Source organism: Esox lucius, chromosome 12, assembly GCF_011004845.1.
Source record: "Esox lucius isolate fEsoLuc1 chromosome 12, fEsoLuc1.pri, whole genome shotgun sequence".
Taxonomy (NCBI): domain Eukaryota; kingdom Metazoa; phylum Chordata; class Actinopteri; order Esociformes; family Esocidae; genus Esox; species Esox lucius.
Genome location: NC_047580.1, coordinates 9,819,366 through 9,880,313, shown reverse-complemented (window position 1 = coordinate 9,880,313; position 60,948 = coordinate 9,819,366). Strand labels below are relative to the sequence as shown.

The 60,948-nt window shown below is 41.1% G+C and overlaps 1 protein-coding gene across 2 annotated transcripts; it reads left to right on the top strand.

The window, feature by feature from the left end:
* The first annotated feature begins 9,255 nt into the window (after positions 1-9,255).
* LOC105013986 (coiled-coil domain-containing protein 71) lies at positions 9,256-49,438 on the top strand. Of its 2 annotated transcripts, none has more exons than XM_010875906.4 (2): positions 9,256-9,448; positions 45,509-49,438. In XM_010875906.4, the coding sequence occupies exon 2, from the start codon at positions 45,562-45,564 to the stop codon at positions 46,567-46,569; it is 1,008 nt and encodes a 335-aa protein (XP_010874208.1). In that variant the 5' UTR covers positions 9,256-9,448; positions 45,509-45,561; the 3' UTR covers positions 46,570-49,438. The 2 variants fall into 2 exon arrangements, with proteins under 2 accessions (XP_010874208.1, XP_010874207.1); XM_010875905.4 differs by having other exon boundaries at positions 9,256-9,527.
* The last annotated feature ends 11,510 nt before the right edge of the window (positions 49,439-60,948 follow it).

The window sequence follows — 60,948 nt, the reverse complement described above, 5'->3', positions numbered from 1 at the left end:
CATAAACCGGGTTTGGTGGATTCAGCAGGTGCATTGATCAGATAGCACCTTGTTTAATTTTTTGTTGTGATGAAAATTGCGGTGGTAAACGTAAATGAATGATGACAAAAAAGTGTTGAATTTCAGGGTGACCAGAGTGAAATACCATATATGTCGGAGTATATACGTATATATACAGACAGGTTACAAATTAAATGAAAAACCTGTCAAAATGAGTGGAGGAATATAACGGATGAAGATGCTTCTATACAGGTGTCAAAACAATTAACCCCCTATCATGCTCTGTGGCATGTATAGAAATGCTGAGCAAGCCAAATTGACCTTGAAAGCAACACAAAAGGAACTAGGTGACCTTGAAACAGGGTTCATTATTGGGGCAAGAATGGCAGGAGCTCCAGTCACAAAAACTGTTCAACTGGCTACTGTTTTAGTAGGAACCGTGACTAATGTTACATTTGCATTTAGATATGTGGGAGAGACATTTGTAATTAGGGTCATAAATTATGGTTGAATGTGATGCCTGTACATAAACTGCGATATGTACAGAAGAGCAACTCTTTCCCAGGTGACTGAGAATGCAGGACGTTATCAGACTGTCAACAACAACAGTCAGTCGAGAACGACACAGAGAAGGATATCATAGTAAGGTAGCAGTGTATACACCCCTCATTAAAAAGACAAATGCACTTGACAGTTCAGTGGTGCAAAAACCAATGGGCACTGGTCTCTAGAGGTGTAGAGAAATGTAATATGGTCAGATGAGTCATCCTCCACCATATTGTCAATGAGTGGGCGTGAGCATGTGTGGTGTACCCCAAGAGTACGGTACAGGCCTGAATGCTTCACCCCCACAGTAAAGGGGTCCAGAGGCTCTGTTATGCTGTGGGGAGGGCATTTTCCTGGCAGGGTTTGGGTCCACCTGTTCCCTTAGAGGGTAGGGTCACTGTTGATCATTATAAAATGATTCAGAGTGATCACCTTTATCCTATAGTGAAACATGTCTATCCTGTTGGGAATAGTGTCTTCCAGGATGACAATGCCCCCATCCACAGGGGAAGAGGGGTCACTGAATGGTTTGGTGAGTATGAAAAGGATGTGAATCATATAATATGGCCTTTGCAGTAACCAGATCTCAAACCAATTTAACACCTATGCAATATTTTGGACCAGCGCGTAAGACTGCGTTCTCCACCACTACCATCAAAACACCAAATAAAGGAATGTCTTTTGGAAGAATGGTGTTACATTCTTCCAGTAGAGTTCCTGAGACTATGCCAAGGTACACTGAAGGTGTTCTGGTGGCTTGTGGTGTCTCAGCACATTTACTGAGACACTGTTTTTTTCCCTTTTATTTGTTATACTTCTATATATACTTCTATAGTATCTCACAAAAGTGAGTACACCCCTCACATTTATGTAAATATTTGAGTATATCTTTTCATGTGACAACACTGAAGAAATGACATTTTGCTACAATGTAAAGTAGTGCCATAGAAGAGCAAAGCTTGTGTAACAGTGTAAATTTGCTGTCCCCTCAAAATAAGTCAACACACAGCCAGTAATGTCTAAACCGCTGGCAAGAAAAGTGATTACACCACTAAGTGAAAAAGTCCAAATTGGGCCCAATTAGCCATTTTACTGGTCACTGGAAGTTCAACATGGCACCTCATGGCAAAGAACTCTCTTAGGATCTGAAAAAAATAATTGTTGCTCTACATAAGATGGCCTAGGCTATAAGAAGATTGCCAATACCCTGAAACTGAGCTGCAGCACGGTACCATACAGCGGTTTAACAGGAGTGTTCAGCGTCATATCCAGATGTTATCTTTGGGAAATAGACGTATGACTGCTGCCAGCATTAGTGCAGAGGTAGAAGGGGTCGGTGGTCAGCCTGTCAGTGTTCAGACCATACGTCGCACACTCCATCAAATTGGTCTGTATGGCTGTTGTCTCAGAAGGAAGCTTCTTCTAAAGATAATGCACAAGAAAGCCTGCAAACAGTTTGCTGAAGACAAGCAGACTAAGGACATGGATTACTGGAACCATGTCCTGTGGTCTGATGAGACCAAGATAAACGTATTTGGTTCAGATGGTGTCAAGCATGTGTGGCGGCCACCAGGTGAGGATTACAAAGACAAGTGTGTCTTTCCTACAGTCAAGCGTGGTGGTGGGAGAGTCATGGTCTGGGGCTGCATGAGTGCTGCCGGCACTGGGGAGCTACAGTTCTTTGAGGGAAACATGAATGTCAACATGTACTGTGACACACTGAAGCAGAGCATGATCCCCTCCCTTCGGAGACTGGGCCGCAGGGCTATCACAACGATGAACGAGTGGGGACCCAAATGCGGACACAGAGGCAGATGAGGGCGGTCCAAAGTATTTATTGAACAACCAGGCAGTGGGCAGGCTCGTAGTGGTGGACAGGCAGGGTTCGTTATCGGACGATCAGATGGTTGAAGGTACAGGAGTGGGCAGGCAGGCTCGTAGTGGTGGGGGACAGGCAGTGTTTGTTGTCGGGTGGTCAGATGGTTGAAGGTACAGGAGAGGGCAGGCAGGCTCGTGGTGGGGGACAGGCAGTGTTCGTTGTCGGGCGTTCGGATGGTCGAAGGTACAGGAGAGGGCAGGCAGGCTCGTAATTCGAAAGACAGGCAAGGGTCGTAACCGGGGAATGGAAGGACAGGTAGACTGGATGATGCACACAGAACGCTGGAAACGACTGTACGGGACAAGACGATCTGGCAACTGCCAAACAGAGAACAGGGTTTAAATACACGGGGCTAATAGGGAACCGGGAACACCTGGTGAGGGGCAGGGACAAAACAACAGGTGAAATACATCAGGGTGTGACAAGGGCAGTATTCCAACATGATAACGACCCCAAACACACCTCCAAGGCAACCACTGCCTTGCTAAAGAAGCTGAGGGTAAAGGTGATGGACTGGCCAAGCATGTCTCCAGACCTAAACCCTATTGAGCATCCTCAAATGGAAGGTAGAGGAGCGCTAGGTCTCTAACATCCACCAGCCCTGTGATGTCATCATGGAGGAGTGAAAGAGGACTCCAGTGGCAACCTGTGAAGCACTGGTGAATTCCATGCCCAAGAGGGTTAAGGCAGTGCTGGAAAATGATGGTGGCCACACAAAATATTGACACTTTGGGCCCAATTTGGAAATGTTCACTTAGGGGTGTACTCACTTTTGTTGCCAGCGGTTTAGACATTAATGGTTGTGTGTTGTGTTATTTTGAGGGGACAGCAAATGTACACTGTTATACAAGCTGTACACTCACTACTTTACATTGTAGCAAAGTGTCATTACATTATTACCGCCTGCCTAATATTGTGTAGGTCCCCCTTTTGTCGCCAAAACAGCCCTGACCCATCGAGGCATGGACTCTACTAGACCTCTGAAGGTGTGCTGTCGCATCTAGCACCAAGACATTAGCAGCAGATCCTTTAAGTCCCGTAAGTTGCGAGGTGGGGCCTCTATGGATCGCACTTGTTTTCCAGAACATCTCAAAGATGCTCGATTGGATTGAGATCTGGGGAATTTGGTGGCCAAGTCAACATCTTGAATTTGTTGTTGTGTTCCTAAAACCATTCCTCTGTGGCAGGGTGCATTATCCTGCTGAAAAAGGCCAAGGTCGTTGCCATGAAAGGGTGCACTTGTCTGCAACAATGCTTAGGTAGGTGGTACGTGTCAAATTAACATCCACATGAATGGCAGGACCCAAGGTTTCCCAGAAGAACACTGCCCAAAATATAATGCTGTCTCCCCCGGCTTGCCTCCTTCCCATAGAGCATCCTAGTGCCATGTGTTTACCAGGCAAGCAACTTACATGCCCATGGCCATCCGCATGATGTAAAAGAAAACGTCATTCATCAGACCAGGTCACCTTCTTCCATTGCTCCGTGGTCCAGTTTTGATGCTCACCTGCCCATTGTAGGCACTTTCGGACACGTTTGATAGGTACTGACCACTGCACACCTCACAAGGGCTGCAGTTTTGAAGATGCTCTGACCCAGTTGTTTCGCCATTGCAATTTGTTCCTTGTCAAAGTCGCCCATGTTATGACTGATCAGTGTATATATACTACTGTTCAAAAGTTTGGGGTCACTTAGAAATATCCTTGTTTTCCATGACAATATACGTGAAATGAGTTTCAACTGGAAATATACAAACATGAATAGGAAATATAGTCATTGATAAGGATAGAATTTTTTTTTTATTTCAATAATTATTGTGTTCTTCAAACTTTGCTTTCATCAAAAAGTCTTCCATTTGCAACAAGTACAGCCTTGCAGCTCTTTGGCATTCTATTGACCTTTGGTTGTCAAGTTGTTGAGGTAATCTGAAGAGATTTAACCCAATGCTTCCTGAAGCACCTCCTACAAATGTTATTGGCTTGATGGGCACTTCTTACGTTCCATACGGTCAAGCTTCTCCCACAACATCTCATTAGGTTTGAGATCCGGTAACTGTGTTGGCCACTCAATTATTCACCGTAATTAGCAATTTCAGCTCTGAATCTACTTGCATAAGTCTCTACCAGCTTTGCACATCTGGACACAACACTTTTGGTGAACAGAAATGTTCAACTCTTTCCACATATTCTTAGCAGTGATTACCAGGCCTTTACTGGGCCACTGCAGGACATTGATCTTTTTGTTTACAAGACACAAAAAAGACCAGTGTAGCTTTGATTGAATGTTTGGAGTCATTGTCTTGCCAGAAAAATAATCTTCTTCCAAATTCTAGGTCTCTTGCCAGCTTTAGCAGGCCGTCTTCAAGGATTTTGCAGTGCTTTCAAGGCCCAAGCTTTGCAGAAAAGCATCCCCGGAGCAGGTTGCCACCACCATGCTTTAAAGTAGGAATGGTGTTGTAAGGATGATGTGCAATGTGTCCTGCATCGCAGAGTTACCTCTTCACTGTTGACCTTGAGACTGGTGTTTTGCCAGGTACTATTTAATGAAGCTGCCAGTTGAAAAACTGTGAGGCATCTGTTTCTCAAACTAGACACTAATGTATTTGTCCTGTTACTCAGTTGTGCACCAGGGCCTCACACTCCTCTCTCTATTCTGGTTAGAGCCAGTTTCCGCTGTTCTGTCAAGGGAGTAGTACATAGCATTGTACAAGATCTTCAATATCTTGGCAATTTCTCACATGGAATAGCCTTAATTTTTTAGAACAAGAATAGACTGATGAGATTCAGAAGATAATTCTTTGTTTATGGCCATTTTGAGCTTGTAATCAAACCCACTTTTGCTGATGCTCCAGATACTCAAGTAGTCTAAACAAGGCTAGTTTTATTACTTTATAAATCAGCACAACAGTTTTCAACTGAGCTAACATAAACGCAAAAGGGCATTCTAATGATCAATTAGCCTTTTAAAATGATTAACTTGGATTAGCAAACACAACGTGGCATTGGAACACCAGACTGATGGTTGCGGTAATGTGCCTCTGTACACCTATCTAGATATTCCATTAAAAGTCAGCTGTTTCCAGCTACAATAGTCATTTACAACATTGTCTACACTGTATTTCTAATCAGTTTGATGTTATTTTACTGGACACAAAGTTTGCTGTTTGATAGGTTCTGTTTTTGTTCTCTTTGGGATTTGCCTTTCCTTTTGAATGTAGCCTGTTCTGTTTGGTTTTGTTTTTAGATTTTGAACATGCACTCTGCAGTATTGTTTTCACCTGTGTCTTGTTTGCCCCCTCGTTATGTCCCTATTTAAGTTCCTCCTGCCCCTGTTTCTTGTTGATCATTGTTGCTGTTGCTTTTGCTTGATCCTGCCATTTTGAGCCTTTTGTTTTTCAACAGAGTCTGTTAATTAAAATACCTTTTTGTTTCAGCAACCTCTGCGCCTGTGTCCTACTACCCCTGCTGTATTGTGACACTTTCTTTCAAAAACAACCATGACTGTTGAACTTTCAATAACTATTCGACAACTTACAATACAGGCCAAAAGTTTGGACACATCTTCTCATTCAATGCGTTTTCTTTATTTTCATGACTATTTGCATTGTAGATTCTCACTGAAGGCATCAAAACTATGAATGAACACATATGGAATTATGTACTTAACAAAAAAGTGTGAAATAACTGAAAACATGTCTTATATTTTAGATTCCTCAAAGTAGCCACCCTTTGCTTTTTTGATAGCGCTGCAAACCCTTGGTGTTCTTTCAATGAGCTTCATGAGGTAGTCACATGAAATGGTTTTCACTTCACAGGTGTGCTTTGTCAGGGTTAATTAGTGGAACCCTTATTAATGTGGTTGGGACCATCAGTTGTGTTGTGCAGAAGTCAGGTTGATACACAGCCGACAGCCCTATTGGACAACTGTTAGAATTCATATTATGGCAAGAACCAATCAGCTTAGTAAAGAGAAATGAGTGGCCATCATTACTTTAACTATTGATGGTCAATCAGGCCGGACAATTGCGACAATTTTGAATGTGTCCCCAAGTGCAGTCACAAAAACCATCAAGCGCTACAACGAAACTGGCTCACATGAGGACCGCCCCAGAAAAGGAAGACCAAGAGTCACCTCTGCTGCTGAGGATAAGTTCATCCGAGTCACCAGCCTCAGAAATCGCAGGTTAACAGCAGCTCAGATTAGAGACCAGATGAATGCCACACAGAGTTCTAGCAGCAGACACATCTTTAGAACAACTGTTAAGAGGAGACTGCGTGAATCAGGCCTTCATGGTCAAGTAGCTGCTAGGAAACCACTGCTAAGGAGAGGCAACAAGCAGAAGAGATTTGTTTGGGCCAAGAAACCCAAGGAATGGACATTAGACCGATGGAAATCTGTGCTTTGGTCTGATGAGTCCAAATTTGAGATCTTTGGTTCCAACCGCCGTGTCTTTGTGCGACGCAGAAAAGGTGAACGGATCAATTCTACATGCCTGGTTCCCACCGTGAAGTATGGACGAGGAGGTGTGATGGTGCTTTGCTGGTGACACTGTCAAAATTGAAGGCATACTGAACCAGCATGGCTACCACAGCATCCTGCAGCGACATGCCATCCCATCCGGTTTGCGTTTAGTTGGACCATCATTTATTTTTCAACAGGACAATGACCCCAAACACACCTCCAGGCTGTGTGAGGGGTATTTGACCAAGAAGGAGAGTGATGGAGTGCTGCGCCAGATGACCTGGCCTCCACAGTCACCGGACCTGAACCCAATCGAGATGGTTTGGGGTGAGCTGGACCGCAGAGTGAAGACAAAAGGGCCAACAAGTGCTAAGCATCTCTGGGAACTCCTTCAAGACTGTTGGAAAACCATTTCAGGTGACTACCTCTTGAAGCTCATCAAGAGAATGCCAAGAGTGTGCAAAGCAGTAATCAGAGCAAAGGGTGGCTACTTTGAAGAAACTAGAATATAAGACATGTTTTCAGTTATTTCACACTTTTATGTTAAGTACATAATTCCACATGTGTTCATTTATAGTTTTGATGCCTTGAGTGAGAATCTACAATGTAAATAGTCATGAAAATAAAGGAAACGCATTGAATGAGAAGGTGTGTCCAAACTTTTGGCCTGTACTTTATGTCAACAATTTTATACAGGGTTTTCTGTTGCCATTTTAACATCCCCCCCTAATAGCCTCATGGTGACTTCTATGAGTAGTTTCACTTTTATCCTGGTGCTCAGTGCAGCTGGATGGTCTCATATTTTTTGATCTGTCTGGGTTGTTTAAGACAATAGTCAACAGCATAATTATTAACTTGGCCAGACAATGTCTGATTGGTTGGACCATTGGGGCCATGATGCCTGCCCTCTAGGAAATGTACTACATACAAAGGCCACAAAGAACGTCATGGACCTCAACCAACCTGGGTGATGGGCTGTCTGGTTGCTATGATTTAGATCACAGATTTGACAGGAACATCACTAGCAACACAGAAATACAGAAATAAAACTACTACCTCAGGCTAATTGTCTTACATCAACTAATGTGACAGATGTCTGCACTGATCTGTCTGGTTACTTGCAAAAACACACTGGATACCCTAAAAGGCAATTTGGCTACAGTATGCTGTCGTAACATTAAAAGAATGTACCAAGGTGAGATTACCTAATCAATAAACCCTCCATTCATGCTTAAAGAATTTGTTCAAAAAACAAACGTTAGGCAAAATATGGTATTTTCTTTCGGAGCACGTATAAATGATCACATTCTACAATGCAGGAATACAGCGTTTGTAGCTTAAGTGTGAATAGAAAAGGTATCTAAATGTGTTTGAAAACTTGCAGTGAACAGCTTAGTTAGTTCAGCTTACAACTTTCCATCCCAATGGATAACTGTGCACACAAATGCAGTAAAGTTAGACCTATAATTTTTGATTAGGCAGTTGCTGTTTTGTCTTCATGAACTTGTGCACTGAGTTCTGCAGATAGCCTCGGGTCTAGGCTAGCTGCCTACAACAACTTGATTATGTGGCCAAGTTACGAAGTAGTGTGCCACATCATGGCATAATTAAGCATTTGTGTTTCTACATTTTCTTTAAATCACTAGTTACTTAACTTAATCAAATGAGATACAGAAGCTTTTTATTAAACCTGCATAAACATCTACTAATGTGTATGTGAGTTATACATGGTTAAAATGTGACCCATATCAAACTGACTGTACTACATATTAATATGTATACACTTGCCTGCTTTTGCCTACCAAAATTATTATTATATATGATATTCATATTGATATTGACAAGTGTGTTGCTGAGTTCGACACTTTTACCGGACAAGCAGGTAGACATGTACTCTGGTCCATGTGCACAACTTTGAGTTGGCATACAAAAAACATTAGGTCAATAAAATAAAATATAAAACATTTGCAATCTGGTCTTCACAGAATGATGGTGCCACTTCTTTCAGGTCAAAATGTCATGTCATTGTTATCCAATTTATAAATGTAGAAACATAAATACATTTTTCTTATGGTTTAGTAAAAAAATGTTTTAAATAAAGGGAAAAACGAAAAAATCTTTACATTATTTTTTTCAACCCTTGCTAGCTAGCTTTGCCAGACTGCCGATTTCCACCACAAAAGACATTAAAGCCCTCCTCCTTTCTATTGCCCAACCCCGGTTCTTGCTCTGACTAATCGGATGCACAAATCACGCCTTCTTTCCTACATTGAAAACGTCTAATGGGCGTGTTTATCTCAATGATCCGCCCATCTCATGACGAAACCCCACCCATCTTCTCTTTCAGTTCTTCAAAACGGAAACACCCCCAACAGTTGCCATTTTACTTTGGCAAAGGCTTGACTGGAATTGTAACAGTAAAAGCATTATTACCAAGGAGGCGGCGTTATTATAGTTTCCGTTAATTGCTGTGCGAAGACAGAGGCTCTGCTCGCATCTGATCGGACTTATCGGCGCTACTGAGTGGTGCAGAAGAGTAGCTGTTGGCACAAAAAGAACAAGGTATCCACACAAACTATGACGTCTGGGGGAAAGGACAGCAAGCCAGGGTGGCTTTACTACTAACCTTAGCTACTCGCCGGTTTGTATTAACTAATAAGCTATGTTGTTATCTCTTGTTCCTCAAGTCAGGAATGTGTGTTGACTATTTTCACAGGGCTTAAAAATGTAACGGTTAGTTAAGTGACGTTAGCTATCTAGTACAGTATGTTTAAATGCCCTGCTTGCAACCAGGCTGATTTGGACCGCTTAACAATGCTTATGGTTATGCTGCTAGCCGGTTGACGTTATCTACTTCGTTTGTGTCAAATGTTGATACTTTTCTCGTTGTCGAAGTGCTGACAAACTACTAATATTCAAATAAGGACGGAAATCTCTAGATACTTGGGTAACTAGCTAACTAATAACAATAAGTAATACCGAAGCCTACTCACAAGGTTTAAACGTTTCGATTTTTTTTTCTGTCAGGTATTTTTCAAGTATTCGGAATTACGTCAAAATCGTCATGTGCTTAGGTGAAGCGGGTGTTTTTAAAGGCGAGGGACGAGTGGATCCTTTTCTTTAATACCCGAATGTCACTAAACGATTATTTTTTTATCTAATATTTCCCTTTGCAGTGTGTTATTTTCGGCCATTGTTTTTTGTATCTGCTGTCATTCTTTTTAATCAAGTCGGTATTCCACATTAACCATTTAAATATAAAAAAATTGAATTAATTTAAAACAAGTTAAATAATCTGGTTCCCAGACTTCCGCCTAAGTCCGTGGGTGATCTGGTGGAACAGTCCGTCAAACTTGGCATTTCTTAGACGCCAAGAAATGTGTGAGAAATTCCGGAAAAAACAATAATCTCCCATAACACCATCCCCCACGACGACTTCCCCCACGTACCTTGTGCATTCAAGCACCAATCGTTGTGGAAACGTCGTTTTGGGACAGCTGAGCAGAGTGAAATGGTCCACGCGTCATTAGGCACCTAAGTGTGATAATGTATTTTTTTCATTTTGTCCATTCATTTCTTTCATTAGTAAGTTTAGAAACGTTTCAAATAAGGTGTGTTTCGTTAAGCTTACCAGGTTCAGAGATCGGGACAAATTGACTTTTGTCAACATATTTGCTTCAGTTAGCTATTAGTACTAAAACTCAACTAACCCTATTGATATTTACATAGTTATCAATAGTTGCATTGATGTAAGTTAGGCCTGCACTAGTTAGATTTTTATTTTATTTTGCCTAATATTGCAATGATTTGTGGTATTCAAACATGGATAAACAGTGTCGATTATAATATCACATTTGAGATCTGGATTTAAATAATACATTATATAAGGTAAAGAATATTGTATGGTGGTGCACATTGAGAACCTTAACGCTTAAGTATGTTAATGTAGAGAACCTTCCTAATATAGAAAAAACTTTATTTTATGTTATCTTTGCTCATTAGCTTTGGAGAGGGATTGTGTTATAAATCTGGTAGGCGATTCATGAACAGTTTTAGAGAGGTTAATTGAGGGGGAGTACTTACAGTATCTCACAGAAGTGAGTACACCCTTCACATTTTTGAAAGTATTTGATTATATCTGTTCATGTGACAACACTGAAGAAATGACACTTTGCTACAATGTAAAGTAGTGTGTATACCGCTTGTATAACAGTGTAAATTTGCTTTCCCCTCAAAATAACACAACACATAGCCATTAATGTCTAAACCACTGGTAACAAAAGTGAGTACACCCCTAAGTGAAAATGTCCAAATTGGCCCCGAAGTGTCAATATTTGTGTGTTCACCATAATTTTCCAGTACTGATTTAACCCTCTTTGGCATGGAGTTCACCAGAGCTTCACAGGTTACCACTGGAGTCCTGTTCCACTTCTCCATGCTGACATCACAGAGCTGGTAGATGTTAGAGACCATGCGCTCCTCCACCTTCTGTTTGAGGATGTCCTACAGATGCTCAATAGGGTTTAGGTCTGGAGACATGCTTGGCCAGTCCATTACCTTTACCCTCAGCTTCTTTAGCAAGGCAGTGGAGGTCTTGGAGGTGTGTTTGGGGTATCATGTTGGAATACTGCTCTGCGGCCAAGTCTCCAAAGGGAGGGGATCATGCTCTGCTTCAGTGTGTCACAGTACATGTTGGCATTCATGGTTCCCTCAATGAACTGTAGCTCCCCAGTGCCGGCAGCACTCATGCCCCAGACAATGACCCTCCCACCACCATGCTTGACTGTAGGAAAGACACACTTTTTTTTTTTTACACATGCTTGACACCATCTGAACCAAATACGTTTATCTTGGTCTCATCAGACGACAGGACATGGTTCCAGTAATCCATGTCCTTAGTCTGCTTGTCTTCAGCTAACTGTTTGCAGGCTTTCTTGTGCATCATCTTTAGAAGAGGCTTCATTCTGGGGCAACAGCAATGCAGACCAATTTGATGCAGTGTGCGACATATGGTCTGAGCACTGACAGGCTGACCCCCCACCCCTTCAACCTCTGCACTAATGCTGGCAGCAGTCATACGTCTATTAACATTAATGGCTGTGTGTTGACTTATTTTGAGGGGACAGCAAATTCAAGGTGTATACTCATTACTTTACATTGTAGCAAAGTATAATTTCTTCAGTGTTGTCACATGAAAATATATACTCAAATATTTACAAAAATGTGAGGGGTGTACTCACTTTTGTGAGATACTGTTGGTTATTATTAGGCATGGATTTTAAGCAAGTATTGGCAAATAATGTTAAGTAAGTTTGGCGATAAAGGTCTTTCATGAGGCTGGCTACGGTATGATGCTGAGGTTGTAGTGACTAGTTGTTCTGTGGCCAGTATGCTAAAGAAAAGCAGAAACAACACATTTGTCATCGGAAATAGAACGTTTGTATTCAATATAATACCTTATTATCTCAATGCAATGCACTGAAAATAATGTATATGTGCCACAAAAAGGCAATTTATTATTTTGTCCGGTCAAAATTATGCTTGGCTGGTGGATTTTTTTTCATCTGCCAGTCCCCTTGTTGGTGAGACAAAGAGTGAATTTTGGACACTGTTCCTATATTACTCTGCAACATAGATGTTCTGTTCTTTGTCGAGATGGTGAAACAATTCATTTGTCCATGTAGTGGCAATTGGTTGTAAATGTTTCAACCTGTGTGAGAAATGCGTGTTTTACCTTCAGTTACATGTTTGCCGGACCACGTAAGCGGAGCCGGCCAAGAAGAGCAAATGTTTCTTACTGAGTGAGTGACTGACTGACTACCCCTTGTAAAATAGCCTAAAAACTTTGATGGCTACAACCTTCAGTAGCTACCTTTATAGTAAGCCTAGAATAAAAACCTTTACATAAACATTGCAACAATTTTTGGTGGATTTTCGAAGTACACATCTGTGCATGCTTTTTGGGGTAATATAGAGCACAATCCCTTTGGCAATATATTACTATATTGATAGTAATTGTATCAATGTCATTCACGAATGAAAGAAAAACAAACGTTGTTTGCCATGAAATGAAATAGCTTTCGCAGTGTAAAGTTCATCTTCAGTCTCGCTAGCAATTTCTCAATTCTTATAACTATTCCATGTAGTAAATTAGTAGATGCCAGTAAGCCTATTATTGGCTAATAAGCTGTTAATGCTTATTAAATGCTATTTGTGGTGGAGGTAAACTTAAGAAACGTTAGTCAGTTTAACACAATGCTTAATGGTGTCTAGCTTAATATTCAAACTTGGTGTGATGTTAATGCATGACAAAATGATCTAATGTCAAGATACCGACACACTGCATGTATCACAATTTTCCGATGAGGCATTATGTCCTAATCTGTCCCAATACTGGCATACTAGCTTACTCAGGGATTTTCTTGCATATAAAACTCAAAGGAGGACGTCTTCCCAAAATCTCGCACTGCCTCGTGTGTTGGCATGGTAAAACACAATTTTTAGCTCATATGCTAAATAGCCTATATACTGCAGCGAATGTGACCGCTAGGAGGAAACCTTTTTCCATATTGGAGGTCTTGCCAGATGGATAGGTTTCTCCCACAATTGGGCTATTTTGATTTACAGATAGGGTTGTATAGAAAATAGTGTTTGATGTAGGAAAAACAAGTGGATCCTAGTCTTCTTTTACACCCAATCATGTCAAAATATTTTAATAAAACTTAACACCTAAACTACATCCAATCAGCATAAAATGTAACATTTCAGATGTAGTAGAATCACATTTTTTCAAGCGTTTGCGAGACAAAGATGGCTGGTGTCTAGACAATTAGATTAGAGTATGTTGGCTACTGTCCCTAACAACATTTTATATGCAATATAAAGTTTAAATATATATAACTAACATTTAAGTTACTAACAATATAAATATATGAACGTGAAAATGCTTGATGAGGGCACACAGCATAGCCAAGTAGCCTACAGCTGATTTGAGAGGGGTAAATGATGTGGCGTCAAGGCAAGTATGGAGGAAAAAAGAACGCAACAAGGCTGTAATATATAGGCCTACAGCTCTTATGCGTTTTTAATGCAAGTCAAATTAACAAGAACATATTATAACAACGTACATGGACAACAGTAATATCGACTGTTATTAATTATGAAGCTTGAGTGATTTCATATTTTTTGTGATTCCTAATTCTTATAACAGTTTTGTTGCTCAATGGCAAAATATTTTTGGGGGGCCTAGACATAATGTAAAGGGAATGATATGCTCTCTATTCTAGAAGCATTGTGGAGCCAATGTATTTGGGGGATTAGGAAAATAGTCAAGCAGATACTATAGGCTTAAATCCAATAAAATGTCTACTAGTCCAGGACAAGCAGAGGAGAACAAAAAAAAAACACGTGGGTAAAACCCTACATGTGTAAAAAGGAAAAAAATCATATGTAACATGTTAATATATAAAGAATCATAATCTACGAAGTGCGTGCTTGTAGTACTGTACGTAATATGCAATATAAGATTCAGCCATAGTATTTCACATGGCATAGTGTTTGACTATTGTACTGTCATTGTTTCCTAAAGAAATGAACCAGCCATATTTCAACTAATTGGTTTAGCAATGGAGAAGTGTGCCGACACTGCGCAAGTATAGCTAAGTGGTGTAGTGGTTAAAGACACAGCCTGTCACATAAGAGACCCTGGTTCAAATCCAGTGAGGGCAATACCATTCATCCCTTCTGATCAGGCTGAACTAGGCTTTCCTTGTTCCTTTTCATGTTCTAAAAGCCCCATAACTACTCTAACCACAGGCCTTTGTGACACCACCTTAGCTATTAATTATCTTCAGAGCTAACCAAAGTGGTAGCTTCTTCAGCTAATTAAATTTGGTGGTTTTGTGGATGGCCAGCTACAAGAAGCCAGTTGCCTAGTAGCTAACATTAGGTATGTACAGTATTCCCCCAGCTATCCGCAGTTCCACATTCGCGAACTCAAGTATCTGCGAAAATTTGTCAAGAAGTCTGAAATTCTAAAAACACGCTAATTTCAGCCATCCAAGCGTCGATCTGGTTAATTGCATGAAGTTTTTCTATTAAAAAAATAAACATTGTTTTATGTATATTTAATGTATTTATAAGTGTTTTATATCTTCTGCACTATAATCATCTGTCGCCGTTTATAGTGACATGTTGAAATACAAAGAAACAGCGATCTCTGTTGCCAATCACAATGTTTTTACAATATTATTGTGCAATAAGACCATGGAAATGGTAATGGGGGATGTTGTGTAGGGTAACTGGGGTAATGGGGCATGTTGTGTAGGGTAACTGGGTGTTAGGGAGTGATTTTTAAGGGTGTGTCACTTATCTGCGATTTTCCACATTGGCGAGGGTTCACAGAACCGATCCCTCGCGGATACGGGGGATGTAATGTAGCTAAATTGTCATAGCTAGTACTGAAGTATAACATTACTCTACATTTAGCTAGGTACCTAGCTATTTACCTTATCAGTCTGATCCACTGGGGCTTCTTAGTTTTGTTTTTGGGAAATTGTTAAAACAATTAGTCAGTTTTTGAAACGTATATTAATAGGATGATCCATCCAAAACCACATTTTTTAACCACATTCTTCTGACATCATTATGCTTTTCTTCCTTTGTTGACAGTGTACCTGGCCCCATACTGTGCGTGTACTCTAGATACTCTGCTTCGCACCACACCTAACCGTGACACCTTTTCAATCGTTTCAGCTATATGTGAGGCACTTATTGTATAGCCCCATCAAGCAACAAGAGAATGTGTTGGAACAGCTGCATGAAAATGTAAGAAAAAATGAATAACTAAATTATTTTTAGTATTTTTATTTGTCCATTAAAATAACATCAAGTTGATCAGAAACACAGTGTAGTCATTTCTATTGTTGTAAATGACTATTGTAGCTGGAAAAGGCAGATTTTTTTTAATGGAATGTCTACATGGGTGTTGGTGGGACTGTATTTGGACCCATTTTAGATCCATTCCAAATAGTCAATGGATTAATGTAACAAATTAATTAAATACATAAAGAGAGTATTACAATTACAGTACAAGTACCAAAGATTCTCCGGAGATTGAAAATGTTTTCAAGAGCATGCAGGCAGCAGGAAAGGTAAATGCAAGCAAGCTTCCTCAAACCATCGCTCTGGTTATATCCTAAAACTCAGGTAGTGGGATTGTTAACTGACCTAAGGAAAACAAAACCAGTCCTGTAGAATAGGCCCCTTATCAATCCCTGGGGTCTTCCTATGACACAGGGGTGTTATCTCAAGGATCACGCAAGCTAGGCAATTAAAAGTAACCCTTTTGTCTCTGCATTCGCACCTTACAGAAACAACTGTTAACCATAAACATTCCAAAGCCTACTAGAATAGAAATTAAGTACATAGGTATACATGTCTATAATAAATAATGAACAATCATTGAATGTGTAAATAAACATAGAATTGACATTTTTCGGTTCCTTCAGCGTACAGAGGCCCATTGTCGGCAACCATCAGTTCTGTATTCCAATGGCACGTTGTGTTTGCTAATCCATGTTTGTCATTTTAAAAGGCTATTTGATCATTAGAAAACTATTTAGAATTTGTTAGCACAGCTAAAAACCGTTGATTAAAGAAGCTATAAAACTGGCATTCTTTACACTAGTTGAGTATCTGGAGCATCAGCTATTGTGGGTTCGATTACAGGGTCAAAATGGACAGAAACAAAGAACTTACCTTAGTGTCTAGTTTGAGGAATGGGCGCCTCACAGGTCGTCAACTGGCAGCTTCATTATATAGTACCCACAAAACACCAGTTTCAACGTTAACAGTGAAGAGCCAACTTGGGGATGCTGGATAGAGGAAGATTAGAGAAAATTGTTATGAACGTTTCAAGTTTGAGGTGTTCGGTTCACAAAGAAGAAAAATTGTGAAACACAGACCAAATGAATGCTTGATGCCATTTGTCAAGCACGGTGGAGGAAATGTGATAGTTTAGGAGTGCTTTGGTGTTGGTAAAGTGGGAGATTTGTGCAGGGTAAAGGGATTCTTGAAGGAAGGCTATCACACCATTTTGCAACATCATGCCATACCCTGTGGACGGTGCTTGATTGGAGCCAATTTCCTCCTACAACAGGTCAATGACTCAAAGCTCCAAACTGTGTAAGAACTATTTAGGGAAGATGCAGTCAGCTGGTGTTCTGTCTATAATGGAGTGGCCAGTTCAGTGACCGAATCTCAACCCTATTGAGCTGTTGTGGGAGCAGCTTGACTGTATGGTATGTAGGTGCCCATAAAGCTAATTCATGGGAGGTGCTTCAGGAAGCATGGGGTGAAATTACTTCAACAAATTGACAAGTAGAATGCCAAAGGTCTGCAAGGGTTAATTGCTGTAAATGGAGGACTCCTTGATGAAAGAAAAGTCAAGTGGCTATTTCCTATTAAAACTAATTTAATGTATGTTTTCATGGAAAACCCCAAACATTTGAACAGTACTGTATAATGCTAGAAAAAGTATATATTTTTTTGCCTAAAGCCTTAAAAACACAATTTCCAATGTGCTCCAAAGACTTGCATCGCTACTCTTCCCAGTGTACTCCTGGAAATTTGCTGAGGGATATCATATCTATATATTTATATCATTATATTTACAGCAATGAACTGTTGCCACAAGATCTATTCTTTGTATTGTGTGTGGGGGGGTGAAGAATCATCCTTATAGTTCACCAGCCACTGTGGCAGCGAGATTAAAAGAACAATCTCTCCACATTATGTTATTACACACGAATAATCAATGAGGATGCAGTGTAATGTTTGTAAATAATACATATATTCCAGTTGACGTAGTATTTTGCTCAATTTTAGAAATGTATTGTGACCCAAATTGAAGCAAAAATATCACAGATGAAACAAATGTTTTAGCTGCACCTTTAAGAGCAAGGGTTACCATGGTAACGGAGCCAACAGCCCTTGCTGTGTCTGTGAGAATTTCTCTCTGCCAGTGCCACTCCCTAACTTGAATCTGATTATACTATATTAACCTAGCAAAGGGTTAGGAATAGCCAATTTTCCTTGACGAATAAACTGATGTTTTATAATTTTTTTCCCATTTAAACAATGATATACATCTTCAAATTGTGAATTGGCACTTGTAGCTTGTTTTCATCCAATCGCCTACAGCATCAAAACACTAGATTAAGTTCACGTTAATCATATGGCTAATCAATTGAAGATGTAATTTGAAAATAACAGAATGAAATGTTCAAAAGATAAGGACATGCTACAGCACCACATGGGTAGGCTTGCAATTTGTAACGTAAAACAATCAGACACGTTTTATGTTCTCAATTTGACTTGTGAGCTAGCTTAATCTCCTGTTGGTTTGAGAAAACAAATGAAAAGCAATATGTTAGTTTACCAGGCCGGTATACTTGACTGCTGTCTCCTGAACTCTTCACCTGCTGCTATATGCTTCTCCTGCATTGCAGACTGTTTTAATACATTTGCTAAAACCTTTTAAATTATGTTTAGAAGTTATGTTTTAGTTTGTCTTCATGTTTAATAAGTTAAATGATGCTTTCTCATTTTGGTTGCCCAAGTCTTTTGTTTGATTTGTTATGTGTTTATGGATGCTACTCAGTTGTTAAAGGTGCACTATGTAGAAGCCTGCCTCTAATGTTTACAATGTTAAACAATTACACTATTTGTATCCTTACCTTCTGTTACCAAATGTGACCAGAATGATGTTTGGTAGTCCAGGGTGGTTTAGGGTCGGGGGACTGTGAGTTTCTAAACCTAGAATGAGGAGACTACAAGTCAATGCGAACTGATTTCTGGTCATTTATGCTTAACAGCACAGTAAAAGTCTTACATGTGGCCCCTTTAATTAAATCACTATACCGAGGTGTCCATGAATATAGAAGGTATTTAATGACCAGCTAATCAATAATAAAATGTGTAAAAAAATATCCTAACAATTCCTAGTAGAATGTTTGTTTTAGTCTTTGTTCTTTGGCAGCTGTGGAATAGGCCTGATTAATGCCTCTATAAATGTTGTCATTTACCGCTTTTTAAATATAGTATAACCCTGTTTCCAAAAAAGTCTCTATATTTAATAGAAAAAAGTACAACAACAATATATCAAATGTTGAAACAGACATTTTATTGTTTCTTGTACAAGCCTGGTTCGGCCAGCCCACAATTAGAAGAGAATAATTTTGTTGCCCTTGCTGGTTTGTGACAGGCTGCGTTTTTAACCACTACACCACTTAGCTATATGTGTGCAGTGCATCAGAATACTTCTGCATTGTTAAACCAATTGTTCGAGACTCGACGGTTCTCTTAACTAGTTTCCTACATTAGCTAACATTCAATGCATTCAATTTGAAAGAGATTACTGTAGATGTTTAGCTGTACCGCAATGAAAACAATGACTCCAATCACTCTATGGCTGGTTTCACTACGCTTTGTAAATCGCAATCGAGAGGAATCTGGTAGTTGCTAGTGCAGTTCGTCCATTGCAATATAACGATTAAGTTTTACTTTTGGCTTACTATAATGTAGCTACCAAAATTTTAGTCTGGCTGTACAATACCTAATAATGAAAACAATGACTCCAATCACTCCATGACTAGTTTGTTTCTTCAGAAAACAATGACAGTTGAATAGCCAACCACTACGCTATGTGAACTATTTTGTAAATCGAGAGCAATGGCTGAATCTCAAATCACATGTTACATTCTACCAGGGCTTGACAATAACGATGGCCCCAAGCCCGTAAGATGCACTGTGTCGTCTGTCTTCAGTTTCCGGCAAGACAAATGTGGGTCTTTTTACAAAGGCACTGAACTTTCACAGACAGTCCCTGACCAGCCAATAACAGCAACTGTTCTACATGACTGCCGAGTAGCGGGCAGGCAATCCGTCTTCAGGACCCTTGATCGTACTGGTGAGCAATTTAAATACAGAAGCCCATTGGGTGATTGCACGACTTATAACAACCACATACCTAGTAACTTAGATGGACCGGCCATTCGCCTTGTTCCCCAGGGATGAATGAGTTACTGTTTTTTTAAAAGTGAAATGTTTTGTTGACTGATCTTTTTTTTTTTTAATAAAAGAAAGAAATATAAATATTTTTGTTTTATATATCCAGAATGCATTTCATAAAGAATTAAACATATTAAGTAGCAATTATTATATGTTGTAACGCTGATACATTTTTGGAAGGTGCTACAGTACGAATGTTTTTGGGGTCAGTAAGTTTTAAACCAAAAATGTTACCACATACTACAAGCAGGGACACCAACAGGAATCCCAGGGCCTGGGACATAATTGGACATTTAGGACCCAAATTGCAGACCAGAATAAATAATGACTGTCCAAAAAAACTGTCATAAACATGTTATTGTGCTACTACCTTATATAGACACTGTGCACCAGCATAGTGACGAACTTCCGCTTTTGTCTAGAAGTCGGTATTGCAGTTTCCGGTTTACTTACTAATACTCATCCGCATTAGTAAACACCTAAACTCACAACAAGATGAGGGATGCTGTTGTACGGGAATTTTTTTTTATATAATGTACGTGACTCATTTAAGTTTCAAGGTACAAGTGGGGCATCATTTTAATCTGGAGAATGTCCTCTTTTTAATAAAATATTTTTTTTATATATACTTCCACGTAACGCAGGTTTAAGAGCAATTAATACCATATAGGACCAGATGTTTTCTTCCTATGCCAGTTGTTATTTTTCAGTTTCGTTGTGAAATGAGGTTACAGTAGTAAAATAAAAGAGGAGACCTGTTTTGGTGCTTTTTTGGGGCTATGGAATTTTAAGCTTCATTCAGGTTAGAAGAGGCTGAATGACGGTTCGTTTCAATTGACTTGCTATGGGGACGCGCTAGCGTTGCACCTCAGCCAGCGTTCTTTTGCCGTTTCTGAGGCTAGGGTGAATTTTTATGTGTTCTATTGTCCTGCCTAATACTACACTAAAAAGAAACACGTCGCTAACTAGCTTAGCCGATAGCCGGCCGGCACACCACACTAAACTACTTACCCTTGTAGTTGTGCAGATAACTCCATACATAGTTTGAATCCCTTGTTCCGCTTGCTTGTTGGAGCAGGGGACCAGGCATCAACAATTCGATGGACATTACTAATGCTTATTTTAGGCAGGTCTTGGAGACATCTACTAAAAACTGAAATTTTGGGGCGACGCAGGTGATCGCCTTAAGTAAAACGGAAAATGATATGCCGACATCTGGCTAAAGCGGAAGTTCGTCCATGCGCTTGTGCACAGAGCCTATTGCTTCTGCCGCCTGATGTCACTTCACTGCAAAGATATGGGACATTGTGTTAAGGTCATCCGTCTAACCTTCTTGCTTGCAAATTCACTTATCATGTCCTAAGTCAATATTTTGCGTTAGCTTGCTTTCGGTAGAAAGGATAGCCAGGTGGTTCAACCTCTCCTCGCTCATCTTCGAACAGAGATTATTTTAATCAATTTCAACTTGTATTTATAATGCCCTTATTATATCCGGAGCGAAACACTCAGCCTTAATCCCCAACGAGCAAACAACAGAAGAGAACTGGGGGGGTGACCAGTTCTCTTCTGGCTGTGCAGGGTGAACATTTTAAGAGTACAAGTTGTAATTTTTAGTTATTGCATTTGGGCTGTGTCCAGTGTCTATAAAACCTAATCCAGGTCAGAAGCATCACCAGATAGACAAGGACAATTGGATGAAGGGGGGCGCTTTGGGGGGTGGTTATCAGACTGGCAGCTGGAATCGTCAGGTATTGTCTTGATCTGCAACACAGCCAGGAGGAGTTTAGACAGTGGCAGCAATGAGTCTTTAGAGCCTGGTACTCTGGAGGTGTGGGCCAAGACCTCCATGTCCTCCTAAGTGTGAACGGAGCTGGAGACCATAGTATTTTGAGAGTGCATTCCTTAGGTTTACAAAGATTTACAGTGGATAAGGAGAACTGGCCCTCCTCCCCCAGGAACATTAATATAGCATCGTAAAACCTTGGGGCTGAGTCAGTGACACTGTGGTCCTATCCAGGGGATACCTTAACCCCCCTGGGCCAGACAGCATCTAATCATAAACCATACTGAAGAGATGAGTCTTTAGTAGACACTTGAAAGTTTGCACTGAGTTTGCATTTCTAACCTTAATTGGCAGATCATTCCACAGTAGTGGAGCTCCATGTGAAAAAGCCCTGCCAGCAGCTATTTATTTAGAAATTCTAGGTGCAATTAGAAGGCCTGCATCTTGCAATGTTAGGTTACGTGTTGGTATGTGTGGTTGGATCATTTCAGCAAGGTAAGTAGGAGTAAGTCCATGTATTGCTTTATTGGTTAACAATAAATCCTTAAAATTAGCCCTAGCCTTAACAGTCAGCCAGTGTAAAGAGGCTAGTATGGGTGTAATGTGTACCATTGTTTTAGTTCTAGTTAGAATTCCAGCAGCTGTGTTCAGCACTAATTGAATTTTATTGATTTATCAGATTGACAAAAGCATGGATTTGTTTTGATAAAAAGTTTATTTTTGCAATGTTTCAAAATGGGGGGGGAAAGCAGCTCTTGAGATATATTTTATGTTCATCAAAGGGGAGATCATGGTCAAGGGTTTCTCACAGTTTTTTGGAATATGACCATACAATCGTCGAGGCTCACTGTAAGGTCTGCCAACTAAAGTCTGTTTCTTGGGTCCTAAAACGAGCATTTCTGTTTTTCTTGAGTTCAAAAGCAAGATGTTCACCATCATCCACTTCCTAATATCTGAAACGCATGCTTCCAAAGTAGCTAAACTTCTTTATATTTCATCAAAATATACAACTTCTCTATATTTCATCAAAATATACAACTGTCATCAGCATTTATAGTGAAAACAATAATGGGCCCACAACCAAGCCTTGAGGAACATATCTTTGATTCGTCAGTAGACATGCCATTCACACATACGAACTAATGTCTCTCTAAGAAAATGTAGTGATCAATAGTGTCAAATGGAGCTTTTCCACTGCATGGTGCCGGCTCGACTCGCCTCGACTACTCTCTTTGGGAGCTTTTCCACTGCATGGTACCAGCTCGACTTGGCTCTACACGCCTCGCCTTTTTTGCTTTTCCACTGGCCAAAAGTTAGGATAGTACCAGGTACCAGGTCGCTGTTATGGTGGACAAGACGACAGACTTGAGTAATGCAGCGCAGCTCGCACTGGTCCTGCGTTATGTGACGGACACGGGTGTCAAGGAGTGCTTTGTCAAATTTGAAGATGTCACCAGTGGCAAGCGAGCCGATGACATTGCTGCTCTAATTGTCAGTTTCTTGGAAGAATGCGAATGCCTTCTTCCAAGAAACTGACAAGTTGTGGCACAGTGTTTTGATGGCGCACCGGTCATGTCATCTGTACTAAATGGGGTGCAGGCTAAAGTCAAGGAGAGGGCACCTATGGCCTTATTCATACACTGCTATGCTCATCGACTGAATTTAGTACTGACTCAAGGGGCCTCGAAGCTTAAGGAATGCAAGATATTTTTTGCCCACCTAAATGGCCTAGCTGCATTTTTCTCCAGATCCCCTAAGCGCACGCAACTACTGGATGAAATTTGCCAGCGGCGTCTTCCTCGTGTGGCACCAACACGGTGGCAATACACATCAAGATTGGTCAGTACAGTTTTTGAAAAGAGAGTTGCCCTAAAGGAGCTGTTTGACCACATACTGGAACATCATGATGAGTATGACGAGGACTCTGTGCGATGTGCTGATGCATTTAATGCACGTCTGGATGATTTTGAGTTTTGTTTTTTGCTTCACACATTTAATGGGATTTTTGAGTATGCAGATGTGCTTTTTGCAATACTACAGAGCAAAACGTTGGATGTACAATTCTGTCTGTCAAGGGTGAATGAGTTTTGTGACACCATTGAGCGAGAGAGGGGACGATTTGATCAGATCTATGAAGCCACTGTGCGCATCGCAGGCGCTCCGAGCGCATGGAGAGGGCCAGCACAAGGAGACCTTCGTGCACACTACCACCAACTCCACAGCACTGTTCTGGACAACATTCTTTGCCAGATACGAAATAGATTTCAAGACCTCGAAAAATTAATGTTTCTCTCCCTCCTCGACCCCCAGCAGTTTCAGACATAACGGAAAAAATTCCCGCAGGCAGCCTTCACCAGCTTGACACAGAGTCACGGAACACTGTTCGATCTGTCCCGGCTAAAAACAGAACTGACTGTAACGTATGCCATGACAGACTTTGAAGGCAAAAGTCCAGCTGATCTCCTTCATTTCCTTCAGCAGAAAAATCTGTGTGAGAGCATGGGGCAGCTACACACATTGGCATGTTTGGCGCTGACTATCCCTGTGTCCACTGCTTCTGTCGAGCGGACATTCTCAGCCCTAAAGAGAATTAAAACGTATGCCAGAAATAAGACTGGAGAGACTCGACTTTCAGCATTAGCCTCCATGGCGATAGAAAGGGACTTATTGTTGGATCTGAAACGTACAAATAACCAGTACAACAGTGTAATTGAAGTCTTCTTGAGAAAAGAAAGGAGAAGGGATTTTGTGTACAGCTAATCAGTTTTGGTGAGTAGGCTATAATGCATTTTATTTAGCCTACATTTTTTTATACAGCGAGTCAACTTTTGGCTAACTTGGGCCATTTTTTTTGTGCTGAATATGATTTCTTTTTTATTGTGAATTTATTATCGAAATTTTGTATTTTTTTTTCATATATTATTTAAAACATTTTCATATCATAATCGATTGCCTTTTTGCCTTCATTTAAAATGTAATTTAATTTAAAACAATTCCGTGGTCGGAGAATTCAAACGGTAGCTACTAAAAAATGCACGGAAAACCGAGAGCGGATGCTTCTGCTAGAGATGATGTATGTGGCGCTGCTTGATGGTTGCATAGCAACGACAGACACCATGGGAGCGCAAGCTCTTTTCTTTTTAAAGAAAGTGGCGCGTTTTTAGACGTGATATGTGAACGGCCCCTAGGGTTTCTTGCTTTAGTAATGGCATTCATTCTCGCTGAATGAGAGATACTGTCTGTGATGCAACAGCCTGTTGTACTGCGTTTACGGTATAATATTGATAGTTTAAAGTCGTGGCATAATAATGATGGTAACGTTAGCCTATTAAGAGGTGGATTAATTAGGGTAGGACCCCACTGAAGGCCTAGGTGTGAAATGCACGCTCCGCCACTGCATCTGGAGGATAGGGAGCAATTAAGTTCCAACATTGGCTGACCTAGCACAGGAAGTAGCTTCTTACGTGGTTTTGTTGGAATCTAGTTGACAATTTGTCATTACAATTGACAATTTGTCTCATTACAAATTTTGTGAATGTGTCAAGCGATACAAGGTCACAAAATTCAAGTATTCCCCATTGACATCAGGTCAGAGAAATTCCAAGTATTATCAGGACAACTGAGATTTTGGAGTAGTCAGTTGTTTTCTAATTGTGGTGATCTTTTCATCAAAAAATGTCATGTATTCATTACTGCTGAAGTGGTTAGGGTGGTATAAGTATAGGCCAGATAAAAAAAACTTTGTCTGTAAAAGAGGAGGGGTTTCCATGATTCTCGTCTTTTCACTTGACAAAAAAGTCACCTGTATTGATAGTTATTGTATCAATGTCATTCACGAATGAAAGAAACATTTACGTTTTTGTGCCATGAAAGAGCTTTGGCTGTGTTAAGTTCATATTCAGTCTCACTAGAAATTGCTCAAATCTTGACTATTCCAAGTAGTAAGTAAGATAGACTAGTAAGCCTATTACTGGCTTATAAGCTTTGCCAGTGGCAAAAGCCATACATTTTATAGATGCTATATGTGGTGGTGGTAATCTTAGTAAGTAACGTTAGTCATACCACCATACCATACCATCTTCTTCCGCTTATCCGGGGCCGGGTCGCGGGGGCAGCAGTCTAAGCAGGGATGCCCAGACTTCCCTCTCCCCAGACACTTCCTCCAGCTCTTCCGGGGGGACACCGAGGCGTTCCCAGGCCAGCCGGAAGACATAGTCCCTCCAGCGTGTCCTAGGTCTTCCCCGGGGTCTCCTCCCGGTGGGACGGGACCGGAACACCTTCCCAGGAAGGCGTTCCGGAGGCATCCGAAACAGATGCCCAAGCCACCTCAGCTGACCCCTCTCGATGTGGAGGAGCAGCGGCTCTACTCTGAGCTCCTCCCGGGTGACCGAGCTTCTCACCCTATCTCTAAGGGATCGCCCAGCCACCCTGCGGAGAAAGCTCATTTCGGCCGCCTGTATCCGGGATAACGTGTCAGTTTAACACAATGCTTAATTGTGTCTAGCAAAGTATTCAAACTTGCCATGATGTTAATGCTTGACCAAATGATCTAATGTGGAGGTGCTATACCAACACTGGGCAAATGTTTAGCACCATGGTGTAGTGATAGAAGTTATCACTTTTAATTGTGGGCCTGCTGAACTATGCTTACCTGGTTCCTTTTCTCGTTTTTGTTAACTTTGCAACTGTATCAGATTCATTTTGGATTGTCTTTGTTCACCTCAATCAGGTTGGAGAAATAAAATGATGGAGCAGATGTGTGTGCTTTTCAGTATTGTAGTGCACTGTCTGTCCAGGCTAGTCAAAATACTTCCAACCTGGTGGAGCGCCACTTTTGCTCAAATTTTCTGGAGGCTTGCTTGAATGCTCTAGTATTGTTGGACCTGAGATGTTGGACAAAACCCATTGAGTCAATTATGGCTTCAAAGGCATTTTGAAGTTGGTCATTGTACTTTTCCATATGAAAAAAATTTGAATAGAATCTTCCATGACTACAAGGTTCGACAAGAATTCAGGGAACTGATTGAGGAACATTGTATTGCCTTGGGGGCCTGTAATTAGTAGCTTTCACCTCCTGCAACGGTTACTGGCAGTGTACAGAAAATATGCATGGCAATATACACTTTTCCAAAGATGCTTTTGCAGCTGCATTCTATAAATCGCTTTAAGCAGGCCAAAAGGTTCCAGCTTATTCTCGAAGTTTACGCTATACACTTTCTTCAGTTGCCAAACTTGATTGTTAAGGGCATGTCAAATCACTTGAATATTTCCCTCCTATATATTGACAGGTTGTGCCTATTTCCTCATGAGTCATTTTCCTAAAACTCAAAATAAGGGAAAAATCATTACATATTTATTTTATTGACTGGATGCACGTGTTCAATTGTCAAATGATGTTGACGATGGCCAAAAACTATTTAAACAAAAAACAGTATCTGTTCTCTCCTGGTCATCTTCCACTCCCGTTTCATCTAAAATGTTTTCTTTTCCTCAATCGGCTTAACCGGTGGTTCTACTCTCATTGCATTTGCTACAGTTGTTGCCTCAGACAGAATAATGTCCCATAAGTGACATATTGACGCAATCTCTTCAAGTGTTTTAATATTAGCTGCCTCTTTTTCTGAAGAAATAAATGCAGACTGGTAGATCAGGTTGTTTTTCAATACACTGTAAAACCTTCACCCAGATAGCGAGACGTAAAATGGCCTTGAATGATTTATTAAAATTATTTTACTTGTAAGGTTGTCATGACATAGGAGTGCGTCCAGGGCCTCAATCACACTTGGTAAGCGAGTGGCCAAAGGGTACACAGCAGCGATTTGAGCGCTCCGTCTTGTGTCAGACAGATGGTGGAAAGAGCAGCCTGTCTTCTCTGTTATAATAGCCCACCTGTTTGGGTTTGTGGCAAGGGAGTTTTTTTCTAATATTCTGGCTTGTACCCCCTTAACTATGCCTGATGTATTAGAACCGTTATCATATCCCTGGATTCTGCAATCTGATATAGGAATACCATGTTCTCCCAATGTTCTTTCAATAATATCTGACCTTTCAATTCGCCAGTGTCAATGTGAACATATCTCTATAAAAGCCCATTCTGTTCTTTGTGTGAGATGTCAGGGGTCGCATCACATACTATTGAATAGTATATTGCTTATTTCCTTTCATCAAGGATTGTGTTTAATACGCGTTGTCCGCATAGCTCAAATTCATTCAGACTATTACCTGATACAGTGAGGGGAAAATAGTATTTGATCCTCTGCTGATTTTGTACGTTTGCCCACTGACAAAGAAATGATCAGTCTATAATTTTAATGGTAGGTTTATTTTAACAGTGAGAGACAGAATAACAACAAAAAAATCTTGAACTCAAGGCAGCTGGGACCATAGTCACCAAGAAAACAGTTGGTTACACACTACGCTGTGAAGGATTGAAATCCTGCAGCACCTGCAAGGTGCCCCTGCTCAAGAAAGCACATGTACAGGCCTGTCAGAAGTTTGCCAATGAACGTCTGAATGATTCAGAGGAGAACTGGAAGTGTTGTGGTCAGATGAGACAAAATCAAGCTCTTTGGCATCAACTCAACTCGCCGTGATTGAAGGAGGAGAAATGCTGCCTATGACCCCAAGAACACCATCCCCACCGTCAAACATGGAGGTGGAAACATTATGCTATGGGGGTGTTGTTCTACTAAGGGGACCGGACAAATTCACAGCATCAAAGGGACGATGGACAAGGCCATGTACCGTCATATCTTGGGTGAGAACCTCCTTCCCTCAGCCAGGGCACTGAAAATGGGTCGTGGATGGGTATTCTAGCATGACACTATCCCAAAACACACGGCCAAGGCAACAGAGGAGTGGCTCAAGAAGAAGCACATTAAGGTCCTGGAGTGGCCTAGCCAGTCTCCAGACCTTCACCCCATAGAAAATCTGGGGTGGGAGCTGAAGGTTCGAGTTGACATATGTCAGCCTCGAAAGCTTAATGACTTGGAGAAGATCTCCAAAGAGGAGTGGGACAAAATCCCTCCTGAGATGTGTGCAAACCTGGTGGCCAACTACAGGAAACATCTGACCTCTATGATTGTCAATAAGGATTTTGCCACCAAATACGAAGTAATGTCTTGCAGAGGGTGAAATACTTATTTCACTCATTAAAATGCAAATCAATTTGAAAAAATGTACATGGATTTTTTGGTTGTTATTCTGTCTGACTGTTCAAGTAAACCTACCATTAAAATTATAGACTGGTAATTTCTTTGTCAGTGGGCAAACTTACAAAATCAGCAGGAGATCAAATACTTTTTTTCAAGTGCCATCCCCACTTTGAAGCATGGTGATGGTTAACTGATGTTTTGGGGGTGTGTGAACTCTAAAGGCATGGGGAATCTTGTGAAAATTGATGGCAAGATGAATGCAGCATGTTATCAGAAATACTGGCAGACAATTTGCATTCTTCTGCATGAAAACTGCACCATTGGACACATGGCCGTTCCAGCACGACAATGACCCTAAGCACAAGGTCAAGTTGAGCCTCCAATGGTTACAGCAGAAAAAGGTGAAGGTTCCGGAGTGGCCAACACAGTCTCCTGACCTTAATATCATCGAGCCACTCTAGAGAGATCTCAAATGTGCGGGACCTCATAGACAACTATTACAAAGGACTGCATGCTGTCATTGATGCTTAAGGGGGCAATACACAACAATGAGAACTAAGGATATGCAGACAGTAAAAATTTTTCTTAGTAGCCATGTTTTGTTTTATGATTGTGCCATTCTGTTATGACCTACAGTTGAATGTGAATCCCATAAGAAATAAAGTACATGTGTTTTTCCTACTCACATGTTTTCTTTACAAATGGTACGTACAGCTCTGGAAAAAATTTAGACCACTGCAAAATTGTCAGTTTCTCTGATTTTACTACTCATAGGTATGCGTTTGAGTAAAATTAACAGTTTTACTGACAACATTAATCCCAAATTCCAAATAAAAAAATTGTTGTTTAGAATAGAAGTTTATTTGTAGAAAATAAAGAATTGCCTAAATAACCATAAAAATATGCGTTGTTTCCAGACCTCAAATAATGCAAAGAAAACAAATTCATATTAATTTTTCAACAACATCTTACTGATGTTTTAACTTAGGAAGAGTCCAAAAATCTATATTTGGTAGAATAACCCAGATTTTTAGTCACAGCTTTCATGCATCTTGGCATGCTCTCCACCTCTCCACATTGTGTCTGCCACTCCTGGCACAAAAATTGATGTAGCTCAGCTTTGATTGATGGCTTGTGACCATCCATCTTCCTCTTGATCAAATTCCAGAGATGTTCAATAGGGTTCAGGTCTGGAGCTTGGGCCGGCCATGACTGGGTCTTGATTTGGTGGTCCTCCATCCACACATTGATTGACCTGTCTGTGTGGCATGGAGCATTGTCCTGCTAGGAAAAACGATTCTCAGAGTTGGGGGAACATTGTCAGAGCAGAAGGAAGCAGGTGTTCTTCCAGGATAACCTTGTACTTGGCTTGATTGATGTGTCCTTCACAAAGACATCTGCCCAATTCCAGGCTTGCTGAAGCATCCCCAGGTCATCACCGATCCTCCACCAAATTTCACAGTGGATGCGAGACACTGGTTTGTAGGCCTCTCCAGGTCTCCGTCTAACCATTAGACAACCAGGTGTTGGGCAAAGCTGAACATTTGACTCGTCAGAGAAAATGACCATATTCCATTCCTCTACGGTCCAATCCTCATGGTCTTTTGCAAACTTCAGCCTGGCTCTTGTTTGCTTCTCATTGATGAAGGGCTTTTTTTCTAGCTTTGCACGACTTCAGGCCTGCCCCTAGGGGACTATTTCGAACTGTCCTCTCTGTGCACTTCACCCCAGCTGCTTTTTGTCCTTATTTTTGTAGTTGTTATCCTACAGTTAGAGTTAGAGTGGCATTCATTGAGTTGACTGTCATCTTGGTCAGTGGACAGTCGTTTTCACCCTCTGCCAGTCTGTAGAATTGTTGTCCCCAATGTCTGTTGTTCGCCGTCTGAATTTTTCAGGATGGAAGCAACCTGGTTCTCACTGTAGCCCTCTGCCAGTAAAGCCAGAATTGAAACCTCCTTTTCCTTACTCAAAGCTTTTGTTATGCTGAATAGTTATTTTTTAAATTTAAATTACCTTTGAGGTACTGCTTGCACTGTTTTTGCCATCCAGCTGGTCCTATTGCAAGAGGATAGTGATGACCACAGCAGTGGTTTTTATACTTTTTCGTCATTAAATTAGATTTGGGGCTGCAACTATAAACTATTCCAACACTTCATGATCGACTGTAAATAAACTAAGTAGCCCACTAATTTAAGTAGAGTCACAGCAATTACGTTAATGCTATCTGAACAATGCCTTCTAGAAGATTTTTCACTTTGAAAAAAACGACAGCGTGATGACAAACCGAGCACTATGAAAACCATATTCTTGCTTCAGACTAGGTTACGGTGCTGAGCACCGTAGTCTGAGTCTTTAATTTTTTTTACTGTCCCTCCTTTCAAAAGTTGTAATTTCAGTGTTACAACATAGAATCAAATAAGTTTTTTACTTAACATGATTAATCATTTATGATATGCATTCTGGATATATAAAACAAAATATTTGTATTTCTTTCATAACATTTATAATTATAAAAATAAAATGAATCCCAATCCTGGTACTCGGGACCCAAAGGGGGTGCATGTTTTTGTTTTTACCGTAGCACTCACAACCTAATTCAAATTAAAGACCTGATGATAGGTTGATTACATCAATCAAGTGTGTAAGTGGTAGGGCAAAAACATGCACCCCTTTAGGTCCCAAGGACCAGGATTGGGAAACACTGACTTTCAAACAAAACACTAACTCCTTCACCCCAGGGAACAAGGTGACCGGCAGGTCCATCTTAGTCACTAGGTATGCGGTTGTTATGTCGCCCAATGGGCATCTGAAGTAAAATTCCTGATATGACCAAGGGCCCTGAATGCGGATTGTCAGCCACTATTGCTGTTGGCAAGGCTAGTCAGGGATTGTTTGCGAAAGTTGTCAGTGCCTTTGTAGAAAGACCCACATTTGTCTGCTCTGGCCGGTAACTTAGGACAGACTACACACTGCATCTGAGTTCCATTGACGTCGAAAAGGGTAAATACATTTTTGTACTCCAGTTAAAATGTTTGCTTTTGTTTGAGCTCGTAGTTATCCTTCACTGCCTTCTTCAATTGAGTGACTTTAAATGTTTTATTGAAAAACAATACCGGACAGCCCCGTGTCACATCACTGCTCAGCTCTTGACTGGTCAACAGTGCACGAAAGGAGCTGCAAGGTAGTTCAGTGCGTCTGCCAGATTATGAAACAACTGGAGGATGTCGAGTTTATAATGCGATTATTTTACAATCGTTTTATTTTTTTTTGCGGTGGCCAGTCGGTACAGTGACTTGCTAGTTTGATTAGTCCCGACTTGACTTTATTGTCGAGCCCTGAACTCGGTCTTGCGTAAACCCAATGCATTGGCAAATATTTTAATTATGGATGTTATACATTTTTATCAGTTGGTTGTTGCAGCCCTACTTTGTTTGTTAGGGGTGGTCATGGAAGTTAGGAATGGACAAGCTAATACGGCGATAGCCGGGGTGGTCAGACACTTTATTTATATATTTTTTGGTATTTTTAACTAAATGCATTAGGGCTGCACCTAACAACAATTTTGGTAATCACTAAATCTGTAGTTTACTACTTATATCATTTCCAGAATTGGAGGCTAGTGTTTTATGTAAAATAAATGAAAGTTCAATTTTTTATCGTTTTACAATGCCTTCATTAAAACCACTGTAGGCAGTAATAATTAAGCAAATAAAAATGTGCCAAAAAGATGACCGGGGTTGCGGAAATCTTTATTCCTGTGTTCTGTTGTTAATATATGTATTCGTGAAAAGAGTTTAGACTTGCTTATATCCTAATTACTATTGTAACGCTTATTGTATGGCTGAATGAAAGAGTGATTTGCTCTTATCTCAGAGGAGGAACCTGGGGGCTGATGGCAGTTGTAAACCATTGTCAGAGTGGGGGCAAAGACAGTTAATGTGGTTTTATTACAGGATGTGGGAAGAAACACAACAGGGGTTAAGAATGGATGATCTGATCAGAGACCAAGAAGCCAATTGCAACATTTGATGGAGCTTCAGGCCTTTTAGACTGAGCAATGCATGACCACAATATCACAAGCGCTCCACAAATCAGGCCTCTATGGGAGGGTGGCAAGAACAAAAATATCCACAAAAAGGTATCCTCAAGTGGCAAAAATTGCTGTGTTCCAAGAGACCAAATTTGAATTTTTCTGAATGTAATACAATGTCAAGGGAAACCCCAATACTGTTCACCCAAACAACACCATACCCACAGTACAGCACAGCGGTGGCAGCATCCTGTTGTCAGGTTGTTTCTCTTCAGCAGGGAGCGGAAAATACATTTTATCTGTTTTGCTTTCCAGCTGTAAGGCAACAAAATATGAAAGGGTGGGACATTTCTATACCCACTGTAATTGTTGGACGGTGTCTCTATGCATGCAAATCTCTTCCTCAAGGAGAGCTGGTTCGGGCTAACACAAATGCAGTGGCAAGGGGTTACATTGCTCTCCGCACAATAAAGCAATTTGAAAGATATTTGTTATTTCAAAGTTCAATGATCAAAATAGTTGTTAGTTGCAGCTCCATAACAAAGGATTTTATCAGCTTGCAATCTTGAGAGATTACCCTATGCATGTTGGTAAAGAGAAGGGAAAATTGTCTGAGTCCGACAAGCACCACTGATGCATTCTAAAATGATCTGAATCACAAGGCCACAAAGCTGGTAGGCTATGATTAGACTAGACAAACTAATCTGTTTAGATAAGCATACAGGCCTCTGATCACTATTAATTTGATTAGCCTACCAGGCACACTTTATTTGACACACCAGGGTTCCCTAACATTATGCAAAAAAAACATTGTAGGGCAGCGATCTTGTGGGACCAGTTCTTTTGGGAGCGGATGGGAGTCAGAGAGAAAGCCAATGGGTGAGTGGGCAACAGGATGAAAATCTTCGGCTATGGGCACGATGAAGAAAAGTCCTGCGCAGACCACTACTGGAGATAAATATAATCAAAAAAATGCTAAAACATTAGTTGAAGAATAACCCGCCCCCCACCTCTACCCCCCATCTTGGTATTTTATGAGCTGCAGCTGCCAAGTAAGAGAAGCAGAGTAGGAGCTAAAGCAACCGATGGGGGAGGGGAGCATGGTGTGTGTCTGACTTACAACAGGACCATGGAGCAGTAGAGGCATAAACAAATAAACGTATACCATAGTACTGTTGACTGTGGTTGGCTAGAAGTGAGTTCAGAATGCACATTTATCAACAACCCCGTTTCCCAAAATATTTTGGGATGCTGCCTAAAACGCGAATAAAAATGTTCACTGGTGTTGCATCGCCTCTTCTTTTAACAATACTTGGTAAATATTTGGGAACAGAGGAGACCAATTGCTGTAGTTCTGAAAGTGAAATTAATTCCCATTCTTGCTTAATACAGGATTTCAGCTGCTCAACAGTTTGGGGTCTCCTTTGTTGTATTTTTCATTTCATAATGCGCCAATTGTTTTCAATAGGGGACAGGTATGGGGTGCAGGCAGGCCAGTATAGCACCTGGACTCTCACTACAGAGCCATGCTGCTGTAATGCATGCAGAATGTAGTTTTGTGTTGTCTTGCTGAAATAAGTAAGGCCTTGAAAACAACAATGTCTGGATGGCAGCATATGTTGCTCCAAAACCTGTATATATTGTTCAGCATTAATGGTACCTTCACATAAGTCACCCATGCCCTGTGCACTAATGCACCCCCATACCGACACAGATGCTGGCTTGTGAACAGTGCACTGATTACAAGCCGGATGGTCCCATTCCTCTTTAGTCCGTAGGACAAAGCATCTGCGATTCCCCAAAATAATTACAAATTTTGATATGTCAGACCACAGGGCAGTTTTCCACTTAGCCTCAGCCCATCTTAAATGAGTTAGGGCCCAGAGAAGAAGGCAGCGGTTCGGGATCTTGTTAATATATGCTTTCTTCTTCGCATGGTAGAGTTTTAACTTGCATTTGTGGTTCACAGATAATGGTTTTCAAGAGTGTTCCTGAACCCATGCAGTGGTACAGAATCCACTACAGAATCGTATCTGTATTTACTGCAGTGCTGCCTGAGGGCCCGAAGATCATGGCCATCCAATATTGGTTTTCAGCCTTCACTTGATGAAAAAGTTGGTTATCGTCAACTTTATTTATAGTTATTTTATCAATGTCATTCTCAAATGAAAAACAAATTGTTGTGCCATGAAATGGCTTTGGCTGTGTAAAGCTCATATTCAGTCTCGCTAGAAATAACTCAATTCTTATGACTATTCCAAGTAGTAGGCCATTTGGCTCAAATAAAATGACTCATTAGTTAGAGTATTCAGTACTATCGAGAATGTAACCCAGTTATTAAATAAAATAATTGCATGGAGGAAGTGGATTATATATATATATTATTATAATAAAATTTTTTATTTTCGTATAGAGCCTTGTGATTCAACCTTTTTCTGTAAAAAAAATCTACCGACAGCCAATCAGAATGACACCCTAACACCAGCGCCAATGCAAATATGTTTGAAAAACTGTTCAAAGTTAACCAACAAACTTGTCTAGCTAACTGGCTAAAACATTGCCACCTTGAAACCAAAATCAGGAGCACAGAAAAGGATCGACAAATCTAAAAGAGAATGTCAAAATGTGTAGCAGTAAAGTAATGGCCACATTTCTTAAAATAAATATTTATGACCCACCGATATTATTTCCATTGACTCCCCTTTTCAAATTGAGCTGGAAAAGAGAGGTGAGTTAGCTTGGGTAAGTCGACTATCCAGACGGGGTCTTTGAAGTTTGGAATAATAAGCCTAATATTGTAGTATTCAAATTCTACACTCCATACTCCCAACAGACACCACAGCACCATTCGAGACAAGAACTAGTCATGAGAGTAGGAGTGGCCTGGGGAATACAGAGAAAATGTTCAACTCTGATATAGACCGTGTTAGTATTATCCACGATAATATTAACCCATCCCTGAGACACCTGCTACGGATGCTATTTCTGATGACCCTGGATCATGGCCAGAACATTTGACTGATGCACCAAGGGAGACAATTGTGCGTAATATGGCAAATAAATCACCATGCACTGAACTGGCCAAATATATGCTGAAAGACACAGAAGGCAGGGCATTCCCAAGATATCCGTTATATTCAAAATCTGTGACTAGATTATACACAGTGAAACTAAGCAGGTGTTTTGTCTCCTGTGTGTGCTCTTTTCTTTCAAGACAAAATAATGTAGCACTCATAGTAAAAATGTAATTAATTTATTAACTGTGAAATGGCACGAGTTCTATGATAGGTTCCCACAGCATGAAAGGAACCATGCGCCCCAGCTCTGCTACTGGAAGTGGAAGAACTTGCAGCATTCGGTTTTGCACGGGTAAGAGTGAGACACCCAACAGCCAAGGCTTATGATGTCTGAAATTGCGAAAAACAGACTGCTGGCTGTAACGCTGCACCTACCTTCTAGGAATGTCTTTCAGAGGAAACACCAACATATTGATGTTTCTAATATTGGCAATTTCTTAGGGACTCTTGAGTTACTGTCAAGGTATGATGTAATCCTACATGATTACATACAGAAAGTCAGGGAGTAAAAAGTAACGGGAATGAGAATGCAAGCCCATTACCTACAGTGAGGGGGGGAAAAGTATTTGATCCTCTGCTGATTTTGTACGTTTGCCCACTGACAAAGAAATGATCAGTCTATAATTTTAATGGTATGTTTATTTGAACTGCGAAAGACAGAATAAGAACAAAAAAATCCAGAAAAATGCATGTCAAAAATGTTATAAATTGATTTGCATTTTAATGAGTGAAATAAGTATTCAACCCCTCTGCAAAACATGATTTAGTACTTGGTGGCAAAACCCTTGTTGGCAATTAGAGGTCAGACGTTTCTTGTAGTTGACCACCAGGTTTGCACATATCTCAGGAGGGGTTTTGTCCAACTCCTCTTTGGAGATCTTCTCCAAGTCTAAGCTTTCGAGGCTGACATTTGGCAACTTGAACCTTCAGCTCCCTCCACAGATTTTCTATGGCAGAGGTGTCAAACCGGTTCCACGGAGGGCCGAGTGTCTGCAGGTTTTTGCTCTCTCCTTGTACTTGATTGGTTAATTAGGTCACTGATTGGTTAGTTTCTACCCTCACCTGGTTGTGTAGGTATGAACTAGGAACCAATTTATAGGAAAAACCAAAAACCTGCAGACACTCGGCCCTTTGTGGAACCGGTTCGACACCTGTGTTCTATGGGATTAAGGTCTGGAGACTGGCTAGGCCACTCCAGGACTTTAATGTGCTTCTTCTTGAGCCACTCCTCTCTTACCTTGGACGTGTGTTATGGGTCATTGTCATGCTGGAATACCCATCCACGTCCCATTTTCAGTGCCCTGGCTGAGGGAAGGAGGTTCTCAACCAAGACTTTATGGTATATGGGCCCCGTCCATCGTCCCGTTGATGCGGTGAAGTTGTCATGTCCCCTTAGCAGAACCCCCCCCCCCCCAAAGCATAAAGATTCCACCTCCATGTTTGGGGTCATAGGCAGCATTCCTCCTTCTCCAAACACGGCGAGTTGAGTTGATCCCAAAGAGCAAAAATTTGGTTTCATCTGACAACAACACTTTCACCCAGTTCTCCTCTGAATCATTCAGATGTTCATTGGCAAACTTCAGACGGGCCTATACATGTGCTTTCTTGAGCAGAGGCACCTTGCAGGTGCTGCAGGATTTCAGTCCTTCACAGCATAATGTGTTACCAATTGTTTTCTTGGTGTCTATGTTCCCAGCTGCCTTGAGATTATTGACAAGATACTTCTGTGCAGTTCTGGGCTGATTCCTAACCGTTCATGATCATTGCAACTCCACGAGGGGAGATCTTGCATGGAGCCCCAGACCGAGGGAGATTGACAGTTCTTTTGTGTTTTTTCCATTTACGAATAATCGCACCAACTGTTGTCACCTTCTCACCAAGCTGCTTGGTGATGGTTTTGTAGCCCATTCCAGCCTTGTGTAGGTCTACATTCTTGTCCCTGATATCCTTGGACATCTCCTTGGTCTTGGCCGTGGTGGAGAGTTTGGAATCTGATTGATTGCTTCTGTGGACAGGTGTCTTTTTTACAGGTAACAAGCTGAGATTAGGAGCACTCCCTTTAAGAGTGTGCTCTTAATCTCAGCTTGTTACCAGTATAATAGACACCTGGGAGCCAGAAATCTTTCTGATTGAGAGGGAATCAAATATTTATTTCACTCATTAAAATGCAAATACATTTCTAACATTTTTGACATGTTTTTCTGGATTTTTTTTTTCTTTCTGTTTTTCACTGTTCAAATAAACATACCATTAAAATTATAGACAGTTAATTTCTTTGTCAGTGGGCAAATGTACAAAATCAGCAGGGGATTTTTTTCCCTCCCTTTTATTCTGTTCACTATAGGCCTTGTTGACCCCTCTCCAAACAAAGTTCTTATGGTTGTGACCATAAAGCTCTATTTTGGTCTTCAAATTACAGTATAGCAGAAGCTGTGAGATATGTCAAGGTGTTGTCGGGCATATTGTAACCAGGCTTTTTTGTGGCATTGGTGAAGTAAAGGCTTCTTTCTGGCAAGTCGACCATGCAGCTCATTTTTTTTCAAGTATTGTTGTATTTTGCTCCTTCAAACAACCATACCGTCTTTTTCCAGATCAGCCTGTATTTCTTCTGAGGTTACCTGTGGGCTTTTCTTTGTATCCTGAACAATTCTTCTGGCAGTTTTGGCTGAAATCTTTCTAGGTCTACCTGACCTTGTCTTGGTATCAAGAGATCCCCGAATTTTCCACTTCCTAATAAGTGATTGAACCGTACTGACTGGCTCAATATCTAGCCTGCTCAGTGCATCAATGTGAGAGCTAACAAACTTATTTTCTATTCATACACAGACACTTATTGCAATTTCAGAAGCCACAGGTGTGGGAAATTCACCTTTAATTGCCATTTTCATCTGTTTGTCACCTTGTGTGTCTGTAACAAGGCCAAATATTCAAGGGTATGTACATTTTTGATCAGGGCAATTTGGGTGATTTCTGTTATCATTATGATAAAAGGAGGCAAATAACTGATATTAAATGGCGTCATATGATCACTATCCATAATTGAAAGATCATGCTTTTTTGCATGATCAATCATATTTTCAAAATCAATGCCAACATTTCACTATTTCTGCCCAGGTGTGCAAACTTATGAACACAACTGTACCTGTGCCACTGCCGCTTTACCGTGGTGGTGGCCTTGTTGCTCTGCACAAATCCACTTCTAAAATAACCAAACTGTCTCTTCCCTCATTCCTCTCATTGGAATACATCGCTTATAAATCATCCCGTTCCCTCACCACTATTCTACTCTAGCTTCCTGCTAAAACGAATGAATAATTTCTCTCTGAGCTAGCTGAACTACCCACAATTGCATTATCACTTTCCCCCCGCCTTGTATTGCTACGTGACATGAATATCCAAGGCGATTCTCCGAACTCTGATTTCACTGCTCTCCTGGAATAATTTCCTTTAATATAGTTTATTTCTCCACCCATATCATTCTTGACCTTGTCTGCTCTGTTGGCCTCAATATCTCCCACATCTCCCCTTCACTATTCCCGATGTCTGACCACAAGATCCTGAATTTATTTTCGAACATATTCCAGAGTACTAAGAAACGACTCATCCCCCCCCCCCCCCCCCCCCTTTTTTTTCCTTTGTTGTGTTTTCCTCAATCTAGCTATATAGCTATGAGATGTATAAAAAATCTAAAACTTTGTGAATTGTGTAATTCATTGAGAGCAAAATTATCAATGGATAATGATCAATTATCAACCGATTGAGGGCTAGATTTAACCTCAAACCGAAAATTTTATTAAACAATTGAAATCACAGGCTGTTCCAAATGCATTAATTTCATCACTGCAACTCATGTGACTCAGTAGTGTGTATGGCCCCCACCTGCCTGTATGCACTCCCAACAATGTCTGGGCTTGCTGATGAGACAGCAGATGATGTCCTGGGGGATCTCCTCCCAGACCTGGATCAGGGCATCAGTGAGCTCCCTTGACAGTCTGTGGCGCTACTTTGCAGCGTCGGATGCACCAATACATAACGAGATGGCCAGTCAATGGCTCCAATGCCTTTGTCATCCAAGAACTGCCTACACACTCTGGCCACATGAGGCCGGGCATTGCCGGCAACAGGAGAACCCCAGGTCCCACTGCATCATCGTATGGTCTGACGATGTGTCTGATTTCATCCCGGTACCTAACAGCAGTCAAAGTACTGTTGGCTAGCATGTTGAGGTTTGTGTGACCCTCCAAGGATATTCCTCCCCAGACCATCACTGACCCACTGTCAAAATTGTCAAGCTGGATGATGTTGCAGGCAGTATAACATTCACGGCAGCATAACATTCACCACAGCATCTCCAGACTCTTTCATGTCTGTCACATGCTCAGTGTGAACTGCTCTTATCTGTGAAGATAACTGGGCGCCAATGGCGAACCTGCCAATTTTGGTGTTCTCAAGTTGCAAAACAAATTGCACAGTGCTGGGCTGTGAGCACAGGTCCCACTAGAGGACGTCAGGCCCTCATGCCACCCTCGTGGAGCTTATTTCTGACAGTTTGTCCGGAAGCATGCGTGCCATTATGTAGGGCTCTGGCAGTACTCCTCCATTTCCTTCTCACACAAAGGAGCAGATGCCAGTCCTGCTGCTGGGTTGATGCCCTAATTCGGCCCTGTCCAGCTCTCCCCTGGACAGGGCCATAGAAGGGCAACTTCTTGTATCTCCTCCATGCTCTTGGCTGTACTGAGAGAGACACCAAATCTTCTTGCAATGTCACATATGGATGTGCCATCCTGGAGGAGCTCGACTGCCTATTCAACCAGAATGGCCTGCAGGTACCACCTCATGCTACCAGTAGTGAAAAGGACGTTAGCAAGACGCAAAACTAGCATCAGTCAGGAAGGATAAGGAGAGACCATTTTCTGTGGCCACCACCTAAAAAGAACTTCCCTTTTTTGGAGGTTGTCTTGCTGTTGCCTTCTGTTGTCACTTTCATTTGCAACAAAATAGGTGACATCTCTTATGCTTCCTACCTGGACAGATTGATACCCCCTTTAATTGACTTTGTGTTGTACTGTGATCATGTGTTCCCTCAATTTTCCGAGCAGTGATTTTGGTTTCCCCTGACCATTGTGGAATTTAGTTGTCTCATCTCATCACAAATTCACCACAAAAGCGTATTATATTTCATAGATAGTTCCCTATTCTTCATGTTGGACTATGCCTACTGACGCCATTCACACAATACAAAGTTAAAATCAAAGGATATTAGAGTAAATATTCATAGTTCGTCTGTGTGATTAACGCAACTGGAAACACGTTATCAATTTGAAACACCTGTTAGCCACGTGTCCCAATTCTTATGCCCACATGAAATGGGGGGATGGAACTCTTAGTGTTATTATTCTTAATTGGTAAAACGTAAGTGTTGAAAGGGCTATACTTTGCCTTATATTTCTGTTGTCATTGCAGTTTTTGTATGCCTTGAGTGTACAGCAATAATTACTTTACGAGCCCAATATTGATGGAGGGCACTATGTTTTAATGAGCCCTATCATATTGCAACATTTGTAAATGTTCTGTGGGAAGAACATAGCTTTCTTAGCTGTTAAAAAGAGAAGCATCCCAGCCACTAAACGAACAGCAGTGTTTTGTAGTCTGAGTGTCTGGTATGTTTTAGTAAAAATAACTGCGGGAAATGCGTCATAAGTCTTTCCCTTTGAGCAGCAGCATGCACCACAACACATAGCCTTGTGATGATGACGGTCTTCCGCCAGATGGAATTGCTTTCCCAAAAAATAAGATACTGTACTGTATTTGTACTGTATTTCCTGCCATTAGGCTTAATTGATTGACAATGGGGAAATAGTTTTTGCTGGAACAGGTGTGGGCTTCATTTTAACCTATGCTGCAGCAGTACATGTTCTCTGTCACCTTTTTATTAAGTACCTACAACATAGGCTTGCCTGGCATAATTGATATACAGTATCTCACAAAAGTGAGCACTGTTGTGGAAATTCTGAAGCCTGATGTATTCTAACTGATTAAACGACTGAGCAACTGTTTAGATGAGAAAAGGAATGTTGGTTGTGCTGTGGGAAAGGAAGTATGAGGTGTTGAGGTAAACATAAAGCTCCAGCAGGACGGGGGTAGATACAGATCAATGGGTTTTAGGACAGGATAGAAGATGCACAACAGGGGGTAGGAAGGTTAAGGAACATAGGTGGTTTTATGGTGCGACCATGTGGATTCCTAACCCCACCCATTTCTCTATAAGTATTGAATGTATTTCCCAATGCTTTAGAGACTCCTCAGACGATTATGTTGGTAAGCGGTTGACGCGTCTCCCATATTTGCATAATAGTTAATAAAACCGTTAGAATGTGCCAAGAGAACATTGTCTCTGTGTTCCTTACTCCGAGTGTCGATACATGGAATTACCATCACAATTTGGGGTGCTCGTCTGGGATCCTAATCCTGCTCGGTTTGAGTCCTTTTCCAAACAGGTTAACCGTGCACGCCCAGAAACCAATCTCTGGGACTCTAGTATCCCCCAGAAGAGGCTTATCCTTTGACGGGCTGAGAAAGAGTGCACGTTGATCGAGGTACCATCTTTGCCGGTCTCTCGTGTTTACGCTGGTGACAGAATGCGCGGCCTGCCGGGTTGATTGGTGATAGACTTGAACGTTAAGGAGACACGCTGTGTTCCATGAGGGCCGCATTTTAATCCAATATAGTCATGGCCTATGAAGAGGGTTACACAGCCAAAGCGAGTTTACTCCCCACAAAATTAGATGACCTATTTTTTCAATCTAAAATTGAGTTTGGTTAAATAATATAGTTTCTCTTATGTGTATTTACCACCGATAACTGGGAAAATACTTGTTTTTAAACCAACGCCTGATACACGTTCATGGAATTTAAATTCTGAAATGGTACATTGACTAGTGAACAAATAGGGTATTGATGTAACCGTGTTTAAGGCCTACATTGAGTTTCCTTTGGATTACTTATTGTACCTTGATTTTAGTGACGTCATACATCTGTTTTCTGTCTACATTGCCATTCTTAAGAGTTTCTTAATTTCCACCCTATTGTTGAGTTGTTGTATAGATAATGATAAGCAAATTTTTACAAACTGCAAAAATATATTAAATGGGTTGGACACTATATCAAAATCTTCAGTTAACAAAGGATGTCGGCTAAGTTGATAGAATGGTCTGAGGACCATAAACAAACATTTGGCCTTTTTAATGGCTTACCATAAATGGGTGGAGCTCAGAGTAGCAACCTTTCCCATTACATCAGAGTAGCCTATTACTAAGGGTTAAATTTGAGTGTTCAGACTGTTCTCACCCGTGGTAATTTCCCCTACATTAGTATGTTTAGTTTTGGGATGATCAAAACATTATGTGTAAGCTAAATGCATTTTTCTCGCAATAGCTTTAATGTTTACATTTATGATTTCAAATCAAATTGTAGTAAGGGTGGAGACCTTACGTCGTCCGAAATTGTTAATTGTTAGAACAAATTTGATATCTTTGCATGACATATCCATTAAAGTATGTCTTTTGGCAGTCTGCCACTATTTTTTAATGACACATAAATCAACGGTTGAGTGAATTCCCTAGACTTTAGGAGGTAAGTTGAGTCATGATGTTTGTTGGTCTCAACGTAGTGTGGCCGTTGCCTGTGGAAATGCAAATTTTGATATGCTAATTTGGGAGTTGTTTCAATATGCTTCCTTCACACGAGCAACCGTGTGTTACAATAGTTTTTCTGATTTTCTTTGTGGATGTTTCTATCATTTTCACATTTGATTTTGTTAGATGTTCGGTTTGCGACTTTTATTGACTGACTGTTAGATTCCTCCCAACTGTCGATTTTCTTTTCATTTCGGTCCTGTAATGGTTCTGCTTTCAAGCTTGGAGTCATTTACCATTGACTTTGTCGTGAAAGTGGGGGGGGACTGTATGAAATGATAGTTCAAATGAAAAAGAGTTGAACTTAGAGTTCAAAGCAAATTAAATAGGTACTTAAAGAAGTTACGTGAATAATCTAGTTTGTCTAATTGGGTTTTCTGAAAAGATTGTTTTATACAAAATCTAACATGATCATGGTTGAGTAGAATACATCTTACTATTTCTAAATGGTTTAGCAAAAATAACTAATTTGATTGGAGTGTTACTGTTCAGTTTTTGATATTTGATTAGAAGTAATCCTTTTAATCTCATGCATTATGGAATAAGTGGGTAAAAACATGCAGGGAGCACATTCTGTGTTCCTTACTCCGAGTGTCAATACATGGAATTACCATCACAGCACACCCCTCACATTTTTGTAAATATTTGAGTATATCTTCATGTGACAACACTGAGGAAATGGCACTTTGCTACAATGTAAAGTAGTAGTACACAAAAGCAAAGTATGTGTAAAATGTTCTGTCCCCTCAAAATAACTCAACATACAGCCATTTATGTCTAAACCGCTGGCAACAAAAGTGAGTACACCCCTAAGTGAAAATGTCCAAATTGGACCCAATTAGCCATTTTCCCTTCCCGATGTCATTTGACTCCTGTCTGAATGGGTGTCATCACTCTCACATTCCCTCATACTGGTCACTGGAAGTTCAACATGGCACCTCATGGCGAAGAACTCTCTGAGGATCTGAAAAAAATAGTTGTTGCTCTACATAAAGATGGCCTAGGCTATAAGAAGCCAAGACCCTGAAACTGAGCTGCAGCACGTGTGCTGCTGGCACTGGGGGGCTACAGTTAATTGAGGAGACCATGAATGCCAACATGTACTGTGACTTACTGAAGCAGAGCATGATCCTCTCCTTTTGGAGACTGGGCCGCAGGGCAGTATTCCAACATGATAACAACCCCAAACACACCTCCAAGAAGAACACTGCCAAGCTGAGGGTAAAGGTGATCTAAACCCTATTGAGCATCTGTGGGGCATCCTCAAATGGAAGGTGGAGGAGCCCAAGGTCTCTAACATCCACCAGCTCTGTGATGTCGTCATGGAGGAGTGGAAGAGGACTCCAGTGGCAACCTGTGAAGCTCTGGTGAACTCCATGCCCAAGAGAGTTAAGGCAGTGCTGGAAAAATTTGGGGGCCAATTTGGACATTTTCACAAAATTTTGTTGCCAGCAGTTTAGACATTAATGGCTGTGTGTTGTGTTATTTTGAGGGGACAGCAAATGTACACTGTTATACAAACTGTACATTCCATAGATTACGGTTCCATAGATTGCGCGACTCACAATACCTATTTCAATACCGCATCAAGAATGTCTCATACATGAATATTTTGTTTTTTAATTAAAATTAAAGCATTATTTTTATGGAATATTCAAAACATTCATTTTGAAATATTTTGGAAAACCTGGTACATTTTCTGGAATCTGATTTAATTCACAACAACCCTAAGGGTTTTAAATGTTTATTATACAGAACATTCATAGATAGTTTTTGCCCATTGTCTTAATGTTATTTTCTCTCTTTCCCACAGGGCTGATCTCAGACGTGAGTATCACCAATGCTGCATAACAGATATTATATGCCATGAATTGTAAAGAACCCACAGAGAAGGTTGTCCTGTCGTGGTCACGATTCACCTCAGCTGGCCAGACTACACTTCTGGAAACCCTGAAGGCATTCAGTCCTATGTCAGAAGACCTTTTTGGCACAGAGAAGGAACTGGCCACTTTTATTGAGGGACTCCGACATGAAGGTCACAAGCCTACTATACTTAAAAGCAAAGATGTATATGGTTACAGATCTTGTACTGCAGTTCTCAGGCCTGTAGTGAAAACACAATGCACACTGGACATTGCTGCCTCAAAGGTTCAAAAGACTGGCAAAAAGAAGGGTAAAAAAAACCTGGGAAAAAACACTGAAATCAACTATGCTTTGTTAAGTGCAGCGGCAAAAGTTGTCCTTAAGAATCAACCCAAGATCCTTTTGACAAATCTGTCAAAGGAGTGTCTCAAACAGACTGTCATCTCCAAACAGGCAGTTTTGGAAGTTGAACCTGTGCAGGTGCAGTCTTACATAAGACTGACAAACTTCATTGGACCCTCTACAGGCCACACAGCAAGACTGCAGTTCCACACGGGTGTGTGGTCAAGAGACTCTCATCGGTCACCGTCTCTAACAGGGACACAAGCACCACCTTTGGAAGGAACTGGAAACTCTGCAAGATCAGTCACTTTGAGGACAGTAAACTTTGTGCCCCATCCAGTCAATATCATAGAAGTTCCTATGCCTGCCATTCTGAAAAACAACCGGGTTTTAAAGGAATGCAACGGAATGCCTTGCTGGAGGAACCAGAAAAGAAAAAAGACTGAAGAAGTCGAGGACAAACTCTGTGTCAAGAAGCACAGAAACGGGGTCTGGCTGGTCAAAGAGCAGGATGACCTCAGACAGAGACAGAACAACCTGAGGTTCAAGGTGATTAAGGTTGATGACTCAATCACAGATGAGGAGGTGAGGAGGAAAGCCCAGAAGATCCTGCGAGTCAACTTGTCACCAGTCATAGAGATTCAACCACTTATTGCCTATCCAATGTGAATGGCCACCCATCTTTACGTCCCTTTGTCCTCCATGTAGCAGTACATTTCAGTTTGTTTTTATTTTCGAGACAGCGCTTTGTCATAGCGCTGGTTAGTTTGGGATGATTGGGATTGCTTGATTGCATTTTGGACTAGAAAAATAATATTTCGGAAATGGTGATGCATTTTCAAAACATTGAAAAATATGGTTTACCTTTTGTCTAACACTGCTCAAAGTACAGGACACACTTTGCCGGATAATGGAAGGAGTGGAGAAGTGAAACCCCAGACCAAGTCTTGTATTACCATCATACAAATGGAACATAGTCATTTTGTTCCGTTTTCCATTTTATAACACTCAAAATAAACGATTGTATGTTGACCTTGGTTTTGTCAATGAAAGGTTTATAATAGAAATGTAATACTGTAATATGTTGGTTGCATAAGTATTCAATCCCCACACTTAAATATTTGATAGAGCCGCCTTTCTTTGCTGTAAGTTTTACGTACCAGTTTTATATATACTTGACGTGGTTTTTGCCCATTTTATGGCAGTTTTACTCAAGGTTGTTCAGGTTGGTTGGATGAGGATGATTGTTGACCTCAGTTTTCATGTCTTTTTACTATATTAGGGGCATATGAAGAGGTAATTGGTGGTAATATTGCAATGTTTTACCACACAAGTAAATTTGTTTAAAAAGCTGCAAATAGTATAAATATTTATTTATTCTAGTCTCAGTATAGACAATACACTATAGACACATTTTAAACATTCAATGTTTTAGTATTATAAATATATTTGTTCATATGTAAGATATTTGGAAAATTTATCTTCCTTTTACGCTACTTCCTGTGTGAGCTATTAGACCTGAACTAAGTCAGTTGAAGAAAATTCACGATTTGTTAAAGAGTCATAAAGAGCATCATGTTTTTGTCTTTGTTTAGTTCAGTGTGTGGGATCATTAGCACATTTTCACAATTCAAGGATGATAAACCCTTCAGTCATATTACAAGTAATTTTTTCATGTTATTATAACTTTTCATGGTAACGTTTTGGTTTTGTTCAGCTAGGTTTTATTTCCAACTAGTTTTACATCCAACGGAGAGGCCCAAAATTTATTTACAGGAGATTCCAATTTTAGTGGCTGGGAGTGAAGTCAAGAGTTGTGGGTAAAGCTTCCTGGTATTGGAGGGTAGCTGTACTCCAAAAATAGTATCTGACAGCATGACTGACCAAGCCACATTTTGAGAAAAATATTTTGTAGTCAAATGAGACCAAGATGCTTGGTATATGTTGAGTTTTGGCTAAAACTCAACATCCTAGTTTGACGCAAACCTAACACTGCCCATGAATCAACACACCATGCCTACTGCGAAGTAAGGTAGTGGCAGCATCATGCTGTGGGTATGGATCTCATCAACAAGGACTGGGCATCCAAATGGATGGAGCAAAATACAGAGAAATACTGCATGGCAAGGATCCCAATCACAAGGACAAAGTAATGTTGGTAGTAGATCAGAACAAAAAGTTTACTATCCTAAAGTGTCCCAAGAACTGAACTTAATCCCTTTAAGTGCATGTGCATGTGCTTTTTTCAAACAACTCGGAGCAAATCTACCAAAAATAATAGTAAAATATCATTCAACTTTGTGCAAAGCTGGGACATACTTCTCAAAAGACAAAGCTGATATTGTTAGTGTGGCGATTGAACACTTATGCAAGCAACAATTTCCCAACATAAAACCAATGTCACATTCCAAAAATATATTTTTAGTGTCAGTGTTTTGAAATAAAAGTTCAAACAGAGTGAAATGTCTATACCATTTGTAATTCAATGAAATGGGAGAATTGGTCTGGGGTTGGAATACCTTTGCAAAGCACTGTATGTCCCCATATCAGTTGTAGCTACATTATAGTTTTCTTTGACATTTGTGTGATCTGTTCTGGACCTCTGTGGAAGGTCATCCTTGTAACTGTTTTTAAATGATACAAACATCTTTGACAATGAAGCCAAGTCATGTATAACTATGCAGCATTCACTTGCTAGATATTTTATATCTATTTAGTCATGTTATTTTTATTATATGTTAGATAATTGAGGCTATTGAAATGGTCTGATTTTCTGGTATCTGTTAAAGGTTGTTATTTTTTCTTTTGGGATTGTCTTTTTCATGGCCTTTATTCCCATTTGTACAAAGTTGCAGGAATTTGATTCCATTTCTGTACATTAATTTGTATAACAAACTTCAATGGCCTTATTTAAAAGTTTTCAGTATTGTTTTTAAAGTGATTGGAGGTAACACTCCAGCCTATATTGTATTATCAGACATTTACAATTATTCCTAAAGCATTTTGTAACTGACATTTATATTTAGGCCTTTGTTTGTTTTTGTTTTAGAGAGAAACAAAACCACTTGGTTTATTTTATTCAAGAATCTAAAAATGGGAGCGAACCTGTCATTGGTCTTTTTATTCCCAATCAAATGACAAAATACAGCATTTTCTGCATTGAGGTACATTTCTTTGCTTTACTTTTGATATGCCAAATCATTTGGTGCATCTCATTCTGCACTCCAGTATTCAAACTGAACAAGTTTGTCTTAACCAATAGGTTCCAAATAGTCAATCATACACTCTTTTCCTCTATCAACATGTCTCTGAAACACTAGGTAAGAGGCAGCCAGAAACTGGCATCCTGTTGCATATATTTTATTTTCAATGTATCTAAATTTATATCTATTTAAAAACTGCCTGTTTTTGATTTCCTTTTTTTGTATTAAGTTCACTTATATTCTTCTTTATCAAGGACAGTTCTGTTAATGTTATGGTCATTGTGTGTTGGGAATTACCATTTTAAAAATTCTAAAATAAAGCATCTGGACCACAATCTCCTAATTACTTGACTTTTACCTTTCCTTAAAAAAAAATCCTCATTCCCTCCCAAATCCCATCATGAAAACTCTTAACGTGTTTTCACACATTATTATTTGCATGTCTGTTACAACCCCATTTCCCAGGTTGGAACATTGTGTAAAATGTAAAGAAAAACAGAATGCAATGATGTGCGCATTTTTTAAACCCTATATTCAATAGAAAATAGTAAAATGGCAACATATAAAATGTTAAAACTGCAAAACGTTATTGTGTCTGGAAAAATATATACCGACAATTAGATGCCAGCCACACGTTTAAAAAAGCTGGGAGGGTCAACAAATGTCTGGTAAAGTTGTGTAACGCAAAAAAAATAAAACAACTGGTAGAACATTTCAACTACTTAGGTCAATTGGCAACAGGTCAGTAATATGATTGGGTGAAAAAAGAGCATCCCAGAGTGAATGAGTCTTTCAGAAGTAAAGATGGAGAGGGGTTTACCACTCTGTGAAAGACTGCGAATAATGTTTCTCAATGTAGAATTGCAAGGAGTTTGGGGATTTCATCGTCTGCAGTACATTTTATCATTAAAAGATTCAGAGAATCTGGAGAAATCTTTGTATGCAAGGAACAAGTCTGAAAACCAAGATTGGATGGCCGTGATCTTCAGGCCCTCAGACGGCACTGCATTAAAAACAGACATGATTCTGTAGTGGACATCACTGCATGGGCTCCAGAACACTTCTGAAAACCATTGTCTGTGAACATAGTACGTGGCTGCATCCACAAATGCAAATAAAAAATACCATGCAAAGAAGAAACCATATACCGTTGTGCTCATAAGTTTGCATACCCTGGCAGAAACGGTGACATTTTGGCATTGATTTTGAAAATATGACTGATCAGTCAGTACAGTTCAATCACTTTTTGAAGTGGAACATTCGGGGATCACTTGATAACAAGCCAAGGTCAGATACACCAAGAAAGATTTCAGCAAAAACTGCCAGAAGAATTGTTCGGGATACAAAGAAAAACCCACAGGTAACCTCAGGAGAAATACAGGCTGCTCTGGAAAAAGACTGTGTGGTTGTTTCAAGGAGCACAATACGACGATACTTGGAACAAAAATGAGCTGCATGGTGGAGTTGCCAGAAAGAAGCCTTTACTGCGCCAATGCCACAAAAAAGCCTGGTTTCAATATGCCAGAAAACACCTTGACACACCTCACAGCTTCTCGCACACTAATTTGGAGTAACAAGACCAAAATAGAGCTTTATGGTCACAACCATACGCCCTATGTTTGGAGAGGGGTCAACACTGTGAAGCATGGTGGTGGCTAACTGATGTTTTGGGGATGTGTAAGCTCTAAAGGCACAGGGAATCTTGTGAAAATTGATGGCAAGATTAATGCCGCATGTTATCAGAAAATACTGGCAGACAATTTGCATTCCTCTGCATGAAAGCTGCGCATGGGACGCTCTAGGCCAAGTTGACCCTCCAGTGGTTACAGCAGAAAAAGGTGAAGCTTCTGGAGTGGCCATCAGTCTTCTGACCTTAATATCATCGAGATCTCAAACGTGCAGTTCATGCAAGACGACCAAAGACTTTGAATGACCTGGAGGCAATTTGCCAAGACAAATGGACAGCTATAACAAGAATCCGGGGCCTCATAGACAACTATTACAAAGGACTGCATGTTGTAATAGCTAAAGGGTTAATACACAGTATTAAGAACTAAGGGAATGCAGACTTTTGAAAAGGGGTCTGTTTTCTCTTTGTTCTCATGTTTTTTTAATGATTGTGCCATTCTATTATGACCTACAGTTGAATGTGAATCCCATAAGAAATAAAATATGTTTTGCCTGCTCACTCATGTTTTCTTTACAAATGGTACATACACTCACCTAAAGGATTATTAGGAACACCTGTTCAATTTCTCATTAATGCAATTATCTAATCAACCAATCACATGTTAGTTGCTTCAATGCATTTAGGGGTGTGGTCCTGGTCAAGACAATCTCCTGAACTCCAAACTGAATGTCAGAATGGGAAAGAAAGTTGATTTAAGCAATTTTGAGCGTGGCATGGTTGTTGGTGCCAGACGGGCCGGTCTGAGTATTTCACAATCTGCTCAGTTACTGGGATTTTCACGCACAACCATTTCTAGGGTTTACAAAGAATGGTGTGAAAAGGGAAAAACATCCAGTATGCGGCAGTCCTGTGGGCGAAAATGCCTTGTTGATGCTAGAGGTCAGAGGAGAATGGGGCGACTGATTCAAGCTGATAGAAGAGCAACTTTGACTGAAATAACCACTCGTAACAACCGAGGTATGCAGCAAAGCATTTGTGAAGCCACAACACGCACAACCTTGAGGCGGATGGGCTACAACAGCAGAAGACCCCACCGGGTACCACTCATCTCCACTACAAATAGGAAAAAGAGGCTACAATTTGCACAAGCTCACCAAAATTGGACAGTTGAAGACTGGATGAATGTTGCCTGGTCTCGATTTCTGTTGAGACATTCAGATGGTAGTGTCAGAATTTGGCGTAAACAGAATGAGAACATGGATCCATCATGCCTTGTTACCACTGTGCAGGCTGCTGGTGGTGGTGTAATGGTGTGGGGGATGTTTTCTTGGCACACTTTAGGCCCCTTGTTTAAATGCCACGGCCTACCTGAGCATTGTTTCTCACCATGTTAATCCCTTTATGACCACCATGTACCCATCCTCTGATGGCTACTTCCAGCAGGATAATGCACCATGTCACAAAGCTCGAATCATTTCAAATTGGTTTCTTGAATTTGACAATGAGTTCACTGAACTGAAATGGCCCCCACAGTCACCAGATCTCAACCCAATAGAGCATCTTTGGGATGTGGTGGAACGGGAGCTTCGTGCCCTGGATGTGCATCCCACAAATCTCCATCAACTGCAAGATGCTATCCTATCAATATGGGCCAACATTTCTAAAGAATGCTTTCAGCACCTTGTTGAATCAATATGCCACGTAGAATTAAGGCAGTTCTGAAGGTGAAAGGGGGTCAAACACAGTATTAGTATGGTGTTCCTAATAATCCTTTAGGTGAGTGTACATCAGATATTCAGTCGTCCAATTAATCTAATAACCCTCGATCTTCCAGAATCTGGCTGTTTATCTGAACATAACCCAAAATCAAAGGATGTGTTAACCTTTTCTGTTGTTTGTTTTATTCATGTTTGTAATTGCTTCAAAACTTTGTTGAAAAATAAATTTCTTAAAAATGGTATTGACATTGTTGTATATAAAAATAAAGATATCCGTAGCTTTTCGCGCATACATTAATACAATAGTCTGATGTTTTGCGTCACAACCACCAAGCAGCATAATTCTCACCAGCAGTGACAGGTAGACTGGTCTGTATTTTGGGAAGGTTAAACGGAGCAAAAAAACTAAAGGTCTGAGAAGAAGACCGGCTCCAGATCACACAGGACCTCAGATCGGAGAGAAGATACGTCTGTCAGCACGACATGAACCCAAAGCACACAACCAAGACAACAATGGAGCAGCTTTGGGGCATGTTCTTGAGTAGCCCTCTCAAAGCCATATTCCAATTAAAATTATGTGAAAAGAGTTGAAAAATACTGTGCACTGAAGGTCCCTATCCTACTTGATGGAGTTTCAGTAATTTGAAGAACAAAAATTGTTGGGTCCAGATGTGCAAATATACTCTTGGCTGTTAATGCTTCCAAAGAAGCATTTTTCTGTCTTATTTTGTGTGTTAAATTAGTGTTCTGTGACAATTCTCGAATTGTTTTCTCAAGAGAAGAACTCATGAACATCAGGGAAACAACTCCTGTGGATTTATTGCTGGATTTTCTCGTAACATCCGTTGAATTACTGGACATTCCGGTCAAAGCTACATCTGCTCACTGTCAAGAAGCGAAACGCCACCAAAGAGGTATGTGTGCCGTGGCGCTGGCACGTTCTAGGCACCGTGGACTACGGACACTGCTACCTGGAATATTCCTTGCTAACGTGCAGTCACTCAGCAAAAAACTGGACGAACTTCGCTTGCTGTTGTGGGAAAAACTGAGAATTCTCCTTTTCTTCCGCCTTGTGTTTTACAGAATCATGGCTGTGTGGATCTCTAGCTGACTCAGCGTTGCAATTGATTGGTTTTTCAATCCAACTCTTGGGCAAAACGAGAGGAGGAACACATTTATACATTAATAATGGCTGGAGCAACGAAGGGACTGGCACTGTTCTCCTGACCTGGAATCATTTATATCAACGATGTGACTGTAATACTACGGCACTGTTCTCCTGACCTGGAATCATTTATATCAACGATGTGACTGTCACACTACGGCACTGTTCTCCTGACCTGGAATCATTTATATCAACGATGTGACTGTCATACTACGGCACTGTTCTCCTGACCTGGAATCATTTATATCAACGATGTGACTGCCACACTACGACACTGTTCTCCTGACCTGGAATCATTTATATCAACGATGTGACTGTCACACTATTTCACTGACCTGTCACTGTTCATTTTTTTTAATCAACTGCAGACCTTTGTACAGCCTGGGGGAATTCTCATAATTTATACTGGACGGTGCCTAACCCTAAGCCACAAACTCCAGAAATATAAACAGTTTATTAAAGTCCCGACCAGTGAGGCAAGCACTCTGGATCACTGCTACACTACAATCAACAGCGGCTATCACGCGGTGCCTCGCACTGCTTGAGGACTCACGTCATGGTCCAACTAATAGCCACATTCAAGCAAAAACTAAAACCTTCTAAACCTATTGTGCATAGGTCAAAGATGTGGAGCAGAGAAGCAACAGAGGATCTGCGTGTGTGTCTGGAATGCACTGATTGGGACTTTTTATAGGTCTGCCGCAAATAGTCAGATTCTTTAGCTTCTGCGAGGACCGCTACGTACCAACACGGGGACCACCGTGAGCTACGACAGCAACAAACCCTGGTTCACTGCCAAACTCAGATGTATGGGTTTGGAAAAGGAGGAGGCGTTCAAGAGCAGGGACAGAGACGGGTAAAGAGAGGCTAAATACAGCTTTGTAAAGGTAGTGAAAGAAGTCAAACGCCTTGTATGGAGAGAAACTTAACGGCAGTTTTCGACAGGCAACTCTGCTTCTGTTTGGAGAGGCCTCCAACCGATTATCAACTTCAAGCCTAAATCCCTCCACTCCATTAATGACCTGCAACTTGCCAACAACCTGAATTAGTTTTACTGCAGATTTGAAAGACAAAAGAGCAGCCCTAACAACATACGTTCCTCCTATGTGTCCAGCCATATACACCAGCCCCCCACCATCAGGGCCCATTCACAATCACCCATCCCATTCATCCCCACCCTTGCCACTACAACTTTGAATCCTGGATGGAGACATTAACAGACTATTCAAGGGACAGAACCCCCGGAAAGCAGCAGGGCCTAACGGTTTACTGACTTCAACACCTCATTGGAGACATGCTGCACCCAGCTTGTTTGAAGTCTTCCATCATCATCCCAGTCCCCAAGAAGCCAGGGATCACAGGACTTAATGACTACAGACGTGTTGACCTGACCTCTGTGGTTATGAGTGCCTTGTGCTGTCCACTTCAAGACCATCACCGACCCACTACTAGATTCACTGCAGTTTGCCTACAGAGCCAACAGGTCTGTGGATGACGCGGTCAACATGGCTCCTCACTTCATCCTCCAACATCTAGGCTCCCCTGGAACCTATGCCAGAATCCTGTTTGTGGACTTCAGTTCCGCATTCAACACCATTATTCCCGCTTTGCTCCATGACAAGCCATTTCAACTGGGAGAGCCCATTTACACATGCAGGTGGATTACAACCTTCCTGTCCAATAGGAAGCAGCATAGGAAGCACCAACAGCTGCTCTGTCACCGCTCCTGAAGTTTGTGGATGAAACCCCCTTATATCTGACTTATTTCTGATAAAGGCAGGTCCGCCTACAGGTGGGAGATTGACCATCTGGTGTCCTGGTGCAGTCAGAAAAACTTGGAGCTTAATGCCCTAAAGACAGTAGAGATGATGGTGGACTTCAGGAGAAGTCCAGCTGCCCTTCCCCCCATTGCCCTGGGTGGTGCCCCATCAATCAATCAAATGTATTTATAAAGCCCTTTTTACATCATCAGTTGTCACAAAGTGCATTTACAAAACAGTCAACTTTATGGAGTTCTTTCGCTTTCTGGGCTCCACCATCGCCCAGGATCTCAAATCGGAGCTGAACGTCACTTCTCTTACAAAGAAAGCACATCAAAGGATGTACTTCCAGCTATAGCTTAAAAAATTCAACCTGCCAATGACTATGATGGTGCATTTCTACACTGCAATCATTGAGTGCATCCTGACCTCCTCCATCACCATCTGCCAAAGACAAGGGCAGGCTGCAACGCATCATCCGCACTGCAGAGAGTGTGATTGGCTGCAATCTGGCGTCACTATATGACCTACAAAACTCCAGGATGCTAAGGCGAGCAGCAAAGATTGGGGCTGACCCAACTCACCCCAGAAATGGACTATTCAGTGCTCTCCCCTCTGGCAGAAGGCTGAAGTCTATCAGGACCAAAATCCTTCTGCCACAAGAACAGTTTGTTTCCTACAGCAGTAGGCCTCATGAACATGCCCCTGGAACCAAATTGACTATCGTCCAACCCGACATACACACACAAACCTCAAGGGACAAATCTATAACCCCTCCCCACATACGTAAACAACCCTCAACTGAACAAAATCTTACCCCTTATGTATACTGTATAGTTATTTTTTGTAATTTATTTTTATGCTCAGTCCACTGTTCTTATTTGTTTTTACTTCCCTTTTCCTTTTGTAAAAATTGCTGCACCAATGGCCAGAACAAATTAATTGTTTGTTATGAAACTTACATAGCAATAAAACCCATTTGGATTCTGAGATGCCCTGAACTATCAAATTTATTTTCAATCAAATTTATTTATAAAGCCCTTTTTACAACAGCAGTTGTCACAAAGTGCTTTACAGAGACACCCGGCCTTAAACCCCAAGGAGCAAACAACAGTAGTGTTGAATTTCAGTGGCTAGGAAACTCCCTAAGAAGGCCGAATTTTAGGAAGAAACCTAGAGAGGACCCAGGCTCAGAGGGTTGACCAGTCCTCTTCTGGCTGTGCCGGGTGAGATATTAAGAGTCCAATTGGAATAATTAATACATTTCTCTGGGCTAAATCCATAAGCTATTTGATTTTAGACTAGGTCAGAAGTATGACCAGGTGGACAAGGACAGGGACAGCAATGGGCCCCCCAAACCAGGTACTCCGCAGGTGTGGACCAGGACCTCATCTCCTCCTAAAATTTTAAACTGGAGGAAACTGAGAAAGTTAGAAGTGCATTCCTCATATCCCCCAGCACAATAATATAGCAGCCTTGGAACTGAGACGGGGGGGGGGGGGGGGTCCGGCGACACTGTGGCCCTACCCGGGGGAGGCCCCGGACAGGGCCCAACAGGCAGGAAATCAATCCACCCACATTGCCAGGCATCAACCAAAGGGACACCCACCAACCGCAACCCCCCTGAATGAGGGCAGAGTATTGCCAGCAGCGTACAGCCCAATTGCACAAGTGCGCATCAGAGAGTCAACTACAAGCCAGTGACTCTTCCCCCAAAAGGCATTGGAGGGAGGGCATCCCAGTGGCGACGAGAGCCCACCTGGCAAGACAGCAAGGGTGGACAGTATCAAGCCTTCTGGTCACCTTCACGCCCCTGGGCCAGGCTACACCTAATCATAAACCGTGCTGTAGAGATGAGTTTTTAGTAGACACTTGAAAGTTTGCACTGAGTTTGCATTTCTAACCTTAATTGGCAGATCATTCCACAGTAGTGGAGCTCTATGAGAAAAGGGCTTGCCGCCAGCTGTTTGTTTAGAAATTCTAGGTACAATTAAAAGGCCTGCATCTTGTGATCATAGGTTACATGTAGATATGTATGGCTGGATCATTTCAGCAAGGTAAGTAGGAGCAAGTCCATGTATTGATTTATAGGTGAAGAGTAAAACCTTAAAATCAGCCCTAACCCTAACAGGCAGCCTGTGTTAAGGACGCTAGGACAGGAGTAATGGGTTCAATTTTTTTTGTTCTAGTTAGGATTCTAGCAGCTGTGTGCAGCACTAATTGAAGTTTATTTATTAATTTGTCTGGATAACCAGAGAGAAGAGCATTGCAGTAATCTAGTCTAGAAGTAACAAAAGCATGGATATATTTTTCTGCATCAGTTTTTGATAGAAAGTTTCACATTTTTGCAATGTTTCGAAGATGAAAATAAGCAACTCTTGAGACATTTTATATGTTCTTCAAAGGAGAGGTCAGGGTGAAGGGTAATGCCAAGGTCTTTTACAGTTTTTTGGGATACGACCATGCAGTCGTTGAGGTTCACAGTGAGATCTGCGAACAACGCTCTTTGTTTCTTGGGTCCTAAAATGAGCATTTCTGTTTTTCATTTACTAGGCAATCAATTATTTTCTGGTTTGCATTTTTCGTACATTAATAACAATTTGTAGATTTCATTTTTTACTTTGACATAATGCACATTTTATGTTGATCAGTGACAACTCCTAGTTAAATCATTTGGTTTTCAAGGTTTAACAAGGTATAACGTGGAATAGGCAAAAGGGTTGTAACACTTGGCAGCCACACACCCCCTACACCATGCTCGGTGTCGGTGGTGTAATAGTTGCCTCTAGCTGAGTTCCATCTATTCCACGTGGCCCGTTCAATCTATATTGCACACGCCTGGAGTCGATTCCATCTGATCGTTGTTATTCAATCCCCTCATTATCCCTAGCTTTATATAGCCTTCTCTGTTCATTTGTTGATTATTGTGCTTAAATCCATTTGGAGAGTTTCTTGTTCCTTTTTCCTGTATTGCTATGGCTTTCCAAACGGAGCTGGTATATGGTAATGCTAATCGCCATGACCCTCAAGCTGGACAACACATCCAGGCACGTCACTGCCCTCATGTCGTCTACCACCATCAGTTTCAGTACAATCCGAGACAAAGGCCAAGCCAATGTAAGTGGAGACCACAGGCTTTCAGCTACTGAATGGCAGCGGCAGCAGGAGCTGGGTTTGTCTCATTACTGTGGCTAAATGGGACACCAGTTGTTGCAGTGACTGGTACATCCTCAGTACTGGTACATCCTGGTACATCCTCATGATCATCACAGTTCCTGCTCATAAACTCATCCTTGGTCTGCCTTGGGTCCTGCAACATGACTCCACCATCTCCTGGGCTAGCGGAGTGATCCTGGGGTGATTTCTGAAGTGTATCTCAATCAAATTAATTTATAAAGCTCTTTTTACATCAGCAGTTGTCACAAAGTGCTTTTATAAAACACCCAGACTGAAACCCCAAGTAGCAAGTAACAACAGTTTTGAAGCACAGTGATTAGGGTAAACACCCTAAGAGGGGCCGGAATTAAATAAGAAATCTAGAGAGGAACCAGGCTCGGAGGGGTGCCCAGTCCTCTTCTGGCTGTGCCAGGTGAACATTTTAAGTGTGCAAGTTGTAATAATTAATAAAAGCATTTGGGCTGTGTCCAGAGTCTATAAATCGTAATCCAGGTCAGCAGCATGACCAGATGGACAAGGACACGGGGGTCAGCAGACTGGCAGCTGGAATCGTCAGGTATCGTCTTGATCTGCAACACAGCCAGCAGGTCTTGGACAGGGGCAGTAACGAGACTTCAGAGCCTGTTACTCAGGAGGTGTGGGACAAGACCTGATGTCCTAAGTTTAAACAGAACAGGAGACAAGGAAATTGTAGAGAGTGCGTTCCTTAGTTTTACAACGATTTACAGTGGGGTAGGACTAAGAAACCGACTCCCCAAGCACAATAATATTGAAGCATAAAACTCTGGGGCTGAGACAGGGGGGACCAGTGACACTGTGGCCCTATCCGGGGAAAGGGCCCGGACAGGTTCCAACAGGCTGGAAGTCAATCCACCCACTTTGCCTCTCTTGTATCTGCTTCTCCTGTGTGGTTCAATGTCAGTGGAAAGCCCAGCAGTTAACCACCAACCCAACATTCTGGCTGAGAACCACAGTCTCCATTAGGCCTTCTCCAAATCACGTGGCAGCTGTCTACCACCTCATCAACAGTGGGACTCTGCTACTGAGCTGCTGCCCGGTGCTGCTACTCCACACAGCCATGGCTCTACAAACCCTGCTGTAGGCCTACATAGATTAGCATATACAGCCTGCGTCTCTACACCTCTCTGACCCCTTCCAGTTTCTTCTTTGTCATGAAAACAGACCGAGGTCTGCATCACTGTATTGATTCCCGGGTTCTGAATGAAGTCCCAGTGAGGAACCCCTATCCATTTCCGCTATTTCCAGCGGCTATAGAACAACTTTATGGGCTAAGCACTTCACCAAACTAGACATATGCAGTGCCTACAACCTCATCTGTATCCAAAAGACTGCTTAGGAATGGAAAACTGCTTTCAGCATCTCGTCAAGGGGCTAAAGCGGTGGTTTGACCATTTTTACCACTGGCTCAACCAGGGATTTAGCACGGTGTCGGCCGCTCTTACTGATCTCTTCAAGGGTGGCCCCCAACAGCTGTCCTAGAATGCTAAGCCGCAGAACACCTTTTGGCCTTCTGAAGAGACGATTCATCTCTGCCCTGATCCTGAAACACCCTGATTTAATGTGGCCATTCATGGTGGGTGTTGACACCTCTAAGGTTATATAAGGGCCGTTCTGTCCTAGAAGCATAGTACTCCACCTTCAATTCCAGGAAGCTGTCGCTGGTTTGTGACAGTAAACTGCAATTTAAAGCTTACAGACTGATTAAACATGCAAAGATTATGCATTTATCTTTTGATAATTGAGAAAGGAAATATATATTTCTTGGTAATGTGGTTTGCAGTGACAGTGAATAATGTTTGTCCTCTGTGAAACACCTCATGAAGAAAGTCAATATCACTGTCTCAAAATAGACTCCCTAAAAACACAGTATTATGCCGAAGGGTGATTTATTACAGTACACGTAAAAATAAACACATTGTGTTGGATCCAGGTGTAAATGTTCTGTGAAGAAAAACTAAAATCTTTGTTAACTTGATGACTGCAAAAATGAAAATCAGCAGTTTTTATAAATAATTTTAGTAAAATATGTTGAACATTCATAATAATTGTGTGTAGGGTGGCTAGCACTTTATATCTGATGCACATACAGTGGGGAGAACAAGTATTTGATACACTGCCAATTTTGCAGGTTTTCCCACTTACAAAGCATGTAGAAGTCTGTAATATTTATCATAGGTACTCTTCAACTGTGAGTGATGGAATCTAAAACAAAAACCCAGAAAATCACATTGTCTGATTTTTAAGTAATTACAATTGCAGTGTATTGCATGACATAAGTATTTGATACATCAGATAAGCAGAACTTAATATTTGGTACAGAAACCTTTGTTTGCATTTACAGAGATCATACGTTTCTTGTAGTTCTTGACCAGGT

What these genes read in the sequence shown, in the direction of transcription:
- LOC105013986 (XM_010875906.4), top strand. Translation starts at nt 45,562, where the DNA reads ATGAATTGTAAAGAACCCACAGAGAAGGTTGTCCTGTCGTGGTCACGA.